General features: G+C 51.1%; 2 protein-coding genes across 2 annotated transcripts; one reads left to right on the forward strand and one right to left on the reverse strand.

Annotated features, from left to right (window-relative positions):
* The first annotated feature begins 5357 nt into the window (after window positions 1-5357).
* On the forward strand, window positions 5358-12098 carry SOX7 (SRY-box transcription factor 7). The gene is made up of 2 exons (XM_032162477.2): window positions 5358-5673; window positions 9197-12098. The coding sequence occupies exons 1-2, from the start codon at window positions 5436-5438 to the stop codon at window positions 10123-10125; spliced, it is 1167 nt and encodes a 388-aa protein (XP_032018368.1). The 5' UTR covers window positions 5358-5435; the 3' UTR covers window positions 10126-12098.
* A 15325-nt stretch (window positions 12099-27423) lies between these two features.
* On the reverse strand, window positions 27424-60598 carry CUNH8orf74 (chromosome unknown C8orf74 homolog). Its single transcript, XM_032159161.2, has 4 exons — window positions 60513-60598; window positions 58512-58704; window positions 30002-30408; window positions 27424-27787 (listed from the first exon to the last, which is right to left on the reverse strand). The coding sequence occupies exons 1-4, from the start codon at window positions 60558-60560 to the stop codon at window positions 27551-27553; spliced, it is 885 nt and encodes a 294-aa protein (XP_032015052.1). The 5' UTR covers window positions 60561-60598; the 3' UTR covers window positions 27424-27550.
* Between the last annotated feature and the right edge of the window lie 9864 nt (window positions 60599-70462).

The raw sequence follows: 70462 nt of genomic DNA on the forward strand, positions 1-70462 counted from the left end.
GGTAGGGAGAAGCAAACACAAATCACAGACTGAGCATTAGATTATCTCGGTGCTATCCAAGTGGACAAAACGTGACAAGTCCTTCATCTCTCGGGGCCTCACTGAGGCTCTGGAGCCTGTGAGTTAATCAGTGAAGTGACTTGCTAAAATGTGCACAGACAGTAGTGGCAGGTTAGACTGGCCTTGTGGCTTCTGGCTCCAAGTCAGTGTTCTTCCCACCACGGAAGTTTTACGTATTATCCACTGGAAACATGATTCATCAGAGACAAGTGGTGGGTTAGGGGTGCTCACAAGCGTGTCTGTACAGGGGGGCCTCTGTTGTAACCAGGAATGCCTGACCCTGGGAAACTGTACCTTAGAATTTTAAGCAACTACAAAAAGGTTTTGATGTTCTAAGGGGTCTACACTACCCACATTCAGGAGCAATCTAGTCTGAAAACAATATTCCTTTTTCCCTAGGTTCATGTGGAAAAGCTACTGGACCTGAGATTCTGTGAAACTGACCTAATGTCCTTGTGTTCTGCCTGCTTTAGTCAGCGCAGTGAAACTGCAGGTGTACATCTTAAATACCTGCTCAGTGTGTGTGTGTGTGTGTGAGAGTGTGTGTGACAGAGTTTTGCTCTTGTTGCCCAGGCTGGAGTGCAGTGACACGATGTCAGCTCACTGAAACCTCCACTTCCCGGGTTCAAGCAATTCTCCTCCCCAGCCTCCTGAGTAGCTGGGATTAGATGTGCGCGCCACCACACCTGGCTAATTTTTGTATTTTTAGTAGAGACGGGGTTTTACCGTGTTGGCCAGCCTGGTCTCGGACTCGTGACATCGGGTGATCCTACCGCCTCGGCCTCCCAAAGTGCTGGGATTACAGGCGTGAGCCACCGTGCCCGGCCAATCCCTGCTGTTTTAATCACAGACAGTTATTCTGAATTAGGAACTTGATGGGTTTCTCTTCGATGACTATGGAGAGATTTCCGTGGGTTGAACAAGCAGCTCCACTACAGCGTCTTGTAGAAAACCCGAGTTGCAGATTCCTGGACCCCGCACGGCGCGGGAGGCGGGGCTGGCAGGCCTGGCTGGGTCTCCCCTCTCTCCAGCCCGCACCTCGGCCATGCCCAGCAGGGTTTGGCCCCTTGCTTTTCACGTTACCTTGTTCAGGACACGCCTTAAACTGAAGGCACCGTTTGGATGAGGAAAGGTGCAGTGGAACTTCCAGAGACCAGGCTAGAGGGGGCGCAAAGCCGGGAGGCGTCGCAGCGGCTGGTTAGAAGCACTTCCCTCGAGCTGGGGCACTACCTGGGCGCACAGGAACCTTGTAGTCCAGGCGTGAGGTCAGGAGCCGCGCGCTGGGGTCTGTGCTCTGGCATTTGTAGCTGCAGCCTTACCCGCCTTGTCTGAGAAATGGCTCAGTCCTAAAACTCTGGGCCTTCTGCTTCGAGGGTTGTGTGGAGGCGGGGATGAGCCAGTGAATGGGAACCTGCTTTGCAAAGACTGCCAATCAAGTACAGACAAATCAGCGTGATCAAAGATGTTGATGATAATGACTTCAACCTCTAGCCTGGTGTGAGGAACTAAAAGCAACCACAGAACACTTGCACCCAACGCCTGCAGGCGCTGCCGCGGGCTTCCGGAGCATGCGCGGTGGCCCAGCCCAAGGCAGGCCATGGGCCGGGGACGTGCCTGGTCCGGTTCAGAGCTCCGGGTTCGCGGCGGGTTCGGAGCACGTGCCAGGGGTACTGTGGCGGGATTCCCCTCTCCCTCCTCCTCCTCCTCCCCCTACCCCTCTTCCTCCCCCTTTTCTTCCCTCTCCCTCTCCCCTTCCCCCCAGAGCAGCTGAAATTCCTCTGTTTGGAATAGAATAAGAAAAGTTCCTGGATAGGAAAGTTGTGAAGGCCCGACTTTTTTTTTTTTTTTTGGTTTTCGCCCACTCACGATTTCATATTTCACAACTCAGAAAAGTCTACGAGGAGCTTTTACAAACACTGTGTCAGCCACCTTGTATTATCCCCATTTTACCGGTGAAGAAACTGAGGCCGAGATTAGTTAAGTGAGTTATCACAATACAAGTGAATTGCAGAAAATTGGAATTGGGGATTTCTGGCTTCAGGCCCTGTGTCCTTGGAAACCAGTGTTCACAGAACTATCGAGCTAAACGGACAGAGAAGGGGGTCGGGGAGAAAGGAGGGAGGGAGGGAGAAGGGAGGGAAGGAAAAGGAAAGAAGAAGGAAGAAAGAAAACATCTTTTAAGAGAGTGCAGTTCAGGTAACTCACGCGGGAGGAGCGAGCTCCGGTAGTGCCGCCAGGCCCGCTGCGTGGAGTACGCGCGGTGTCCACTGTGCCCCGCGTCATCACACCCGGCCCTGCCTCTCCGCCTCTCCTTGGCGGCCCCTGCAGGAACCCCCAACCGGTCCTGCTGCGGGTCAGAGCCCCGCAAGATCCGGCCCGGTAGCCCTGGGCGTCGACCTTTCTCCGCCAGGTCTTCCAGGGTCCGCGCGGTGACGATTCGCTGCACCTAGCCTCGACCCAAGAGCCGCTGGACTCATAGCTGGCCGCGGCCCCGAACCCAGCGCTGGCGACAGCAAGTGTCGGGATGCCAGGCGCTCTCCCCCTCTAGCTCAGCCCTCCGAACTCCAGGCTTCGGGGTCGCGTAGGGTCGGCGCGGAGCTCTGGAAGGACTGAAGCTCGCAGTCACCAGAGAATCGGCGAGGTTATGGAGACCCCGCGTCCCTCGGCGTCGGCAGCACCAGGGCACGCTCGCGTACAGTTGCCAAGGTGTATAAATGCGTCGACTCAAGGGAATGAAGGAATGGAGTGAGCGAGCCCGGCTACCGCGGTGCTGACAATTTCCAAGCTCTCGGCGGCGCCCGCGTCAGCGCTGGGAAGGTTAATGCTCACCTCCTGGACAGCCCAGGCTTGCAAGCTCGCTGCAGAGGAAAAGCAAGAAACTAAACAAGTGCAGACAACAATCACAACACGTATTCTCTGGCCCCGTCCCCGTTGTTTTCTCTGTTGTTGCCATAGGTGTCTGGGATCTAACTTGACCGTTCCGTGTTCCCTGGGGAGGGCGCATCTTCCTAACCTGGTGCCTGGGCGCGGCCCCACGGCTTGCGCGCTCTGCTCTGGGGCCATGCAGGGAGGGCGCTACGGGCTGGGGCCAGGAGTGGGGATGCCCGTCGTCGGGAAGGGGACGCTGTCCCCTCGTGGCCTCCGACCCTGCAGACCACTGCCACCGCCCTGGAGCTCAGTAGGGTCAGAAAGGGTCGGGGACGAGCTCTTCCCGGGATCCTCCGCCGGAGCGCAAGCCCCGCCGTGGGACCCTCTTTCTCCCCTTTCTCAAATAGCTCCCTTCTCCTGGCCAGGCGCGGCCCTGGATCCCATGAGGCGCACTCTGGCCTAGGGGTTTTGCTGGAGGCACATGCGGTAAAGGGGTTGGCCACTGGAAATGGCCTGGGCTTTGCAGGGTTGGGAAGTCTGCCTAGATGTAGGACGCACTCTCTGCAAACGGCCCCAGCTGGGTCCCCCGCCGCTCCGCCTCTGGTTCCAGGATGCTGCCCCAGCGGTGGGCACCCTGTTCTCTGCCCGCGCTGCGCAGCGCGCGCCCCGCCCCACACCCTTAGATTCCCGGCCCACCAGTGCAGCTATTGGGGCGCACCGGCCTAGGGTGCTGTTACTGAATCCTGGCTGGAAAAGAGGGGCAAACCCAGCCATCTCTTTTGTGCGGAAAGCTAATTCTCGGATGAAAATTGTCCCGGGCTCTAAAGGTAAAAATTAGGACGTGAACACAGAGACGCTGCAGTTCACCTTACACTTGCCAGGTCTTAGCCGTGGGGCCTGTTGCATGTTGCATGCATGGCATCGGTCGCTGCGCGTGGGGACATTGAAATCCGGACGCAGGCTCACGGGCTTCATGCCTAGAGTTATATTAACATCAAGCATCACAGGGAGGGTTGGAGCTTTCTCTGCATTTATCTCACTGAATCTTCACAACAGCCTTGGAAGGTCAGTCTTATCATTGTCCCGTGTTAGGATTAGGAAAGGAGGTCCGGAGAGATGTGACCTGTCCAGAGTCGCGCGTTCAGTCACCTGAACGCTAAAACAGGTTCTGACTCCGGACCCCGCGGCACCCCCCAACCCGCACAACGCTGCCTCCTTCCAGGATCACTTCTGTGGAGCCCCGCACATGGGTGGCGCTCAATAAATATTAAATTCCAGGATCTAGTCAAACCTGGTGACTTTCACTCAGTAGGTGTCTGAGCCATATTTGCTCACTCATTCTGCAGGCCTTGAGTGCCTACTGTGTGCCGGCGCTTATATGAGAGCGCGGGAACAGCGCTCCTCACAGGGGGCCGGGTGACAGGGGAGCTGCGGTGAGCGCGGGCGAGAGACGGCCGTGAGCTCCCAGCCTGCAGTCCCCAGGCTGCACGTGGGCCCGGCACGCACCGTCGGTCTACACCAGGGTGTGCAGATAGGGAAACTGGGGGAGTTCGCAGGTCGCAGCGCAGCCAGGGCGGACGCGAGAGGGCGGGAGCGACTCCACTCGGAGAAGCGGGACTGCCAATTGGAGGAAGAAAGAAAAAATATAAGGAGAAAATTCAGGGTGAGAAGAGCCAGAAGTGAGGGAGCTGGAGGCCTGGACCCGGAGACTGGGTGCGGGTGGAGTGAGAGGAGAAATCAGTCAGGTGGCTGAGAACCAGAACGACGGCCTTGCCCTCCTGAGAGCCAGGGGCGGCGGGGGCGTCGAGGGGCCTTGGGTGAGCACTGCACAGAACCCGAGGCGGGATGCAGCCCCCAGCCCCGGCTCCGGCCGGCCTCTGTGGCGGCCCAAGTTGGCTGGGGCTGCGGTGGCCGAAGCCCGGTCATTTTCGAAAGGAATGGAAGTCGGAGTGTTAAGAACGGCTGCTCTGAGGGGCTCGTGGTAAATGTCTCTCACACCCAGGCGGGCTCGGCGAAACCTGGTTGCGTTGGATATTCCGAGGCTCCACGCGCAGGAGGGGCGGTGGAGTCTGGCCGGGGCAGGCAGGGGCCGGAGCGGGCCTCCAGCGCCTGCCTTGCGGCTCTGCAGCACCTGCGGGTCCAGGGCAGGGGGCGGGAGGCGGCTCGGGGCAGCTGGGCGCAGATCCCCGGGCGGGCCCTGGCGGCGGAGGGGCGGGCCGGGGGCAGGCGCGGGGAGGAGGCCCTCCCTCACTCCCTCCCTCCTTCCTTCCTCCTCCCCGCAGGTCGGAGCGGGGACCCGGCGGCGGCCCGGGACGCAGGGAGGGGAGCTGCGCCGACACCGAGGGAGGGGCCGCGCCGCCTTGGAGAGTCATTGGAGGACGCGGCCGCCCAAGCTGATAAATCAGGGGCCAGGTCGCGGCTGCGGGCCAAGTTGGACGCCGCGACCCGTGCGAGGGCTAGGTCCGCGCCTGCCCTGCCAGGCGAAGCGAGGCGACCCGCGTGCGGCCATGGCCTCGCTGTTGGGAGCCTACCCTTGGCCCGAGGGTCTCGAGTGCCCGGCCTTGGACGCCGAGCTGTCGGATGGACAGTCGCCGCCGGCCGTCCCCCGGCCCCCGGGGGACAAGGGCTCCGAGAGCCGTATCCGGCGGCCCATGAACGCCTTCATGGTTTGGGCCAAGGACGAGAGGAAACGGCTGGCGGTGCAGAACCCGGACCTGCACAACGCCGAGCTCAGCAAGATGCTGGGTGAGTGAGCGCGCGGCCGAGCGGGCTGGGGGCCGGGGGCTGGCGGCGGGCGGCTGGCGGCCCGGCAGGGCGGTTTTGCGAGCGCGGAGCCTGGGGACGACCCGGCACGCGGGACGAGGGCCCTCTTCGTGCCCGCGTGGCTGGCCATCTGCTCGAGCGTGGGTGTTCGCGGTGCCCAGGATTCAGAGCGGGGGCACTTGGCGCGGTCCAAAGTGAAACCGCGCGGCGGGCAGGGGAGGCTCCTTTGCTGGGACGGGAGCGGAGGTTGGCGCCCCACGGGGCGGGGAGACGGGGCAGCGGCCAGGCCGGGACGCCTAGCGACAGGGACCGGCGCGCATGGACAGGGCAGGGACGGAAACGTTGAGGCTGGGTGGAACCGGCGTTTACTAGGAATACCGAAGCGGGAAAAACCAGCATTCCCTGGACCTTACAATTGGGCCATCTCAGAGGAAGGCTGTCACAGGTGAAATTATAATTAACGAATATTCCTGAAGAGAGACCCTGCGGAACGAATCCTTGCTTTAACTAAGCAAGAGAAAAACAAAACAAAACAAAAAGCTTACCCAAATAGACTGGATTCGTTCGTCTATTGCTCAGTCTCGGGGGTGTAGATAACTTGATTCGGATGCTTGGGCTGTCCTGGAACCCGGCCTCTTCCTGCGCTGTCCCCGCAGGGACTGGGACAGGGACCCACCAGGTCCAAGAGGTCCCGAATAAGGCTGTTAGGACACACCCAAACAACCGGAGTTCCTGTGGGGGGTTCTTTTTTCTCCGGTGTCGAGCTGAGTACTTTTCAACCCTGCCTAACCCTTAAACTTCTTTGCCTTTCGACGCGGTTTTCATTCGTTTTAATCGGCGAAAACATTTCAGCGCACTTGGTACTCGCAGCGGGAGACAGGCCCTGTAAGAAGGGACGCGTGGGCACCCAAGGCCGGCTCTACCCTTCCCAAACCCCACCCGGTCCGGAACAGAGCCCTTCCTTTTTTCATCGGAGTTCAGAGCTCAGGGCTCTTTCCCGAGGCGGAACTTTGGGGATAGGACTGACGCCCCTCTTTCTGCTGGTTAAAGCCGCAGGCCCGCAGAGGGTGTCCCAGGCCGAGCCCTCCTGCAGTTTAGCTGCTGTGCAAAGCAGTTGATGGAGTGCTGGTTGTGAAGGGCCCAGCCTGGTGACCGGCTGCAGCAACTCGCCTTAGTGGTCTGGGGCCTTTCCCCTCATCAAAAATAGTAACATTTATATTTTACACTGTTGGCATAAAGACAAATGTATTAATATGTACAATAATAAAACATTTTATTTAACCCATAAGTTTATATTTTTCTTCAGATTTTAAAAGAAATGAAAATATGTTTGTTGTGGATCCCCAAACGTTTTTTTCCACGGACTCTGGGCACTGTGCCTGTTGACCATGCTGGCCTGGGGGAAGCAAGCCCCTGCTGTGACCGTGATAGAGGAGGAATTCTGTGCAGGCCTGGGCCAGGGATTGGGGGGGAGGGAGGGGTGAGGAGCATGGCTCTGCAGAGTTGGAGAAGCAGGCTCCCAGGAAAGGGCCAGGGACAGGGACACAGGAGACAGATGCTTCCTGCGAGTTGGTCCCCTTCGGGGCCTGCACTTCAGCTTCAGGAGGTTACAGTTCATTCTGCAGAAAAGACACGGATTCCTTCCTGCTGAGCCGTGTAGCTCCTGGCACTGGGTGAGGGAAACCGCAACACTGGTGCTGTTCACAATGTGGACTTTGTGCACCTGTTAGCAGGGGGCAGCAGGGTGATCCCCTCCACCTGTGTGACATTTCCTTCTCAGCTCTTTCCTTTCTGACCTGAGAGGAAAAGGCTGGATATGAGAGTCTCAACTTTTTCCACTATAAACCTTCCAAACCTTAACATTGAAAATGTGACCTAGTCACATTGGTATTGAAAATATATTATGAATGAGAAAGTGCACAAAGAGAAGTAGGCATTTGGTAGCATTTTAAAATGAACACGTATTTTATTAATTATATAACATCCAGGTACATTTAGAAGCTACGGCCACATTTTATACTGAGACCACAGACAGGGTATGGGGTGCACCTGGATCTTGGGCCACTTGCAACAGCTTTGTAGCCTCAGCCACAAGCTGGGAACTGATAACCAGCCCTGAATCTGCAGCTCCTAACACTTTCAAGTCACCCTTTTAAGTGACAGCTAATTATGTTAATTGAAAGCTCCATGGAATTTCTATAAACTTTCACCCAAGTGGTACAATGCCCTTAATCATTGCCCTCCTCTGGCCCAAGGAGCCAGTCGACAGAGGCACTGAGGGCTGCTGTGTGCACGGCTCTGCCCCTGGCCCTGTGCAGGATGTGCTTAGTGGAACACAGGGCCCTTTCTTTCGGCCTTAACCTCTAGGCTAGCAGGTCTCAAACTTCAGGACACATTAGTGTCATGGGAGAACATGTTAAAGTTGTAGAATCCTGAGCCCACCTTAGGAGGTAGCAAAGCAACCCAAGGGGTCCAGAAGCCCCCCACCACTAGAAAACACTGTAGGAGGGTGTGCAGTGCACACTGGGAGACGAGGGAAGATGCTCCGGGGACTTGAAAAGCAACAGACAAGCAAGCGATGGTGAATAGAAGATCAAGCGCAGCCAGCATATTAGCACCAGTGGGCTGCAAGCATGGAATAATTTTTAAAGAGAGAGTTTGGAGCTGGAGAGTGTCACAATATCTTTATTTTACATTGAAGAAAATAGAGACTCAGGAAAGTGCAGGGAATGGCTTCTGCATGGAGATCTGTGGCTAAGCAGGTGCCTTGGCACCATCAAGGGTCCCCAAAAGATGGCTGGCTGGAAGTGACGGTTTGCATGTATATGTGTGTGCATGCATGTGTGGGTATGCATACGTGTGTTGCAAGCAGATGCTAGCATTCTGGCCTCGGTCATCCAGCAGGGCCCTTCAGAGGTAAGGACTAGGTATTTGTTAACCTAAGTGAGAATCTCAGATTTACTGACATCTGTGAAACTATTGACTTAGCCTGGGTTCCCTCCCAGAAAGGGCTGTGAGATTTATGCCATAGGTAAATATGATAGTATTTCTTTAGCCTGCACTAATCAATGAAGGCAGAGATTTTCATGAGAATGCACAAATGTTTAGAATGGACCCTCGAAGGGTAAAAAGAGCCCCAATCAATATCGTGATCATTAGATATTTTCTTCCTGTAGCTGACATATGGTCAGGTGGGCTTTTCACTGGGGACCCCGCATTGTAGCGTGGGCATGCTCTGGCGGCTTTTATATGAGAGGTGATGCTTTCTGTGTGCACCGTGCACGATCAGGCTTTGTGGATGCAAGCCCAAGGGTTGATTTCGCTTCACTGTGCCTGCAGGATCTGGGCTGGGAAGAGGGTGCAAGAGGTGCCCGTGTCCTCTGTGGCTGAGAGGGGGAAGGGAGGTGTGTGTGCATGTATGTGCACGTGTGTGTGCACGCATGTGCATGTGTGATGCCTGAGGGGCACAACACTGAGCATGGCCTCCTCTGCCTTGTGTGAGCAGGAAAGTCATGGAAGGCGCTGACGCTGTCCCAGAAGAGGCCGTACGTGGACGAGGCGGAGCGGCTGCGCCTGCAGCACATGCAGGACTACCCCAACTACAAGTACCGGCCGCGCAGGAAGAAGCAGGCCAAGCGGCTGTGCAAGCGCGTGGACCCGGGCTTCCTCCTGAGCTCCCTCTCCCGGGACCAGAACGCCCTGCCGGAGAAGAGAAGCGGCAGCCGGGGGGCGCTGGGGGAGAAGGAAGACAGGGGTGAGTACTCCCCCGGCACTGCCCTGCCCAGCCTCCGGGGCTGCTACCACGAGGGGCCGGCTGGTGGTGGCGGCGGCGGCGCCCCGAGCAGTGTGGACACGTACCCGTACGGGCTACCCACACCTCCTGAAATGTCTCCCCTGGACGTGCTGGAGCCGGAGCAGACCTTCTTCTCCTCCCCCTGCCAGGAGGAGCATGGCCATCCTCGCCGCATCCCCCACCTGCCAGGGCCCCCGTACTCACCGGAGTACGCCCCCAGCCCTCTCCACTGTAGCCACCCCCTGGGCTCCCTGGCCCTTGGCCAGGCCCCCGGCGTCTCCATGATGTCCCCCGTAGCCGGCTGTCCCCCATCTCCTGCCTATTACTCCCCGGCCACCTACCACCCTCTCCACTCCAACCTCCAAGCCCACCTGGGCCAGCTCTCCCCGCCTCCTGAGCACCCTGGCTTCGATGCCCTGGATCAACTAAGCCAGGTGGAACTCCTGGGGGACATGGATCGCAATGAATTCGACCAGTATTTGAACACTCCTGGCCACCCAGACTCTGCCACAGGGGCCATGGCCCTCAGTGTGCATATTCCAGTCTCCCAGGTGACACCAACGGGTCCCACAGAGACCAGCCTCATCTCCGTCCTGGCTGATGCCACCGCCACGTACTACAACAGCTACAGTGTGTCATAGAGCTGGAGGCGCCCCGTCCAGCCAGCCCTCGCGCCCTCTCCTTCCTGTGCCCTGAGTGGCAGAGGAGCCGTCCAGCCACACCAGCTTTCCTCCCACCGCTCAGGGCAGGGAGGGCTGAACTGTGGCCCCAGAGCCTTTGGCCTAAGCTGGACTCTGCTTATCCGAGTGCCGCCTCTATCCCCTTCCCTACGTTCCAGCCCCTGCAGCCCGCATTTTAAGTATGTTCCTTCAAGTGAGTTTTCCTCCAGCCCCTGAGAGTTGCTGTCTCCCAGTAGAATGTTCACTGACCTCTTTTCTTTGTAGCCATCATCGAAACTAATGGTGGGACACACTTGACAGCCAAGGTCCCTTCTGGTCCACAGTTTTCTGATTTAGGGTTCTCCCAAGATTAATAAAGGAAGATGGGGAAATGTTACTCATTAATGAGCTTGCTAACCTACGATCTGGTGATAATTTTGTGTACACAGCCCAAGGACCAGGAGGCTTTCTGCACTTTCTGCACTCCCTTCCAAAATGACCACAAAATTCCAAAGGGACTCATACAATTTGAGAAAAAACAGTCAACCTGACTTGAGAAATTAACCAGTATGGCTAACTATATCACAGAAAATGGGATTGAGTTAAAACTATTTTATTTTAAATATACATTTTAAAGCAGTTCTCTTTTTTTAATTTTTTTTTTTATTATACACACACTTCAAGAGAATATGCACAGTCTAGGCCGGGCACAGTGGCTCACGCCTATAATCCCAGCACTTTGGGAGGCTGAGGCGTGTGGATCACCTGAGGTCAGTAGTTTGAGACTAGCCTAGAGAACATGGTGAAACCCTGTCTCTACAAAAAATACAAAATTAGCTGGGAGTGGTGGTGCATGCCTGTAATCCCAGCTACTTGGGAGGCTGAGGCAGGAGAATGTCCTGAACCTGGGAGGTGGAGGTTGCAGTGAGCCAAGGTTGCACCATTGCACTCCAGCCTGCGCAACAAGAGTGAAACTCCATTTCAAGAAAAAAAAAAAAAAAAGTATATGCACAGTCTGAATGTATGCAAGGAGTGTGAGAGACACGTGCCCACTTCATGCAACTCCTAAACTCAAAGTCTAAATCAGATATTTTTATTAACAATGACAACTTCTTGCCAGCTCCCTGTTTCTAATGACCCAAAGAGCCAGGGTACCTAAAAGGACTTTGCAACAAGCAAAGTCACTGTCTTCAAATCTGGATACACACTTTCCCCTGTGTAGATTCAAAAGGTGCTTCCCTCCCGGCTGTCTCCAGCTTCCTTCCTCTCTTTTCTGGGATTTCGTTTTCTCTTCTTTCTGCTCTTCCTCCACTGCTGAACTGGTCCCTAACTCAAACAGCCCCTGACTTAGCCCAGGCTTGCTTCCTCTAGCTGCTGTGAGAATTTGTCTTCCTCACCAGCCAGGTCCTCGGGCAAACTCCTCTGCCAGTGCTTTACAGCAACTTCCCGCAAATCAGAAACTCACTGTGATTCCAAAAATGTTTCTGAGCCCTGGACCCCTGCCGCCAAAATATTTTCATCTTTCCCCCAAACCTCCTTTGAAGGAGCATGCATAGCAGTGTGCTGAAAGACAGCTGTTGGTTTTTTGATTTTAGCATATTTTTTCCTGTATGAAATATGTTTTGTATAATCTCCTATTATTTTTATCTTATGTTTTGTATTGTTGATAAATCCTTTTTGTCCTTCCAAGATGTCATATTGTAAAATCACTTATAAGATATGATTACTCTTTATGCTATTACTTTATATGCCATTTGGTAATAAATTGTAAATTGTTGAGGATGTGATTGACTGGTTCGCAGTCCAGAGCATGTATGAATAATCTCATAAAACAGTATCACAGACATTAAGCTAAACTGTTTCATTTTTTTGAAAGAACGACTCATACTTTGGAACCGTTGTCAATATTAATTTGTTGAAAATATTTAATTTAAATAAACGTTTTTGTACCATGACTGTTCTATCTTTTGAAATATAGTTTTGCAAAAAGAAAAGGTTTCCAAGCAAGACATAAATATTACATCGATTGCTACTTGTGGTATTGATCAAAATGTTTTCTACATAGACTTTTTTATTTTAAGAAGTTGTTATCTGGTAGGGATGGTTTATTTTATTTTATGAGTTATGCTAAAGAGATAAATCCAAATTTTACGCATTGGAACCTGCTGTTTTTATTGACAATGAAAGAAAATGTCAACTCATGACCTACATGTAGAACAATTTTCTCCTCGTCATGACTTTACACTCGTAAAGTGGAATGAGGTGACTATCAGGCTGTATGAAGAATAAAGTAAGTTTTGTCTACTTGTTTGCTTACTTAAGACTGTCACAGCTAATTTTTTTTTTCTTTTTTTTTGGTATTTTTAGTAGAGACGGGGTTTCGCCATGTTGGCCAGCCTGGTCTCAAACTCCTGACCTCAGGTAATCCACCTGCCTCGGCCTCCCAAAGTGCTGGGATTATAGGCGTGAGTGTGGTGGCAGGTGCCTGTAATCTTAGCTACATGGGAGGCTGAGGCAGGAGAATTGCTTTAACCTGGGAGGCGGAGGTTGCAGTGAGGTGAGATGGCGCCACTGCACTCCAGCCTGGGCAATGCAGTGAGACTCTGTCAAAAAAAAAAAAAAAAAACTGTCACATTTTTTTCTTCTTTTTGAAATAATCTGGAAACACACCTGTGTTTATGGATGTGCTGTGGAAATATATCACAGTCTCTCAGAACTCACTGGGACATTGTGGAGAAGGCAGGAGAGCACACAGTAATAATGCAAGGATGCAAATCTAGTGAGGGTTAGGAGCAACATCCCAGCCAAAAAGCACTGGAAGAAACTGAGGATGACTCAGTCCCTGTGCAGGTCACCTCTGTCTGGCTTTTGTCCATGGGGAAGCAGTTGTAACTTGTTGGAGTTAAGGGCAGCTGTGTGTTTTCCCAGGCCCTCTGGGCCAAGGAGTGGGTCTTGGGAGAGTCGAAATGGGCATGCGTGTTCCCTTCAGTTTTGATCCTAATCTATAGTCATTACTTTAATAGCACTTTATAGTTGTGCAGAGTTTTACAGAAAATTTTATGGGCTGTTTCTCATCCACGGCCCCAGGTGGGGCCCGTCACCCACCCACCACATTGTGCAGCAGGGGGACACGAAGGCCCAGGGTGGGCGTTGGCGAAGGGTGGCTGGCTCGTGTGCCATGTTACCTGGGTTTTAGCATCGTCAGATGTGTGTTGGCAGCATTCGTCGGTCTCACTGCTGGAGTTGGTGCTGCCTGATTTTTCCCACTTTGCTATGGCATGGAGTCATAGGAGGTCCAGTTCATACCCATCATGGCCCAGGGAAAGAAAGAAAGAGGAGAGGAAATCATAGGCCAGACTTAGACGATGCTGAAGACCTTGCTATACAGGCCGGTGGCTGCGGCCGTGGCCCGTGCCAGTCTGCTGTGTCACCGGCTGCCTGGAGCTCCTGTCTACCAGTGCCTGCCCCGCACATCAGCCCGCAACGGCCTCATGGGCATGTTTCATTCCAGGACACACTGTGGGGGCATGGTTTCTGTCTCTGGGAGGGCAGGAAGCAGGCTGACAGCCAGGCCGCTCTTCCACTGTGCTCAGCTATGGGTGAGACAGTCGTGCCCAGGAGCCAGGGGCATCTTTGAGTTTTAGTTGCCCATTCTGGGCACATCGCTGCCTCTGGTGCAAAGAACATGTCTTGCTTTAGCCAATGGGAATCAATGGCAATGCACAGTTAGAAGTTCCTTTTCTGAATCCTATGTGCTGCAGTTCCACCCTTTTCCCTAAGGTCCTTCAGCGCCGGCTTGTTGCCCAGGGCACACAGGTGGCACCAGGGTGGGTTCACTGTGGCTCCCACTCTGGGCCCCTCACTGTGCAGGGTCCTGGGAGGGGCCTAGTCATGTGTTCACATGGCCATTCGTTTGTAAAAACTTTCTCTGCTTTCTTCCTTCCTCCCTCCCTCTTTCCTTCCTTCCTTCCTTCCTTCCTTTCTTTTTCTTTCTTTCTTTCTTTTTCTTTCTTTCTTTCTTTCTTTCTTTCTTTCTTTCTTTCTTTCTTTCTCTTTCTTCTTTCTTTCTTTCTCTCTCTCTTTCTCTTTCTTTCGCTCTTTCTTTCTTCTCTATTCATCCATCAACCTACCCACTCATATATCTGTACATCCATCCAGCCAGCCATACATCCTCCTACCCACCCACACCTCCATTAATCCATCCTATACCTTACCTGCCTTCTCACCCACCCATCTATTATCTATCCATCCATCCACTCCCCATCCATCCATCCATCCATCCATCCATCCATTTATTCATTGATATTTCAGTTCTCAAAAGGGACATATAATGTTTGTCAGAAGTCTAGAGAAAAAAAAAACACCATAAAGAAAAAAGTAAGTCATCTATTGTCCACAACTTAGAGACATTAATGGTAATACTTTGGGTACATATCTATCAAGCCCCTTTTTCTTTTTTTGATGTAGATGTAATGCATATATACATGTCTTTTGTAATAGACATTTTATACATTAATATTAAATAAACTTTCTTCTATGCCATTAAATTTAATTTTTCTGCAAAAGATGTTCTCTTCCTAGTTAAAAGATTAATATAAAAAAACTGTGGGGTGGGGGGCGGAAAGAAAAACCACCCACTCCATGACGTTTTTTCAACTCACTCATGTTTGCACAGTGAATTCCCTAGTCCCACACCCATGCACAGGTAATTGTACATGCCGTGAACGTTGTGTAGCTATAGATGTCACTTGCATTCAGCTTTCTCAGTTCAACATTCTGTTGTAGAAATTTTACCACATTCACATCCGTCTTCATATTTATCATTTTTGATGACTGCAGAATACCGCAGTGAATACAGGGATCTTATTTTACTTGACCATTCCTTTGCTATCAGATCACTAAATTGTTCCTTTTTTGCCGTTATCAACAGCACCGCAGTGAACATCTATTGGTTTGCATCCACAGCTGGATTCCCAGCAGGGGGTCACTTGGTCTAAGCGCGTGAGCATATTTGCAGGCTTTGCTTCAAATGGTTCGTTGGTTTCCCAGAGTCTCAATTGATGGTCGAAGGGAAAATGACTCCACTCCATTCCCAGAATGAATTCACTTTTTCTTAACGGGAAGAATTAAAGTCTGAAGACTATTTATAAGACTGCCTTCAATCTGACTGGGCTCTGTTGTGTCACTTGTCCTGGCACCTCTGCCTTCTCCTGTGCTTCCTGACTGCTTCCAATAGCAAATTGGGAACGTCCCCTTCCCCAGACACCACCGTGAATGACACACTCTTCCTTGGCTTCTGACCCATTTCTGCTGCTCTCAGCCCAAGACATGTGAAAGTGGCTTTTATCCTGAGTTTAAGCGTCAACCTCTTATATGGGGCAAAGGATTGCTCTATGAGTTGCCAAGGCAACTGGGTTGCTCCTCCCAGGTTTCCCAGGTGCATGCGCCCATGCTGCTGGCAGCGTCCGCAGGTTGCTCGGAGCTCCTGATACAGGGGGAGGATGCCCGAAAACAGTCGGGACCTGGGGGCCCGGTCTGGCCCTACCCATCACTGGATTTTAGTTGGGACTTGGGTAAATCCCTGGACCGTTTCTGTCATCTAAGGAGGTAGTGAGTGGATTCATATGCATTTTAGAAGTGGCAGAGCTTTATGTGAATGCATAGGAGGACCGTTGCCTATTTTGGAGCTCTTGAGACCATTTGGACGTTTTTAGGCCTGGAGGCGGACACTAGCTTGAAAAATCCAGAGCCACGTGTTCAGCGATTGTCACAAGATATGGACTGTGAGGGAGAAATGAGGGGAGAGGACCCCCTGAGTAAACCTAATGTGGACTATAGAGGAACTCTGTCGGTTTCCTTCTTTGGGCACAAAACTGGGATTGAAAGAGACCATATGGGTCCTTTTTTAGCCCATTCTCCTTTCTCTAGTGAGGAAGGCCTCTTTGCCATTCTTGGCAGATGGGCTTCTATTTGGTTGGAGAATCCTGAAAAGAAGAGGGATTGCTTTCTATAAGCTAGTCTAACAAGCTCCATCATCCAAAAGTCCTTCCTTCCATCTCGCCTAAGTCCCTCCTGCTGCAGCCCAGGTGCATGTCCGCTGACGTCATCTGCAGAGGTTGGAGCAATCCTGGTCCCTGCAGGCTGGCAGTCACCCTTCTTTCCCCTGGGTACTGTGTTTGAGGCTTGGGTAGGGCCTGTGGTTTCCTCCAGACCCCCTCTCTGGTGTGCGTTCCCCTTACTTAGAGGCCGAGTGTCGCATGGATGTGGGGGTGGGAGGGAGGAGATAAGGCTCATTACACAAAGACTGGGAAAGGAAAGTGGGGTTTCAGCAGGGGGTGAGAGGGGGTGCTCTGCGGGCGCTTCTGGAATGTTCTGCATGTAGGTGTAGGGTGTAGTCATTTCTCAGAGGCTCATGCTCATTCCTGGCTCAAATGGTGGTTGGTTCCCCATCCCTGGCCACAGTCCTTTCTTATGGTCACTCATCTCCATCTGTCTGAGGGGCCATGAGGTGGCGTGGCTCTGGGACAAAGTCAGAGGGGGGACGATAAAACATGGGCAATATTCCAAAAAAGTCACTGGCTTCTGATGAATGAAAGGTCTGCAGCCTCCAGGGGCCTCAGGGAGGCTGGTCATTGGGTTTTAGATGTTCTGATGTCCACACCTGCGAGGTAAGTCTGTGACTTCCAGGCCTGAGAGGTCGTGCAAAGTGGGTGGGTAGCTAGAGGCATCCCTGGGTTCCTGCTGTCTCAGCACAGTAGCTGGTGTTCCCATCCTATCAGAGAACCCAAGAGGGCATTGTAGCTCCTCCATCCCCATCCCTGGGAGCCACAGAACTTTCTTTTTCTTTATTCCTTTCCCTGAAAAACAGCAGCACCGGCTCCCACAGCTCCGGGCACCGCCAAAGTCACGGAAAGCATGAAACATCTTAAGATCTGCAGGAGAGAGAAGACTCTAAGGGATCCATCCTGTCCTCCCATCAGTCCATTCGGAAGCGTCCTGAGGTAAACAGCAGAGTTGCATTGGTGCCAGAAAGAACCGAGGCTTGAAATTAGGAGATTGTAATCCTTAATCAAGCTCTGTAACCTTGAAAATTAAAATCACGGACTGTTTAGGCTGGCAGGAGTCACTGTTAAGCCCAGATTTGATGAAAGAGGAAGTGGAGGCCCAGAGAGGGAATGGTGTCCTCCCCAGGGCACGAAGCAGAGAGTAGTCGGTGAAGGATTGTGGGGGGAGCATGGGTGGTAGCGGGAGAGCTGGGGAGGTGTGATCCCCCGGAGCCAGGGTGAGGGGCACAGGGCTGCAGAGAGAAGCCCCCAAGGACGAGCTTTCAGAAGAGCTCAGCTGCTTCAGGGTCTCAGCAGGGGGCAGGGGCTGGCAGCAGAGCTCCAGAGGTGTAGGGTGAAGCGAGGAAGGGGTGAGTGCAGGCCGGAGGGCATACTGAGGCTTAGGGCTTCCATGTATTTAGGAGACTTCCCAAGGCCTTTGCTCTCATGCTGCTTGTCTCCGTGGGTGCTGGCCCAAGACAGCAGGGCTGAGAACAGGCTCCAGAGGAGGGGGCGTCCCAGTGTGCACCTGCGGGAACAGGTGGTGGCTTCCGACAGCCCGGGCTAGCATAGATGGGTCCAAGGAGCCCACCCCACATCCCCAGCACCCTAGGCCCTTCTGTCGGGTTTCTGCCATACTGTGACCGGGCTGCAGGGCCCTAGTAGGCGGCGGGTGGTCCAGGGCGCCTGGCGGGGCAGGCAGAGCTAGGGACAGCAGACCCAGCACACAGCACTCCAGTCTGCAAGGAGGAGGAAGGCTCACAGGAGGGGCCGGAGAAGGCCGAGGAGCAGTGGCTGCTGAGTGTTTTCCTGCCCATGGGAGCTGCTGTGACCAGGAGCAGGAGGATGTGGCCGGAGCCCAGTGTTTCCTGCCTGATAAGCCGGCCCCTCCCTGCAGAGCCCTGGCCGCCCTACCTTCGCGCCTGCTGAGAGCCCTGCCCAGGGAAGGGCTGGCCCAGGAGGAAAATCACTTCTCCAGATTAGCTCACTCCGGCCGGTCTTCCTTCCCCACCCTGTCCTAGCAGCCGCAGGAAGCCGGCGGGGGCCCAGCAGCCCAGAGGTCCCTGCCTCGGAGCACTCGGCCTCTCTGAGGGCCCCACCACCCCGGTCCCCCCCAGAATGGATGCCTTCTTGCTCCAAAGTCAACCATTTTCAAGGACAGCAGTGACTGCGCATCATTTGTCTTTATCAGACCCCTGCCCAGCATTTGGGCTTAGAAAATTGGTCACTTTATTCATGAACAGTCCATGGACCAGCCTCCTTCCACCCGGTCAGTTGCTGTCTCTGTGGCCACCTTGGAAGGACATCCTCTGAGCTGAGGGCTGTGGGCTTTGGAGGCAGACTGGCACAGAGAAAAGGCAGGGCCTGGCATCCCAGGACCCCAACACCACCCCGGCTCTGCCCTGAGCCGTGTGACCTGGATGAGTTCCCACCCCTCCCTGAGCCTCGCTGCCCGTCTGTTACTGGAAAAGCTGAGCCACATGGCAGCTTAGGGTCTCCCGCCTTTCCAGAAGCATCAGGAATGAAGAGGGGTGCTGGCCACTCCCAAGGGCAGCCCAGAGTCCCGGTTCCCGCTGAGGAAGAGGGCGGCGGCTGGAGGGAGAGCTCCCCCTTTTCAGTGTCATCTTGGGCTGACCCTCTGGTTTTTCCACTCTCTGTCCTGCCCATCTAGGGCCAGTCTCCTACCCTGGGGGATTGGGGTGTGTAGCTCCAGCTTGGGAATGGGAGGTGCACAAGATGGAGGGACAAGAGAGGGGCTGGTCAGGAGGCCTGTGTTCGGGAGAGACGTCTGCAGCATCTGCCAAGTGCCCTACTTGTGAAATAAGGACTGAGGTCCTGGGAGACTAGAAGCCTGCTCAGAGGCACTGTCGCAGATGTGAGCTTCCCCAGGCCTGCGCCAGCTCTCAGACAAGCCTCCTGCTGCAGCACGGCCTCCGATGGGCCTTGGGCCCAAGGGAATGCCCTCAACCTGTAGGTGGGCCCCACCTTCCCTACAGACTTGCCTCCCGAGCCCCACTGACATAGGCACTCTCGCCTTCCTCAGGGAGCTGGCTGTTGGTAACAAAAGGTTCATGAAGGGGGTGTTTACTGGCCAGAAAAGATGAACCTATGCTTGCCTTGGGGACAACACTGGCATGCGTGTCCCCGAGAGCTGACTGCACAGGCACCTTGGAGAACGGGCAGCAGCTCTGCCCTTGGAATCTGTGAGGTGCGGCGTCACTTTAGGATTTCATGCGACCCTCACGGCAATCCCGATGCAGACCTGCTTCTGTCCTTTCACAGGTGGCAAAGCTGATGCTGAGGCCGGGTGAAGGGCTGAGGGAGGCCACACAGCTGGGTGGGCCGGGTCTCCACCGATGGAGCGGCACACACACGGCTGGGGAGTGGAAGCCTGGCCCCCAGCTCCCCTAGCCTCCCCCACTCTCCTGCCCCGGTTCATGCCCAGGAGGGGCGGCCATCACTCGGGCTGCTCCTGGACGTGAGCCTCCCCCAGCCGAAGCTAAGCCTGGGGTCCTGAAACGGCTGCTGGGTGGCCCAGAGGCAGGCGGGGAGTTCTCCGTGCAGTGGGACCATCTGCACCCAGGCGTCTGGCACTGGGCTGCCCCTGCTGCCTGTGTCTCTCGAGCATGGAGGGGCGGGTGAAGGAAGGTTGGGGTCTATTTAGGCCTTTTCATCTAATGCTCTGTGGGGCTGCCCACTGTGTGACCTTGGGCAAGTTGCTTCACCTCTCTGGGGCTCAGTAAATTAAGAGGCAGGACTCGACAGTTTCCAAGAGCTGGAATATTCCTGCCTCTCTGAGTCTGTGAAAAGGGAGCAAGGAAAAGGGGAGGGTCCCCTCCTCTCTGACCCTGGCCTTGGCATGGGGTGGTCTCTAGGGAGGTGGCAGCAGGGGAGCGACCTGGGTGGGGGTCCCACTGTGCACAGCCGTGGCAGGGTGAGCCTCAGGTGCTGTGCACGGCTGGGCTGGAGCCACAGTTACTGCATCCAGGCAGGGAACACCTCCTAGGACACCATCTCCATCCTGCCTCAGCTGCCCTGGGCTGCTGCCACACCTTCTGTCACCAGGCCATGGCAAGGGGCCCCCAGACACCTGGCCTGGCCCTGTTCCCATGCATAACCGGCCCTGGCCCCACCTCCTGGGAACTCTGCCCTGCCTTGCCCACATCACCCGATCCCTCCACCCCTTCACCCCTCCACCCTGGGTGTTGGGCTGGACGGGATGGAGCAAGAGGCCGCTGTCATCTGAGCCCAACCTTGTGGATCCTCATGTAACCTGGCACTCAGGAGTGCCCTCCCTGCCAGGCAGGGCCTGGTGTGAGGCTGCTGCTGGTCTCCTGTGGGAGGCAGGGGTTCCGTGTCCCATGGACTCCCACGTTCCATGCTTTGAATCCTAACGTGACTGCCCGCCCCAGACTGTCACCCCGTCACTCACTGGCTATGACCCTGAGTCTCCCCTGTCCCATCCAGCTAGAGAGATGATGCTTCCAGAAGATCTAACGACATTTCCTTTTTATTTAAAAAGTTTTATCTGTCCAGTCTTGCCAATCAGGTAAAGCTTAAACTTCACAGGGGGACATTGAAGGCCTTTTATAATCCAGTCCCAACTTACCTGGCCCTCGTCACCTTACACAGTCCCCATTGCACACTGTGTGTTCTGGGCATGGCCAATTTCCAAACAGGATATGTTGCCTCATACCCCAGTGCTTTTGCATAAGCTGTTCCCTCTGGAATACCTTTCCCCACACCTTTTCTCGGTGGGCTCCTGCTCCTGTCTCAGCACCCAGCCCAGTGTTGCCCCTCTCAAAGAGCGTTTGCAACAGCCCTCCACCCACTCAAGCCTACCCACGCCCAGTCCCCAGCCATGCAGTTTGCAGGCCCATTTTCTGTACATTCTCACAAGCCTCTCACATAGCTCTCACAGCGTCATGATGCAAGCTCTGTTTTTAAGTCTGTCTCCTCCCACTAGTCTGGAAATGTATTTATCGGGGAAAGGCATTTTATATATCTTTCACACCATGGGGCCTGCTTCATACCAGGCACATAGTAGGTGTCCAATCAATGCTTGTTGGAGGGTTGAATAGCTACCCAGGGTGCAAACACTGACTGGTCCACCCTCTGCTCAGCGTGTGATCTTAGACCATTTGTTTCATTTCTCTGTGGTTCAATTTTTCTGTCTGTAAATTGGTCCTGCTTTTGGCCAAGAGGTTTCAGATTACAGTGATAGAAGCAACAGGAATGGCTTAGGAGAGAGCCGAGGGTGAGATGTTAATTCCTAATACAATCAACTCTCGATGATCCCTGGAAAAGTTTAATTCTTCACTGGATCCCTGTCACTTCCTGGGCTGTGTCCGTACCCCACCCTTTCCATCAGTCAGGAATGCTATTTGTAACACTGTCCTCACCAAAGTGTGTGATTAGGAAGAAAATATGTGACACATATGGACACACACACACTTCACAAAATCTGGCTCTCCTGTTGACCCCATTGGGACAGATCCTGGCGGGGCTGACACTGATGATTCATGTTAGGATTTATCTCAGTAAGGAGGAGGCTACTCACTCTATGGTAATAAGGGTGCTGAGTTCTCTTTGGAAGTAAAGTGGCCCTTCTGTCAGTTGTTCTTCCAAGCCCAATTACAAACCTTTTATTGTTAAGCATGTTGTGTAAGTACACGTAGGAGACTTGGAAGTACAGAGACACAACGAAGAGAAAGCTTGCAGCGGGAGATTCCCCCATCGTCTCACCGTGCAAAGGCATCTTTTGTTAGTATCTTGTTGTACTGCTTCTAGACTTTTTTTTTCCAGATGTGTGTGTTCATGTAAATATCTTAACTTTCTTTTAGAATGTTGGGTTTGCATTGTTTTGGAAACTTAATTGCTTTTTTTTTTTTTTGAGGTGAGAGGATATGATGGTTAATACTAAATGTCAACTTGATTGGATTGAAGGGTACAAAGTTTTGTTCCTGGGTGTGTCTGTGAGGGTGTTTGCCAAAGGAGATGAACATTTGAGTCAGTGGGCTGGGGAAGGCAGATCCATCCTTAATCTGCTGGGCACAGTCTAATCATCTGCCAGCAAATATAAAGCAGGCAGAGAAACGTGAAAAGGAGAGATGGGCCTAGCCTCCCAGCCTACATCTTTCTCCCACGCTGGATGCTTCCTGCCCTCAAACATCAGACTCCAAGTTATTCAGTTTTGGGACTCGGACTGGCTCTCCTTACTCCTCAGCCTGCAGACAGCCTGTTGGGGACCTTGTGATTGTGTGAGTTAATACTTAATAAACTCATATATATAAATATATATATATACACATATATTTATATATATAGAGAGAGAGACAGAGAGAGGAGAGAGAGAGAGAGAGAGAACCCTGACTAATACAGAGGGTCTCACTCTGTCACCCAGGCTGGAGTGCTGTGGCACCATCTCGGCTTACTGCAGCTTCGACCTCCCAGGCTCAAGCCATCCTCCTACCTCAGCCTCTTGAGTAGCTGGGACTACAGGTGTGTGCCACCATGCCTGGCTAATTTTTTAATTTTTTGTAGAGACGGAGTCTTGCTATGTTGCTCAGGCCCAGGCTGGTCTTGAACTCCTGGGCTCAAGCAGCCTCCCAAAGTACTAGAATTACAGGCCTGAGCCACTATGTTCTCACTTTGTAAATGTTAAGTTCTGTTATTCCATTGAATATCTGTTTCCAAAGAACATGTTTCCTACTCTGCTCACAATCATCCGATCCCCTCCCCACCCAGCCAGTTAGCCCTGGTTGGAAAGGCCTCTCTGGCAGCCTGGGACATAGGGATGCCCACTTTCAATTCCATGCTGGGTACCTAGGAGGGAAGTGACTTGTCTGAGGGTTACAGAGTGAGTCAGCAGCTTGGCCCCAGCTACCCCGAGTGCTGGGAACTGGCCCCAGGTTGGCCTCAGCCTCTGACGTGTGCCGTCTTGCTCAGGGCGGAAACCTCTCTTCCTGGGGAGGAGGGGCAAAGGCCCCGGGGTGCCCCTGGCCTGGAGATGCCTCCCTGTGCTAGAAACTGCACAGGAGGCTTGTGGTGGGCATTTTCCTAAGTGTGTCTCTCCTGTCCAGCTGGATCGTGGCCCTGCAGGATGTGGTCTTCCTGGTTCCTGTGCCCCAAGGTGGAGCCCCATCCAGCTCACTGCTGAAGGGAAGGGAAGCGACCCCTCAAAGGGGAGCGACCTAGGCCCAGTGTGCAGCTCCTCCACCCGCTAGCTGAGACCCGCATGTGTCATTGCACTCCCCTGAGCCCCGGCTTCCTCATTTGGAGGAATTGGGATCCTGAGACCCCTTCACCCAGTGGGGAGGTGCAATGACTTTCACACTGTGGCCAAATGACTCAAAGAAAGTGCTTGCTCCATAAATGGGCACTTTTCCTCCTGCTTTGTCCTGTCATTGCCCATCTTGGAATCTCAGAGACTTCCTATCAACAGGACCAGAGCTCGGAGTCTCAGCCTCACATTCAGGGTCCCTGGCCATATTCCCCCACTAATGATTGTTGGCACCAAGACAGGCTTGGTCAAGGGCATGTGGCACCTTGATAAGCACGTGGTGAAAAGACAGTAGGGCGCACTGTGCAAAGGCAGCTTTGAGACAGGGCTCCGAGTTCTGATTTTGAAGTTGGTGCACAGGAGCTCCCCAGTTGCCCCCTTACACAGAAATTTTGGAACCCATGGCTCCGTCTGGCTCCCCCAGGCAACCTGTCTCTGACCACTGCCTTTAACTACCTTCCAGTCTCCTTCCGCAGTCAGCCTCTGCTTAGTTCAGGGTTGTTCCCACCCAGCCTCCCTCCCAGGCCTCCTGTGCCCAAGTCCTGACTCTTCTGTGATGGGGTTCTGCCTCTGTGTTGGGGGGGATGATCTCCTTAGGGATTGAGTGTGGGATATTTTGTCCTCTGGACTTGATCAAACTCCTAGAAGAGTAGAACGTTGATCAGTGTGCAGGGTGATTTAGGGAAAGGAGTGGACGGTTAGGTCTGCTGGGCCTGGGGTAAACTCCAGCCAGTTACTTAGCTAGGGAACAACAGAAATTACCCAGTTCTTATCCATAAAATGAGGATAATGAAGTGAAATGCCTGACCCTTGGTAGATACTCAGTATCAAGAGAGAGACTACTTTCATTATATTATTTTTGTATCCTCCTCTGTGCCCCACGCGTTCCAGGGCTTCCACAAATGCTCATGAAATGTGGAAGCTGCCCACTATCAATGTGGCAGCTAATGTGACCAACTGGGTCACTGTGAATGGCTGGAGCATTGAAAATGACTGGATCAGTGTGAATGACCAGGTCAGTGTGATCGACTAGATCAGTGTGATCAGCCGGGTCAGTGTGATCTAATGGAACTGCGTGATTGACCAGGTTTGCATGATCGACTGGATTAGCGTGAACAACAAAGTCTGTGTGATCGACTGCATCAGTGTGATTGCCTGGGTCTGATCAGTGGGATCGACTGGAAGAGCAGGATCAACTGGATCTGTGTGATCAACTGGATCTGTGTGATCGACCAGGTCTGTGTGATCGACTGGATCAGCGTGAATGATGGGGCCAGTGTGATCAACTGGGTCAGTGTAATCGACTAGATCAGTGTGATTGGGTCAGTGTGACTGACTAGATCAATGTGATTGGATCAGTGTGAATGACTGGATCAGTGCAATTGACCAGATCAGTGTGATCAACTGCATCAGTATGATCGACTGGGTCAATGTGTTTGACTGTTAGTTTGATTGACTGGGTCAGTGTGAATAACTGGATCAGTGTGATTGACTGGGTCAGTGTGATCGACTGGATCAGTGTGTTTGACTGGGTCAGTGTGTTTGACTGAATGAGTGTGATTGACTGGGTCAGTGTGATCACCTGGATCAATACAGTTGACCAGGTCAGTGTGATTTACTAGATCAGTGTGATCGACTAGATCAGTGTGATCGACTAGATTAGTGTGATCGACCAGGTCAGTGTGATTGAGTGGGTCAGTGTGATTGACTGGATCAGTGTGATTGACTGGATCAGTGTGATTGACCGGCTCAGTGTGGTCAACTGGCCCATGACTGGCACCAAAGCCTTTGGTCTGCGTGAAGTGGACAGTGCTACCCAGAGGCATTTTTGGACCCAAGTCTGAACTCCTTTTCTACGTTGACAGCCTCAACCTGTTTATAGGGTCCCTCCTGTGCCCAGTTTCTGAAAAGTTTTCAAAAACTGCTTACAACAGTTTGGAGTGTGGCATTTTGGGGGATGAAGATTCACAAAAAACCCAAGAGGTGGAGTTTCCTATGGGAAACGCCGCAGTCTTCACATCCCTTAAGCTTGCACTGAGGTGTGACATGGGGGAACTGGGTGGGAATCCAGGCCCTGTGTTGCAACCTGCACTGCCAATAACCAAGACAGTGACTTTGGACAAATCCCCTTCTTCCCGTTTTCCTTTTCCTCAGCCAGAGGTGGCTGAGGTGGGTTACCCCTAGGATTCCAAAGCTCTAATATTTTAGGACCCCGAGGTCACAAAACCTTCTAGTCTCAAATAAGTTATCAAATTAATATTTTATTCTAAAATTTCAGGAAGAGTAGTAGTGACTATGTGGGTTGAGGGAAGGCTGCCGTTGAGTAATGGCTGGTTGCATTAATTAATTGATTTCTCTACTTAGTTGTTTATTCAAGTCTTCATTAATGTAGTGTTCTGTGCCAGTGTGGCAGGATAAGAATGGCTGAAAATGGCTTGTCACTCCCTGAGCTAAGAGGTATGTCTTATTTTCCTACCCTCTTTCCTCTGGGCCAGGCCTTAGACTGCTTTGAAGTGATGCTCTGCCTGTTCTGACCCTTTTCAGAGAACTGTCAGCTTCTGTTTCCTCCTTCTTACAACCCAACTGCCATGTTGTGAGGAAGCCCCAAGCAGCCACATGGAGAAGCCCATGTGGAAGGGAGTCAAGGCTCCCCGTCAACAGTCTCTGTCAACAACCAGCATCAACTTGCCACCACAGAGGCCACCTATCTTGGAAGTGGATCTTTCAGCCCCCTTTGGGCTGCCCTAGCTGATGGCATGTAGAGCAGAAATGAGCTGTTCACATGAACCCTGCCCAAACTGCAAAACTGTGATTGTTGTTTTATTTATTATTATTATTTTTTGAGATGGAGTTTCACTCTTGTTGTCCAGGCTGGAGTGCAGTAGCACCATCTTGCTCACTGCAACCTCTGCCTCCTGGGTTCAAGTGATTCTCCTGCCTCAGGCTCCTGAGTAGCTGGGATTACAGGCACACACCGCCACGCCCAGCAAATTTTTATATTTTTAGTAGAGACAGGGTTTCATCATGTTGACCAGGCGGGTCTCGAACTCCTGACCTCTGGTGGTCCACCTGCCTTGGTCTCCCAAAGGGCTGGGATTGCAGGAATGAGCCACCACACCTGGCTGTGATTGCTGTTTTAAACCACGGAGTTCTAGGATAGTTTGGTATGCAGCAATAAGTAACTAACACAGACAGAGCTCTTGCTCTTGTGCTTTATCCTCTCTCTCCCCACTATTGTGGGTGCCTCCATGGCAAGAACCTGCTAGATGGGCCAGACTTCCCAAACCCAAATTCTCTTTTTATTACCATTATTTTATTGAATTAATTAATTTTTTTAATACCACCAGGTATTCCAGGGTGGTCTCCCATCCAAGTACTAACCATGTCCGCCTCTTAGTGAGAGAGGGACTGGAGACACCATCCCACAGCACCTCTACTCGACAGGAGAGAGAGCTGGGGCCCAGAGATGAAAGGGACACAGGCAGCATCACACAGCCGATCCACGGCAAAGCGGGCTCCATGCCAGGTCTCCGACCCCTGGGACAGCACCTGCCCCCTGCCTGAGTCCAGACAGTGCAGATGCTCCCGGGAGGAAGAGTTTTCTAGAGGGCACATGGCTCTGGATCCGCTTGTGGGAGACCTGCGGGCTGGACTGCATGCAATGAAGCCTGTGGTGGAAATGTCAGGAGGAAGAATCCTAGGATAGATTCTCCTTACTTGGCACGGGATTCCCTGGAGGGCTTCACTGGTGTGTGGGGCACCCTCACTCTTACCGGCTTGCACCCATGGGTGGCTCCATCTTCAGCAGAGCTCAGGCTTGTTAGCCTGTGACAAGTACCCCCAGAGCAAAGCTCTGTGCTTAGCAGAGGTGCACAGCCATCTCTTGTCACTCAGAGGAAATCATTTGGATTGGATTTTAGGTGGTAGCAGGTGGTTTCCAAGACAGAGACCAGATGATGGCAAGGGTTTGTTTCTTTTAATTACGAGAAGTCTCTCTGTGGGTGCTGAGCTCACCGTGCTGCAAGGCTCATGGCTATGGGTGGCTGGTCCCCAGTCAGTCTCGTGTGGCAGTCGGGGCCTCCTACTTCCTTGCCTTCGCTTTCTTTCCTTTGCTCTCTCTTTGGGGCTTCAGGGCTTCCTCCTGGCCTGCGTGGCTGGTAATGGGGGGCGGGATAGGGGTGGGGGCGTTGAGGTTCAGAGTCTTCTTCTGAAGCTTCAGGTCCAAGATGGCGAATGTGTTCTGGATCTGGCGCTGCAGCAGCTGCTGCAGGATCTCCATCTGGGTGTGGACCGCCTCGCAGACAAGGCTCTCCAACTCCTGGAAGGAACGGGCAGGGCCGGTGAGTGGGGCTGGGGAGCCTCGCCGGATCTGGTTCTCAACTCAGCCCCTGTTGCGGGTACAAGAATATGTCCACTGTCCACCCGTCTCACCCTGCCCATGGGCCGTGGCTGCCTTGACCTCTGGCTTCTGGTTGGTTTCAGCCAACTAGGGGCGGGAGGTCTGAGGGTGGGGAGGTCCTCATCTTCTCCTGACTGGCTGTAGGCTGGCCAGGGCCACGGACCAGGGGTAGTCACACTCCCTGTGCCTCAGCCCTTGCCTATAACTAAAGCTCTTTTTGGATTCCAAGAGTCACTCCCTCCCTTTTCTTTTCTGGCCTAGAGTGACGGCCAGGCTGTTTGAGTGTGTCATTTGTTCTGGGCCCATCGGCCAGTGCCATAATTCCTATAGACCCTACTTCCTGGTCAGTGCAGGCTCTATCTGGATACCCTGCGTCCCCACCATCCTCATTCTCACCTCTCAAAGTTCTAGTGGCAGCTTCATGGGAGAGGACAGGGGAAATTGCTTCAGAGAGTGGGTGTGTCCTGCACCCAGCCAGCCATAGGAAGAATGGAAATACAGCCACCGTCCACCCCCCATGTTAAAGAGGAAACCCTGTTGGTCAACTCCATCAGAGTTACAGCCCACAGAGCCTGGACACATGGACCACGTAACTGTGTTTCTCCAGGTTCCCTGCCCGAACAACCACACAGCAGAGGAGCTATTGTCAGGGGACACACTGGAAGCAACTGCTTGGCTGTAGTGCATTTCTTTGAGATCTTGTATTCACTTAAATTTATGCAAAATTGTACATTTGCCCCAGAATATCCTCTCGGTTGTTTTTGTAGAAAAAATTATTGGGGAAGGTTGTGCTATAAGAGAAGGCGTGGTGTTTGTTCTATGCCCTTGAGTGCCCCATCTCAGGTGCATAGCTGGGGCACACAATGTAGGGGGCTCTGGCTCACCAGCTCTGCCAGGCAGAGGCCAGCAATGCCATGCTGGAGGCTTGGCGGGGAGCTGGGAGGAGCAGGCAGGAACAGCTGTGGGAAGTGCAGGACATTAGGGGGCCACTGTGGCCATGCCCCGCCCCACCCCGTGTGCTAGAGCAAGGTCCCTGAAGGGGGCCAGAGACATAGACTGTTGCGTGGGTTTTGTTGGGTCTTTACCGAATGTCTTCATGAGCTAAGATTACATGGCCATGGTCCCCTGATGTGCTATTTGTCTGGAGACTTATCCTTAGATGAGCACCATCCAGGCTGCTATGCTCATTGCTCTTTAGAGATTTTCCTGTGTGTGTGTGTGCGTGTGTGTGTGTGTGTTGTGTGTGTGTGTAACCCTAAAGGAATACTTCCCAGGGCCATTTGCTCTTCAGCTGATGATTCAGAAACCAAAATCCCTTGGAACTCACAGGCCCTGCAACTCCCCCACTCCAATGCCTGAAACACACGCACATACATACACACACACATGCACATACTTGTCTCTCAAAGTATGTTCAAAGATGATGCAACAATGATGACTTCAATGCCTGTGTATAGCTGAGAAACTAATGTAGGCTTGGCCAGGCCCTCAAGAAGTCAGCTACCCTGGGGCCCGGGTCGTCATGGTCATTGAAGAGCTGGTTGTGGGAAATGCTGGTAGCTAGTGCCCCAGTGGTCTGGCAGACCCTCCAAGAGGGCAGCCCAAAGTCTGAGATCCAGGCACCGGATCCTCCTAAGTCCTCCCTGGGCCCCAGCTCCAGCCTCTGTCTCCCTGGTCACATGACCCTCCCCCAGCTATCCCCATGTCCCTGCCTCCTCCATCTTCTCCCCCAGCCTAGGGGCATGCGGGCTGTGGAGAATCTGCAGCAGTTCCAAAGCTGGGGTCTTTTTCTTGCCTCTCTTGGTGGAATCTGTCACTGATCAATGACACAGAGGAACTTAGACTTCAGGGTCAGCCAGGCTTCAGTCCACATGTGAACTCGACCACATGCCGGCTTGGTGACCTTGGCCAGCTGAAAAGTTCTCTGAGCCTCAGTCGTCTCATCACTAAAATAGGGACATGAATTTCTACCTTTAGTCTACCACAAAGCCCGTGGTAAACTCTTGATTCCTCCCTGCATCTCCCCTCCTCCCCTGTGTGCCACTGAGGAGCTCCCAACTGCAGTGACTCCAGCCCTGGCTGGTGTCTCTGCAGGCCCAGGGGCCCACCCACAGCAGGTGGGCAGAGCCTCACCTGTCTCTCCAGGACCTGGCCGGGCTGCGCAGGCGCGGCGGCAGCGAACAGCTTCTGCAGCGAGCTCTCCTGCTCCAGGCGCAGCGCCTCTTTCAGGAGCAGCACGTCGGCGCGCTTCTGTGCTTCGGACTCCGTCAGCGTGGCCACCTGCTTCTCGTGGGTCCACAAGTCCCTGTCCATGCCCTCGGCCAGTGGGAGGGGCTGGGGTGGCATGCACACCTCCAGGTGGGCAACGGTCAGGTCGACCTGCTGGTCCCGGCCCAGGACATACTGGTAGAGTTTGTAGTGGCGGATGAAGGTGTCATGGAAGTAGTCACAGAGGGCCAGCAGCTGGGTGGTGTTGAAATGGCCCTGGTAATCTCTGAGCTTGTTCCCCAGGATCGTCACAGCCTCAGTAATGGAGCAGCCTGTGGGCACAGGGGCCAGGTACAGAGGGGGAGTGGGACAGAGCTGCCCTGCCAGGCAGTGGACGTGGGCTCTGCACCCAGACAGCCTGGTCACAGAGCCCATGTCTCCACTGCATTTTTAAAAAATATTTATTTCTATTTATTTTTTTGAGACGGGGTCTAACTCTCACCCAGGCTGAAGTGCAGTGGTGCAATCGTAGCTCGCTGCAGCCGCCAACTTCCAGGCTCAAGAAATCCCCCTGCGTCAGCATCCCGGGTAGCTGGGACTACACGTACATGCTACCAAACCTGACTAATTTTGCTTATGTTTTGTCGAGATGAGGTTATCACTATTTTGCCCAGGCTGAACTCCTGACCTCAAGCGATCCTTCTCCCTCGGCCTCCTGAAGTGTTGGAATTACAGGTGTGAGCCCCCATGCCGGCTCTAAGTGTGATTCTTACTACCACGCATTAGCTTTTGAAAGGTATGGAGTGTACCACGTTTCTTTTTTTACTTGCAGTAACTTACACTTATCCCATTTTTTTCTTACATGATTACCCCAGTATAAATATATAAATGTGATTATATGATCTCAGTATAATCACATTATCATTACCAGTATTTTGTCTTTTTTTTTTTTTTTTTTTCGAACTCCTGGGCATAAGCGATCCTCCCACCGTGGCCTCCCAAAGTGTTGGGATTACAGGAGTGAACCACCACACCTGGCCAGTATTGTGTCTTTGGATGCCTGTTTTAAAGACCTACTTTAAGTGCTTTATCTTGTTTCTGCTTCTAACTCTTTAGGAAGGAGATGAGAATGTAGAAAAGGAATTCCCGTAAGAGTGGAGTAGGAGGCAGCGGGGCGCAATGGCTCACACCTGTAATCCCACCACTTTGGGAGGCTGAGGCGGGTGTATCACTTGAGGTGAGGAGTTCGAGACTAGCTTGGCCAACATGGCAAAACCCCATCTCTACTAGAAATACAAATATTAGCTGGGTGTGGTGGCAGGTGCCTGTAATCCCAGCTACTTGGGAGACTGAGGCAGGAGAATTGCTTGAGCCCAGGAGGTGGAGGTTGCAGTGAGCTGAGATCGTGCCACTGCACTTCAGCCTGGGAAACAGAGCAAGACTCCATCTCAAAAAAAGAAAAAGAGTGGAGCAGGAGGTGATTGATTGATGCCCAGGCAACTGCTGTGCTGGTGGCTCATGTTGCAGAGTTGGGAAAATATTATTTACCCCATGCAAAGGATTGGCTCTGAGGGCAGCACCAAGGGCAGTGCTCCTTGGATCTCCCCACTTCTTCTCTCCTCCTCTCCCCTTCACTCCTCCTAATCACGCCTCTTTCAGGTGCTCAGCACAGTGGTCGGAGGCAGGGCTCTCCCATCATCTGCTTGGGTCTTGACAGAGGAGGTGGTTCATGAAGGGTCATGGCTGAATTACATGCCTACCCTGGTGAGCAGATGAGCAGACACCAGGCAAAGAGATAGGCAAGTCAAGGGCAGTGGAAGAGCACAGCCCTGGCGTGGAGACCTGGGTTCTCACAGACAGCGTCCCGGAAGTGCACTGTGGACTTGGCCTAGCCTCTCCTGCTCCCTGACTCAGTGTCCCCCTCTGAAGAATGAGGGCTTGGGCCAGGCGCCCACCAGATCATGTGCTTTGGAGAATTCCACAGTTCCCTCTGCCGACAATGAAAGTAACATGCTGTAGGAAAGGAGGCGGGCTTTTCCCCGAAGGAGGGGACCTGGCTTGTCCACAGACTCCTTCCTTTTCTCTTCCTTTGTGTGAGCCCTCCATGGGGCCCTATGCAATTTCCCCACCCCCAGCTAGAGTGCTCCATGCCCCTTCAGCAGGGACTGTCTCAGTCTTGCCCATGAGGTTGTTTTGAAGTCCCCCCACCCCCCATTCCCTTCATGTTCCCTCTTGGCTGGTCACTGAGGCTGTCTTGCTCTGTATGGAAATATTCACCTTGAATCTCCCCAAAATATCCAGACGGTGGAGACATCATGGTATTGGGAAAATATTAGCAAAAGGGGCACCACTCCACTTGGAGCCATGTTAGGATGAGCTGGGAGTGACGCCTGGATTCTGGCAATCTCAGCCTCCTGGGGGAGGGAAGGAGGGACTGCTCCATCATGCAGAATCACAGACTGGAGGCTGTACTTCTCCTTTCTGTCATGGCAAAGCAGCAGGCTTGGAGCCCAAGGGTTACACTCCTCTCGGGAGGGTACTGGGTTTGCAGGTCTGAGATACTGTGTCCCTCTTAGATATGACACTGGGCCTTTTTCTCTCAAATGTAAAATTCAGAATAGTCATACTGACTTCACAGGCTTGTTGGAAGGGTCAAATGGGGTAAGATGTCCAGCTTCGTGCAGAGCCTAATACAAGCCAGCAATCAATAAATGCTGTAGAAAGAATTTATTTCTACCTTTGCAAAAAAAGTTTCTCCCTTCCCCTTTCCCCTCCCCCATCCAGCCTTCCCTCTATTCCTTCCTTCCTTCATCTCTGTCCATCTTTCCATTCATTCATTCTTTCACCCACCCATCCATCCATTCATCCATCATCCTTCCGCTCATCCATCCATCCATCCATCTATCCTTCCATGCACCCATCCATCCATCCATCCATCCATCCATCCATTCTTCCATCCATTCATTCATCCATTCTTCCATCCATCGATCTATTTTTCCACCAATTTGTTTATCCATTCACCTATTCATCCATCCATTAATTCTTTGATCTATCCACCCATCCATTCACCCATCCTTCCATCTATTTGTGAAAGGAAGATAAAAACTTGGGAACCCAATTCACTATGCCAAAAGAAAAAAATTAAGCTGAAAGTTGAGTAACACGAGAAACTGCCTTTCCTTTGATTCCTAAGCAGGTAGCTCTAAATAAAAGGTTAAATATCTCCACAGGTAGCTACTCCATGTTTGCCTTATCTTTTATAAAGTGCCAATTTACTGAGCAAGGGAGGAACACAGAATTGATTATTCCCCACCTGCTCCTTTTCTCTTGCAATATGTGGATTACCACACCCTCCTTCTTTCCCCTCCAGCCCACTTTCCCCTTTAAATCCTGAAGCCTTCAAAATTATCTTTGGAGAAAGGAACAGACCTTTGTCCCAGGTACGTCATTAACCTTGGCAAAATATCCTTCTAAATTGATTGAGACCTAGCTCAGATACTTTTCGGTTTACACATTTATCCTTCCATTCACCCAAGATTAGTTTGTCAAAGGTGACTGAACCTATAAATTGTTACTTCCTATTAATTACTCGGCACTGTGCAAGATTCTGGCAATACTATGAAAACAAGTAAGTCATATCCCCTGCTCTCAGTTGCTTACAGGAGAGACACAAGCAGATAATGGCAGTGCATAGTAAAGAGGAACAAAGTTGGGTGAAGAAGAGCATGGGCTTCAGGACCGGGTCCTCCTAGAGAAGGTGATGTGTGAGCTGCATCCCAGAGTGAGGCTGAGCCAGGCCCAGAGGTGGGGCCACTTCACAGCCCAGCGGAGTGACAGCAGAGGAGCAGGCAGCTGCCTGGCCTGGGTGGGAGCAAGGTGAGGCTTGTTGTCGTTGGCACCTAAAGGTGGAGGCAGACGATGGCAAGAGCTGCATGGAGAGGTGGGTGGAAGACAGACCCGAGGGCCTTGGATGGATGCCACACTCAGAAGCCAGGGCTCTGTCTTCTGGGCAGTGCACAGAAGGAGCAGATCTCAGTGGCAGGACCTGGCCGTCCTCGGACATAGGGTGTGCAAGACAGAAACTGGCACAACCCCCAGGTTCTTACGGGGGATGTTTGAGGGACAGTGGGCCTACCAACAGAGAGAATACCATATGGTGACACGCTGACCTCTGATATGACCCCTGCCCTCAGACAGCTTCCAGTCTTGAAGAGGAGACAGTTGAACAAATGATGGCCACCTTTGTATTCTCAGCCCCCAGCACTGGGATTTGTGCACAGTGGAGGCCCAATCAAAGTCTAGAGAGTAAGTGAACCAGCTCTAATATGTCAAGCTGGAGGTGTTCATTCATTAGGTCAACAAATACTTATTGGGGGCTTTGCCTGTGCCAAGAATTCTTCCAGGTTCCAGGGAGGTGGTGGAGGGCTGGGGAGGAAACACACAGATATCTAGCTCTGCACAAGGCTGTGTGGAGTTGGCAGCACACATGACAGGAAGAAGGTCAGGAAGGGCTTCCCTGAGGAGGCAGTAAAGGAGCTGGGATGGTCTGGGTCAGAGGGGTTTACTGGGCAAAGAGAGGTGGTAAAGGGCGAGGCAAGAGGGGGAGCAGCCTGTGCAAAGGCCCTGTGGTTGAAGCAGGCATGGCCCACTGAGGGACTGAAAGGTAGGGGAGGGAGGCGGTGAGCAGGCTGGAGATACCTGGCTGGAGATGAGGCTGGGTAGGCCAGGCCCTGAAAGCCCATAGCATGCCCTGCCCTGCAGGGGTCCCACCCCCAGGACCACCATCTGGCAGAGACCCTCTCCACTGCCCATCTCCCTACCCCCGACAGAGTCTTCCTCCAGAGTACTCATCACGGTCTTTGATCTTGTGAATTTTACTGACATGATTTGTTCTTGGTCATTTTCCCTCCACTAGCACTCAAGCTGCGAGAAAGTGAGAGGCCATCTTTTTTGTTCACTGATGGGTGCCAAGTGCCAGAGCAGTCAGCTCCCAGGAGGTGCTCTGCAGAGAAGGAGAGATTGTTGAATGGACACAAGGGAATGGGCGGCCACAGCACTTTCAGACGCCATGGCAGGGGGATCACTTGAGCCTGGGAGTTCAAGACCAGCCTGGGCAACATAGAAAGACCGCAACACTATAAAAAAAATAGCCAGCACGGTGGTGCATGCCTTTAGTCCCAGCTACTCAGGAGGTTGAGACAGGAGGATCACTTGAGCCCAGGAGGTCAAGGCTGCAGATCGTGCCACTGCACTCCAGTCTGGATGACAAGGTGAGACCTTGTCTCACACACACACAAAAGGATTTATTTAGGGAACATTCCCATGTGCCAGGCACTGGGGGATGTTTCCTGTGGCCGAGGCTTTCACCATGGAGGCTGCTGGGCTGGCAGAACAGGCGCCAAAGGCCAGGCCCACCCAGACATGGCAGAAGGGTTTCTAGCAGGTAGCGGGTGAGTGGAGCCAGGTTCCAGGGAGCTAATCTGGCAGCAGGAGGAACGAGCTGTGTCGGAAGGAAGGGCCAAGGCCTTGGCGGGGATCAGCCCAGGGCAGGGTCCAGGTCCTGCTTCACTGACCAGAAGCTCTTGGCTGCTGCTGCCCTCAGGACAGCAAAGACCCCCTGGCCCCATATGCCCTCTGTCCCTTCCTGTCCTTTCACTCAGAGTTGGGCATCAGAGCGTGCAGGCCTGCCATCAATTGGCAGGAGATTCCCTGCAGGGATGCAGTGAGAGAAGAAGGAGCTCTGAAGAGGCCGGGGGATCTGCACACGCCCCGTGTCGGGGGCACCAGGCTGGAGTCCAGATGCCGGTGGGAAAGGCGACCCCAAGCAGAGGGGCCATCAGCGGTAAAGGCCGGAGGTGAGTGGGGCACAGTGTGGGTATGTGCACAGGGCCACACCCAGCTGTCCGGGAGGCAAAGCTGGATTCTGGGGACTGAGGTGGGGGACCCAGGGCTTGTGGTCAGTTTGGACAGGGTCATTCATGAGAGCCCTCTGTGCCATGTGAAAGAGTTGACTTCATCATGGAACACCAGGACCTCCAAGGATAGAGTACATAAAATTATCAAATTCCTCAGGGTTAAGAACCTGGTGGAGAGGTACTGAGGCCAGACATGAGAGGTTGGGGCCATCCCAGAGGGAAGATGGTGGCCGCATGGAGGACAGCAGAGGCTGCCCATCGAGGGATCCCAGAGGGTGAGCAGGCATGAGGTCATCATTTTTGATTAGCAAGCTGGACTCTGGGCCTGTGTGGGGGTGACAGGGTGTGAGCTTCATCAGATGACTCATCACACCTTCTCTGAACTTGCCAGAAGGTATCCTGCTCCTCCTCCAGCCTGGCCTGGCCTGACGGAGGATGGGGTGGGGTCACCTGCATCCTGCAGCTGTGGGTGGCTGTGTCTGCCTCCTTGGCGAAGGCCAGCCCCTGAGCCCCTCTGTTCAGCCCCAGCAGCCGTCCACAGAACGCAGATCTGAACAGAGAAGTCCGCCAGGCTCAGCAGTGCGAATGCACTCAGCAGCTGTGCCTGGGTGTCCTGGCGGCTTGTCATCCTGGCCGATGCCCTACTATGGCCACGGGCTGTGGCCTGCACCTAAGAGGTCATACAAACCAAGTGCAGACCTTGTCCTGGGTCAACAGGGCAGGAGCCCCCGGGCTGAATTCTAACTTCCAGCCCCCAGACACTCTTGGCTGGTTCTGGGTTTCAGCAAAGCTTGTTGGAAGCCGGCTTATGAGACACACTATCTTGGCCTCGGACCACACTCCCTGGGCCTCGGGTTGAGAAGTTCCTGGTGACTCAGAAAGCAGAGGGATTAAGTCTCAGGGAGAAGCCGCTGGCTGCCGGGCGGACAGATCTGTGCCTGCAAGTTGCTCTTCAATAACAGGGAGTGGCCTTCATTTGCATTGGCTGCTGGGAACTTCCTGAAGATGGTCCCCAAGCCCCTGGAGGCCAGCACCTGCGAGGAGATGCAGCACGAGTGGAGGAGGAGAGGAATGAGGACGGGAAGGGTGGGGGAGGCTTGCTGGGCAGATGTCAGCATGGGAAGCTCCAAGATCAGGGCAGAAACGGCTCAGACCAGGGGGCTCCGGTGGCTTCCTTGGCCCCTCACACCTGGAGTCTGGGCTGGGCGAGCCGGGGGGAGATCGCCACATCCCTGCAGGGCTGGAAACGGGGAAGGCTGCTCCTTGTGGGTGTGCCTGAGCAGGAGGACCCAGGTACCCCGATAAACCAGTTTGGTTCCCCCATCTTGCCTCCCAGGGGCAGGAACTAAGTCAGGCTACAGCGTGGCACTGCTCACCTTTCCCAACACCTGAGCGCCTACCAGGGCTGGCCCAGTATGGTGGGAAGCAGACGAAAGCAAGGGCCCAGCATCTCCATCCAACAGCATCCTTCATCCGTCCCGCCCCGCATTGCCCCTTGCCCCCTTTGTGCTCCTGGGGAGACTCTACTAAACTCCTTCACCCCCGGGTGCCGGGGACTGTACCGCCCAGGTGAGCTCCCCTCAGTTAGGGAGCACCCACCACCTTGTGCCATGCATGCTCTGGGTCACTCGGTCTCCCAGCTCCCAGCACGGTGAGGCTGGCGCAGGCACCAGCCCCTCTCCTCCCGGGAGAGAAACTGAGTCTCAAAGAGGCTGAGGGATTGGCTCAGGGCCCCTCAGGTGGTATTCAAACTCCAGGCCATCCAGCTCCAAGCGGCTTTGTGGTCTTTTTGTAGATTCTTGGAGGTGGACACTGCAAGGGACCTCCAACCCCACCGGTCACATTTTCCAAAGAACGTTTTGCAATAGCTGTTACAGTTGACCCTGGGACAACGTGGGTTGGAACTGCACGAGGAAGGAGTCCCTAGGCTGAGTTCTAACTTTCGGCCTCCAGATGCTCCTGCGGGTCCACTTACACATAGATTTTCTTCCTGTGCCACCCCCAAAACGGTAAGATCAACCCCTCCTCTTCCTCCCCCTCCGCCTGTTCAACATGAAAATGACGAGAATAGTGGCCTTGATGGTAATCCACTTCCGGTTAATGAAGGGTAAATGTATTTCCTCTTCCTTATGTTTTTCTTAATACTTTCTTTTCTTCAGCCTACTTTATTGTAAGAACACAGTACATAAGACATATTACATACAAAATGTATGTGAGTCGACTGTTTATATTATCAGTAAGCTTCTGGTCAACGGTAGGCTATGAGTAACTAAATTCTGGAAGAGTCCAAAGTTACACATGGGTTTTCAACTGCACAGGAGGTTGGCGGCCCTAAATCTCGTGTTGTTCAAGAGTCACCTGTATATCAAAACGAATGTTTCACAGCCAGAGAGACCTTTAAGATATGTTGGATCCAAGGAGATTAAATAGAGCTTTAATATGCTAATGAGCTCAACAAAATATGCAAATGAGCTTAGCAGATCACCAAAAGGCATGGAGCGTTTGCAATGCTTCTCAAATCTATTCGGGGCAAATAGTCTCTCTGGACCAAGGAGCACATCTCTCTGGACCAAGCAGAAATATTGAGCTTGTCCTATCGTTTTTCTCTACAAATGGGGAAACTGAGGCCCAGAAAAAGGATGAGACTTGCCTAAAGCTAACCTGTGGCAAAGTCAGGACCTGAGCTCCAGCCCAGGGGTGAAGGGTCAGGAACCTGGTGGTAGAGCTGCCCTCCCCGTCACCACTCCCTGTGTAGGGAAGGGGTTGGTGTCTATTTCTTTGCACTGCCCCAGCCCTGGTGCTTTTTGGTAGGTCAGAAATGTCTGTGAAAGGTGGGCTGGGGCACTGTCTGCCCAGGGAAGGGAACGGAGGAGCCACGGCAGGAGACTGGGCCAGATGCTGTTCTTTGGAGTTAGCTTTGTGTCTGCCCTGCTGACCACAGCCTGGGGACACGCAGGATTGTCAGGAAGACCACTGAGAGCTTGCCACCTTTGCTTGAGATCTCTTCTGTGGCTCCTGCCTGTCCCAGGGTCCCTGGACTGCTGGCCTTCCCACTTCCTACTGCAGCACAAGTGGTCCCTTCAGTATGACTGCTTTCCAAAGCCACCTGGTAAACTGCAGGGAGAGGAGACAGGACAGGCTGGTTGGGCCTGACACTCCCATGGGGGAAGAGGAGCAGCTGCATCCCTCCTGACCTCATCAGGATGGGCCCGGACTGGCCAGAGGAGGACCACGCTAGCTGGAGATGCATCATCCTCCTGCCCTGTGACTTTGGCACCAAGGATTCAATAGCTGTGTGTTCTGTTCTTAGCCACCTTTATGGTCACACGGCAGCCACCACTGAGCCTAGGGAACACCTGGACTGAAGATGGGACTGAAGATGGCACTGATGCTGGGGCCATTCCTTGAAGCTCGGCTCCTCTGTCAGGGGCAGTGGGGTATGTCTGGTATGAGCACAGACTGGGGATTCAGGCAGATGTGGGCTAACCTCAGGTGCACAACTTCATCACTTGCACAAGTTGTTTTGCCTCTCTGGGCATCAGCGTTCCTTTTCTTTGTTTTTTTTTTTATTATTATACTTGAAGTTTTAGGGTACATGTGCACAATGTGCAGGTTTGTTACATATGTATACATGTGCCATGTTGGTGTGCTGCACCCATTAACTTGTCATTTAGCATTAGGTATATCTCCTAATGCTATCCCTCCCCACTCCCCCCACCCCACAACAGTCCCTGGAGTGTGATGTTCCCCTTCCTGTGTCCATGTGTTCTCATTGTTCAGTTCCCACCTATGAGTGAGAACATGTGGTGTTTGGTATTTTGTCCTTGCAATAGTTTGCTCAGAATGATGGTTTCCAGTTTCATCCATGTCCCTACAAAGGACATGAACTCATCATTTTTTATGGCTGCATAGTATTCCATGGTGTATATGTGCCACTTTTCTTAATCCAGTCTATCGTTGTTGGACATTTGGGTTGGTTCCAAGTCTTTGCTATTGTGAATAGTGCCGCAATAAACATGCATGTGCATGTGTCTTCATAGCAGCATGATTTATAGTCCTTTGGGTATATACCCAGTAATGGGATGGCTGGGTCAAATGGTATTTCTAGTTCGAGATCCCTGAGGAATTGCCACACTGTCTTCCACAATGGTTGAACTAGTTTACAGTCCCACCAACAGTGTAAAAGTGTTCCTATTTCTCCACATCCTCTCCAGCACCTGTTGTTTCCTGACTTTTTAATGATCGCCATTCTAACTGGTGTGAGATGGTATCTCATTGTGGTTTTGATTTTCATTTCTCTGATGGCCAGTGATGATGAGCATTTTTTCATGTGTTTTTTGGCTGCATAAATGTCTTCTTTTGAGAAGTGTCTGTTCATATCCTTGGCCCACTTTTTGATGGGGTTGTTTTTTTCTTGTAAATTTCTTTGAGTTCACTGTAGATTCTGGATATTAGCCCTTTGTCAGATGAGTAGGTTGCAAAAATTTTCTCCCATTCTGTAGGTTGCCTGTTCACTCTGATGGTAATTTCTTTTGCTGTGCAGAAGCTCTTTAGTTTAATTAGATCCCATTTGTCAATTTTGGCTTTTGTTGCCATTGCTTTTGGTATTTTAGACATGAAGTCCTTGCCCATGCCTATGTCCTGAATGGTGTTGCCTAGGTTTTCTTCTAGGGTTTTTATGGTTTTAGGTCTAACATGTAAGTCTTTAATCCATCTTGAATGAATTTTTGTATAAGGTGTAAGGAAGGGATCCAGTTTCAGCTTTCTACCTATGGCTCGCCAGTTTTCCCAGCACCATTTGTTAAATAGGGAATCCTTTCCCCATTTCTTGTTTTTGTCAGGTTTGTCAAAGATCAGACGGTTGTAGATATGCAGCATTATTTCTGAGGGCTGTGTTCTGTTCCATTGATCTATATCTCTGTTTGGTACCAGTACCATGCTGTTTTGGTTACTGTAGCCTTGTAGTATAGTTTGAAGTCAGGTAGCGTGATGCCTCCAGATTTGTTCTTTTGGCTTAGGATTGACTTGGTGATGTGGGCTCTTTTTTGGTTCCATATGAACTTTAAAGTAGTTTTTTCCAATTCTGTGAAGAAAGTCATTGGTAGCTTGATGGGGATGGCACTGAATCTATAAATTACCTTGGGCAGTATGACCATTTTCACGATATTGATTCTTCCTACCCATGAGCATGGAATGTTCTTCCATTAGTCTGTATCCTCTTTTATTTCATTGAGCAGTGTTTGTAGTTCTCCTTGAAGAGGTCCTTCACATCCCTTTTAAGTTGGATTCCTAGGTATTTTATTCTCTTTGAAGCAATTGTGAATAGGAGTTCACTCATGATTTGGCTCTCTGTTTGTCTCTTATTGGTGTATAATAATCCTTGTGATTTTCGTACATTGATTTTGTATCCTGAGACTTTGCTGAAGTTGCTTATCAGCTTAAGGAGATTTTGGGCTGAGACAATGGGGTATTCTAGATATACAATCATGTCATCTGCAAACAGGGACAATTTGACTTCCTCTTTTCCTGATTGAATACCGTTTATTTCCTTCTCCCGCCTGATTGCCCTGGCCAGAACTTCCAACACTATGTTGAATAGGAGTGGTGAGAGAGGGCATCCCTGTCTTGCGCCCGTTTTCAAAGGGAATGCTTCCTGTTTTTGCCCATTTGGTATGATATTGGCTATGGGTTTGTCATAGACAGCTCTTATTTTGAGATACGTCCTATCAATGCCTAATTTATTGAGAGTTTTTAGCATGAAGGGTTGTTGAATTTTGTCAAAGGCCTTTTCTGCATCTATTGAGATAATCATGTGGTTTTTGTCTTTGGTTCTGTTTATATGCTGGATTACATTTATTGATTTGCATATGTTGAACCTGCCTTGCATCCCAGGGATGAAGCCCACTTGATCATGGTGGATAAGCTTTTTGATGTGCTGCTGGATTCGGTTTGCCAGTATTTTATTGAGGATTTTTGCATCAATGTTCATCAAGGATATTTTCTTTGTCTCTGCCGGGTTTGGTATCAGGATGATGTGGCCTCATAAAATAGTAGGAGTTCCTTTTCTCTTTGTTGAATATTTCACAAGGATTATTGCCACAATTTCAGAGCCTGTTATTGGTCTATTCAGAGATTCAACTTCTTCCTGGTTTAGTCTTGGGAGGGTGTATGTATCGAGGAATTTATCCATTTCTTCTAGATTTTCTAGTTTATTTGCGTAGAGGTATTTGTAGCATTCTCTGATGGCAGTTTGTATTTCTGTGGGATCGGTGGTGATATCCCCTTATCATTTTTTATTGCATCTATTTGATTCTTCTCTCTTTTCTTCTTTATTAGTCTTGCTAGTGGTCTATCAGTTTTGTTGATCTTTTCAAAAAACCAGCTCCTAGATTCATTAATTTTTTGAAGGGTTTTTTGTGTCTCTATTTCCTTCAATTCTGCTCTGATTTTAGTTATTTCTTGCCTTCTGCTAGCTTTTGAATGTGTTTGCTCTTGCTTTTCTAGTTCTTTTAATTGTGATGTTAGGGTGTCAATTTTGGATATTTCCTGCTTTCTCTTGTGGGCATTTAGTGCTATAAATTTCCCTCTACACACTGCTTTGAATGTGCCGCAGAGATTCTGGTATGTTGTGTCTTTGTTCTCATTGGTTTCACAGAACATCTTTAATTCTGCCTTCATTTCGTTATGTACCCAGTAGTCATTCAAGAGCAGGTTGTTCAGTTTCCATGTAGTTGAGTGGTTTTGAGTGCGTTTCTTAATCCTGAGTTCTAGTTTAATTGCACTGTGGTCTGAGAGACAGTTTGTTGTAATTTCTGTTCTTTTACAAACTAAGCTTCATAAGCGAAGGAGAAATAAAATACTTTACAGACAAGCAAATGCTGAGAGATTTTGTCACCACCAGGCCTGCCCTAAAAGAGCTCCTGAACGAAGCACTAAATATCGAAAGGAGCAACTGGTACCAGCCACTGCAAAAACATGCCAAAATGTAAAGACCATCAAGGCTAGGAAGAAAGTGCATCAACTAACGAGCAAAATAACCAGCTCACATCATAATGACAGGACCAAATTCACACATAACAATATTAACTTTAAATGTAAATGGGCTAAATGCTCCAATTAAAAGACACAGACTGGCAAATTGGATAAAGAGTCAAGACCCATCAGTGTGCTGTATTCAGGAAACCCATCTCACATGCAGAGACACACATAGGTTCAAAATCAAGGGATGGAGGAAGATCTACCAAGGAAATGGAAAACAAAAAAAGGCAGGGGCTGCAATCCTAGTCTCTGATAAAACAGGCTTTAAACCAGCAAAGATCAAAAGAGACAAAGAAGGCCATTACATAATGGTAAAGGGATCAATTCAACAAGAAGAGCTAACTATCCTAAATATATATGCACCCAATGCAGGAGCACCCAGATTCATAAAGCAAGTCCGTAGTGACCTACAAAGAGACTTAGACTCCCACACGATAATAATGGGAGACTTTAACACTGTCAACATTAGACAGATCAACAAGACAGAAAGTTAACAAGGATACCCAGGAATTGAACTCAGCTCTGCACCAAGTGGACCTAATAGACATCTACAGAACTCTCCACCCCAAGTCAACAGAATATACATTTTTTTCAGGACCACACCACACCTACTCCAAAATTGACCACATAGTTGGAAGTAACGCACTTCTTTGTCTTTTTTATTCCATTTGTTAAAACTGGCACAACTATGATGTTAGAAGTCAGTAGTAGTTTCTGGAAAGAGTTAGAAAGAGGCTTTTGGTTGCGGATAATTTTCTTTATTCTTTCTTTCTTTCTTTTTTTTTTTGGAGATGGAGTCTTGCTCTGTTGCCCAGGCTGGAGTGCTGTGGCGCAATCTTGGCTCACTGCAGCCGCCACCTCCCATGTTCAAGTGATCCTCCTGCCTCAGCCTCCCAAGTAGGTGGGACTACAGGTGTACACTACTACGCCCGGCTAATTTTTGTATTTTTAGTAGAGACAACCTTCACCATATTGGCCAGGCTGCTCTTGAATTCCTCACCTCAGGTAATCCCCCCACCTCGGCCTCCCAAAGTGCTGGGATTACAGGTGTGAGCCACTGCGCCTGGCCTGGTTGCTGATAATGTTTTAATTCTACTTTCTAGTTCTGGATGCCGTTAAACGGGCACACTTTCTGAGAAATATCAAGATGAACATTTATAATTTATGCATTTTGCTGTGTGTATGCTATAATTCAATGAAAGATTTACTTTAAGAAGATGGTGACCTTGAAAAATAAGTTATTCCTAATTTGTGCAATGATGATAAAATCACAGAAAAGTAAACAGATTTAAAAATAGTATTTAAAAGCAGAATCTTTTCACACTGGAAGCAGTTTTTCCAATACAATCTATTTCTTTTTTTTTTTTTTTTTTTTTTGACGTGGAGTCTTGCTGTGTCACCCAGCCTGGATTGCAGTGGTGTGATCTTACTCAGCTGATTGCAACCTCCGCCTCCCAGATTCAAGCGATTCTCCTGTCTCAGCTTCCCAAGTAGCTGTATTTTTAGTAGAGATGGGGGTTTCACCATGTTGGTCAGGCTGGTCTTGAACTCCTGGTCTCAGGTGATACACCCGCCTTGGCCTCCCAAACTGCCGGGATTACATGCGTGAGCCACTGTGTCTGGCCGTAATGCAATCTATTTCTATTATGCAAGACTTTTAATAAAAACCATTGCATATATTGATTGCACAGTCTAAGAGACATGGGCAGCAGTGTTCTTACCTGTAAAATAGAGGCAATAAAAATCTCTACCTCATAAGATTAGAGGACAGCATGCATATATGGTGCTTTCCACAGTGCCTGGTACACAGTAAGCACTCAATAAGTAATGCCATTGTCACTGTCATTGCCATCATCAGGCCTCTGCTGGCATTCCTACTCCTTGGTGGGCTGTGTGGGCTCCTGGACTCAACCTGGTGTGGCAGAGAATGAAGCATGGCTCTAGGACAATAACCCTGGAGACTGGATTTTTTTAATCCAATCCCTTCTTGGCGGTTGCCTGGGATGGGCGGGCACGGGGCCCCACCCAAAGAATAGTAGAGGCTCTTTCTTTCCTGGTCACTCAAACAGTGGAGGGGACAGGACAGCTGGGAGTGGGCTGGGTTCCCAGTTATGGGTAGGGGAAGAGGCCACCACTTACCGCATAACTCAACAGGCTCTTGTGCTTTATCCTCTCTCTCCCCACTATTGTGGGTGCCTCCATGGCAAGAACCTGCTAGATGGGCCAGACTTCCCAAACCCAAATTCTCTTTTTATTACTATTATTTTATTGAATTAATTAATTTTTTTAATACCACCAGGTATTCCAGGGTGGTCTCCCATCCAAGTACTAACCATGTCCGACTCTGCTTAGTTTCCAAGATCAGACAAGATAGGCACGTTCAAGGTGGTGTGGCCATAGACTCGAGTCTAGATTCTTGTACTGAAAAGCATGTGGGTGCTTATGAGAACGACAGGGCAGATAATGGAAAATCTTCCCGGAAAGCTCTGGACATGTCGTTGCTGCCCAGTGCTAAGCTCTCAGGAAATAATACTACCACTATATTAGTGTGTTATTTTACAGTTTTAAAGCATTTACATTATCCATCAACTCATTTAATTATCACAACCCACCTATAAAATAGGTATTTGACACCATTTAACAGATGAAGAAACTGAGGTTTAGAGCATGCATGTGGCTTGTCTACTGCTATTCAGTAGCAAAATCAGGTCTCAATCCAGATCCTCCAACTCCAAGGAGAGTGCACCACAGCCATTTTTTAGGAGCGAATGGAAGATATATGAAATATACAGCACTACAATATGTCCACTAGCATTCTTAGATTTAAATTTAATTTTTCAATTGTTATAATATACATAACATAACCTTGACCATTTTAACTACTTCCTTTTTTTTTTTTTGAGATGGAGTCTCGATCTGTTGCCCAGGCTAGAGTGCAGTGGTGCATTCTCGGCTTATTGCAACCTCCACCTTCCAGGTTCAAGTGATTCTCCTGCCTCACCCTCCTGAGTAGCTGGGACTACAGGCACATGTCACCATGCCCAGCTAATTTTTTGTATTTTTAGTAGAGACGGGGTTTCACTGTGTTAGCCAGGATGGTCTCAATCTCCTTACCTCGTGATCCACCTGCCTCGGCCTCCCAAAGTGCTGGGATTACAGGCGTGAGCCACCGCACCCAGCCGATTATAACTATTTTTAAGTGTATAGTTCTATGGCATTAAGAACATTCGCATTATTTTGCAGCCATCACTACCGTCCATCTCCAGAAGTTTCTCATCATCCCAAACTAGAACTCCGTATCCATTAAACATTAACTCCCCACTCCCCCTCCTCCCAGCCCTTGGCAATCCGCATTCTACTTCCTGTCTCTATGAATTTGACTACTCTGGGTTCCTCATAGACGGACTCATATGATATTTATTCTTTTGCATCTAGATTATTTCATGTAGCATAATGTCTTCAAGGTTCCTCCATGTTGTAGCGTGGGACAGAATTGCCTTCCTTTTTAAGGCTGAATGATATTCCATTGTATGGACAGACCACTTTCTGCTTATCCATTCATCCATCCATGCTCACTAGGGTGGCTTCCACTTCTGGCTGTTGTGAGTAAAGCTTCTATGAGCATGGATGTACAAACACCTACCCGAGTCTCCACTTTCAGTTCTTTCAGGTGTGTACCCAGAGGAGCCATTGTTGAATCATATGCCACTTCCATTGTTGCCTTTTTGAGGAACTGCCATATTGATTTCCCATCCACTATGTCTTTTCACTTTATTTGATAAGATACAGTAGTCCCCTTTTAACTGCAGCTCCAGTTTCCTTGGTTTTAATAACCTGTGGTCAACCGTAGTCCAAAAACATTAAGTAAAAATCTCCGGAAATAAATAGTTCGTGAGTTTTAGATGTTGCACCATTTTGAGTGGCATGATGGAATCTGCGTCATCCTGCTCTGTCCCACATGGAGAGTGGATCACTCCTTCCTTCAGGGGACCCCCACTGTCAATGCTACCCTCCCATCGGTCGCTTAGGAGCTATCTCTGTTATCAGATGGGCCGTCGAGGTATCGCAGCGCTCATGCTCAAGTCACCCTTATTTGACTTAATGATGGCCCAAAGGGCAACAGTAGTGATGCTGGCAATTCGGATATGCCAAACAGAAGCCACCAAGTGCTTCCTTTCAGTGAAGAGGCGAAAGTTCTCGATTTCATAAGGAAAGAAAGAAAATCATATGCTGAGGTTTCTAAGAACTACATAAGAACAAATCTTCTATCTGTGAAATTGTGAAGAGAGAAAAATAAATTGGTGAGTAGTGGATATAGGGTGTGGTACTATCCCCTGTTTCAGGCACCCCTTGGGGGTTTTGAACTATGTCTCTGATGGATTAGAGGGGACTACTATAAACCAATATCCATATTAAGGGGAAAATCTACTCAAACACTAGGATTAGAAATATTTTGTTGTTCTTTTAAAGATATCTTTTTTGGCCACTTGCGTAGGGCTCAGAGGGCAAGCTCAGGACCATATGTTTTAAAGATTGTCATGGGCTCTTGTCCACGCCCTTCTCTTTGTCCATAGTGGTCCCCCTACCTGGTCCGCTTAGGAGACTTAGCCCCTCACCGATCTTTGCCCCCATTTCTCAGGGAGCTAGAATGATTCATGTGAAAGAGCTTTGGCAGAAGGGACATGCTCTGCAGCCAGAAAGTCTCAAGGTTAATACTGGTTCTGCCCTCTACTGTGTGATGATTGGCAAGTTACCTCACCTCTCTGAACTTCAGTTGAGTTAGTGAAATGTAGACAACAGTACCCATCCACCCAAGACTGCCATGGGGATTAAATGAGATGATATGGGCAGAGGGCTCGGTGTGCCATGTCTATGGCTGAGATTATGATATCATCCCCTTCCCTGGTCCTCCTGGAAGCATGGGGCTCCTGTCCTGCTGCAGTCACCTCCTGCCTAGCATCATGGGAAGGCCGGCTCCTTAGCGCGCGGGGCTTTGGGCTCACTCTGGGCTTGCTGGAGAATGGCGCAGAACAGGGGCCAGCCAACAGAATGCTCAAAGAGGAAGCTTTCAGTGCAACAGCAGGAAGAACTTTCCAGAAGCACCAGCTGCTCACTGACAGAGTAGGTCTCCTCTCCAGAAGTGAGGAGGCGTTCCCCATCAGTCTGACAGCTGAGGGCCTCAGATGCTCAGACACCGGAGAGACGGGATTCCTGGATGTCTGTCAGGTGGGGGTTGGATCCAGTGACCTCTGGGGCTCCTCTCAGCTCTCATAAGCCGTGGGGATTTCTGTGGAGCTGACGGTCCCTGTAGCCACGGCTGGGGCACTGCCAGTGCATCTTGGCCAAGCCCTGCAGCTGACTTGAGCTTGGTGAGGGGAGCCCTGACTTGGGGTCCTGGTCATCCTCATGGTCATCGTCCCCCATAGATGAAAGCGACTGGGCAGTCCCACAGTCTCAGGGACACAGTGCCATTCCCAGCCCGAGATGTGGCTACTCCCTCCTCATATCTTGTCCCCTCTGATGCTGGGGCTCCAAGGCTGACCAGTAAGTCCAGCTGATGGAGGAAGAACCTGATAAGTCAGACGTGGGAAGGGGTCCTGAGAGAACGTGTACCATCTGCCCACGCACAGGTGGCACATCCAGGCCAGGACACCTTAGCCAAAGGGTACAACTCACCCTGCCAGCTAGGCCTGGGCCACTCACCATCCTGGAAGCTTCCTGCTGGGGCCAGGATCCCAGCCTCTCCTGTGAGCAGCTCTGGGTGACCCAGTTAGGAAGTCAGCAGGTGTCTGACCTGGCTCATCCAGGTGTTGCTCCGTCTGCACTCCGCAGCCCTGGCCCACTCGCCATGGGGCCTCTCCTGGGCTGCCTGCTTCTCAGGCCTTCCTGCACCCCTGGATGAGTGGATAGGTCCCCGTTGTCAAAATGAAAAGTCACACAGCTGGGTAGATGCTGACCTGGGTTCAAATCCCGACACCACTCACTCGAGGTGCGGCCTTGGGCAAGTTACCCAATCTCTCCAGACCTCAGTGTCTTCATCTTTCAAATGGCACCTGTGAAGCCAGGTTGCAGTGACAGTTACAGAAGCTGTGTAAGAGGCCAAGCACATGACACACAAGGCCTCCCTCTGTGGGATGGATGGTCTCTTGCAGAAGGCAGGGGAAGGCTTCTATGGCCCTGTCTTGATTTCTGGCCTACTTACTGACACCCGCTCACCCGAGGAGTGGTGACCTTGCTCAGTGTTACAGGCTGGACTGCTCACACCCTACTTACGTGTTGAGGTCCTAATCCCCAGTATGTCAGGACGTACTGGGAAAGAGGGTCTTTATAGAGGCGATTAGGGTCAAATGAGATCATTAGGGCCAGGCTTCATCCAACAGGACTGCTGTCATCATAGGAAGACAAAACGTGGACACACAGGCAGACGCCGGGGCACAGGTGCACAGAGGGAGACCACGAGAGGACGTGGGGAGAAGGCAGACGTCCATAAGCCAAGAAGAGAGGCTTCGGGAGAAACCTGCCCTGCCAGGGCCTTGACCTTGGACTTCCAGCCTCCAGAACTATGAGGAAATAAATGTTTGTTGTTGAACCCACACAGTCCATGGTTCTGTGCAGCAACCCTGGTAAACTAATACTGCACGGAGGCATCTACAAAAGGAGACCTGCTCGTTTGTCCTGAGAAATGCTCCTCTAAGATCTCAATCTAGGGCCGCTGTGGAGATTTCCACCATCCATCAATCATGAAGTCTCATTTAAAGGCCCCTCCAGGTCTCGCCTGAGGGGTGTCAGGTTCTGGTTGGGAAGGAGCCTTTCCCAGGCTGCAGAGGGTGGCACCTTCTGTCTGCTTCGGGGGTCTTGAGAGGCTGGAGGCTCCCCGATATGAGGGCGGGGTACTTCAGGGCTGCTGGGCAGACCCTAGGCATGGCCATGAGTGTCCCTGCAAGAACTGTCATGCCAGGAGCTTGGAAGAGTCACTGCCTCCTGCCTGCACAGGCTGCCGTGGGCAGGCGGTTGCCTTCTCATCTTAGGCTACCTGGGCAGCATTTCCTTTAGAACCAGGAGTGGCCATGGGTGGAACTGCGGATGCCAGGACCATGACGCTCTTCACCAGGCACTCACCCGGCTGCCCTGTGCCTCCACTGACCTGTCACAAGTCCCGTCTCCTGCCAGGCCTGGGATTTGCGGGCCTGGCCATATGCAAAGGTTCTTCCTGCTTCAGCTGTCTCGATAGAGCGTCCGAGAGAGGCCATTCCTGCCACGCGTGATGATGATGAAGGGCGGAGCAGCACAGAGATCAGAGTGGTGGTGGGCTGGGGAGGTCCTGCAGGTGCCAGGTGGCCACAGGTGGGACACCTCCAGGCTCAGTTTCCTGCCAAGGGAAGCCTGAAGCAGGGGAGGCTGTCCCCACCTTCCCTGCCTCCTGTGCAGGCCTCCTGGGCACCCTAAATCTCTGCGGCTCCTCAAGGCCCCCACATCCCTCTCGTTTCTTGAGCCTCCCCAGGATTAGATAAGGATGGCAAACTGTGCCCCCTTCCTGTGGTTTTCTCCCACCAGGACATCCCAAGCTGAAGACTCCCGCCCCTCTGTGCCACGGCTGGTGGCTTCACCCTTGGCCCGGGGGAGATGGCTGGATGTGAGCTGCCCAGAGCTTCCTGGAGGCTGGCCAAGAAGGCACAAGGAAAGGACTCCTTCTTCTGGCCTGGTGTGGAGAGCAGAACGTCCTGGAGCGGTGTTTGTGAGGCCAGAGCCAGCTGAAGCTTTTGAAGAAAGGGCCGCCTTCCCTCCCTGTGCCAAGGCCTGACTGGACTGGGAGATAAACTGCACTGGCAGCTGTGCTGGCAGAGCTCTGAATCACTGCTGTGCAAACATGACCCTCCTTCACTGCGACTGCCAACTTTGTTATCTAGAATGCAAACACAGTGCAACCATCCTTAGCTCCAGATTAACAACAACAACAAAAACATCCCTGGAGAAGCCACTTTCCAAGACGACTGAAAGCCCCGTGTGGATTTTAGCCAAAACAGACAGAGAACCCCCGCCCCTGCTTGGGCTGCCTGCACCCACATTCTGAGATGGGGACAATGCCAGGAGTAGGACAGGGTGGGATGCAAGGTGGGAAAGAACTGGAATGTGCCAGGGACCTGACCTGCCACCTCCGCCAGCTCTTTCTGCCCCTGGCCGCCTGGGCCCCCTCCTGAGGACAGCAAACAGTTTCCTGTTCTCTCGGCCTGGTAGGCAGCAAGGCTGGCTCCCTTGTGTGCCCAGGGCCAAGCATGAGTGTGGGCAGCTGGTTAGAGTCCAGGCCAGAGGTGGTCTGGGCCTCCCTTCTGCTGGCCCATGCCTTGAACCCATCTGCAGGATGAAGGGAAGACAAGAAATGGTGTAGACAGCGAGCGCCCTGATGGCCCGCGTGCAGCTCCTTCTTGCCCTGAACCATGGCTGCAGAGGGTGGCACCTTCTCTCTGCTTGGCGAGTCTTGGACATGGGTGGACGTGGACATGGGACCATCCTGTGTCGCCTGCAGGCATATGGTAGAGAACATTGATTAAGCACTTACTATGTGCTGGTCACCCTGCTGTAAGTGCTGCATGTCCAATTCATTTGCTCCTTCCCATAAGTAGGAACTGTTACTGCTCCCATTTGACAGAGGCAGAAACGGAGGCACAGAGAGGGAAACTATTGTTCTCAAGGCTGTGCAGTGAAGTGACAGCAGTGGGATTTGAACTGAGACCTCTTGACTGCAGAATTTGCTGTTTGCTGCCTCTCACATTGGCGGTGCGTGCAGTGTGGAAGGAGCGTCACTGGGGGAAGGCCAGCCCCTCACCTCCTCTGCGCATCTTGAACTGTCTGTCTCCATGGGCGTCGGGAATCGACTCATTTATTGGTTTGTTCGTTCATTGGTTTCTTCCTTCAACTCCTATTCTGTGCCATATGCGCTGCTCAGCACTGGGAGGTCGGAGGGGACAAAGATGTACAGGGTGCAGACCCCCCTCTGGCAGCTCCAGCCTCTCCAGGCCAGGCCTTCCTCACTGTCCAGCTGAGGACTCCAGGGAGGCCTGTGGTCTGAGTGGAGAGGGAAGGGGGACTGCCTGGGGAAGCAGGGCGTGAGAAGGACGGACGAGGCAGTCATCACAGGAAAGGAGCCGGGCCAGGCACGCCTGCAGGGCCCACAGAGGACACAGCTGCAGAAACGCAGGTGTGAGGCGTCCAGGCCGTGGCCATGGCCACGGCCTGGACAAAGAAGCTAAGCCCGTGAGGCCCAACGCTGAAGGGGCCAAGATCAGCTCTGGGTGCTGCGATCCAAGGATGGGGAGAGGCTTAGTCAAGAGGGGAGTTTACCCAGGGCTGGAGGGCCCAGGAGAGAATGGAGCATAGATAACGGCTGGTGACTCAGAGCGTATGGTCCAAACCTGCGCAGTGCCACTTGGATGTCTCCAGAGAAGATCAAGGTTAGGGCTGGGATTGGGCAGAACTGGAGCAGAAACACTGAGCAAAGCAGGGGGAGGAAAGGCTGTGGTTTCCACGAGCGATGCTGCAGGACTGCCTAGGCTGCTGCAGTCTGGGTGGGGCAGGCAGGAGACCTAAAGTTCCAGGTGGACAGTGGAGCCCAGGAGGGTGCCTGAGACCCCTGCAAGCAGGTGTAACATAAAGGCCGACTCCAGTGCACACTTTCAGGGCTTCCTCTGTGGGGACCACTGTTCCAGGGCCGTAAATGAACTCAACAAGCCTGTGAAGTGGATGCTGTTCTTGTCCCAAATTTATGGATGACTGACCCGAAGCACAGACAGGTTGAGGGGATGGCCAAGGTCCCACAGCTAGGAAATGGCAAAACTGGGTCCCCGGAAACATGTAGGGCTCAGCCTGGGCCTGGAGGTGACAACAGCATTTGTCAGTGAGGAGGACCTGGGGAAGGAGGTGCAGCTGGAATTCTACCATCGGCATCTGGGGACTGCAGGGCTTGTTCACGCTCTCACGAGTGTCCCTGTGCAAGGCAGTAAGAACGCAGGTGCTGACAAGGACACCACCTGGGCCAGCCTCCTGGCTCAGGGACAGCAGGCACCATCCTGAACGGCACCGTGGTGAGCCGAGGTGCAGGAGGCCTGGCTGTCGTAGGGCTCTGCACCCTGGGGTGCTCCGGGTGCACTCCACTGCCTACTCTCTCCACACTGCAGCCAGCCTGGCACGGCTCTCAGGAGCCAGCTCTCCTGGTGGGTCAGTCACCCACTGCGCAGAACTGGGACAGTCTCATTTTGTCTCCTGTCTTGCTCCTGACTTCTGAAACAAACCTGCAGTTTGCTTTTTTTTTTTTAAATTCCTGGTCCTGCCTCTAGTCCTGCCCCTTCTCCTGCAGTGCAGGGTCACTGGGGCAGTGCAGGGTCTGAGGAGAAAGGGCCCTGGCACGTGTCTACTGGGCCTCGTTCTTCCTAGGGCCCTTCTGAAGTCAGGTGACCCCTGACTATGCCAAGATTCTGGATCACATCCTGCTCTCTCGAGTTCCCAGGTCCTTGTGTCTCCTAAAAATAAAGGTGCCACTCACTGGGTGCTTCCCAGGCACCGAGCACCATTCTGTGGGATTTAAGGCACAGCCTCATTTGATCCTTCTAACAATCCCAGGAGGAAAGTGATCCTGCGTCCCCATTTTTCTAGATGTGTCCACAGAGGCTCAGAAGGATGAGACTTGCCGTAGACCACGCACCCAGTAAAGGGCCAGGTGGGACCTGAATTTTCCCTCTGGACCCCCAGCCTCCTGATGTCTATTTTCAGCTAGTTTAATTTCAGGCATGGGAAGCCCACCTAAGAGCTTGTTTCGAGTCCATGTTTGTATTAACCATGTCTCACACGCTTTCAGATGATACAAAAGTGAGAGGAGGAACTCGTAAGCTGGATGGCCCAGGATCAAGGCTGAGAAGATTTCAGGAGGAAGGAAAGGAAGGCCAGTCTGAACGAGCCGGCATCCGTCGGGGTGACTGTCAGGTCCTGCAGGTGCATTCGAAATCGCCACTGCACAAGGGCAGGCTGGGGAAATGTTTAGGGGCTTTAGTGGACTGCCAGCCTGATGCCAGTCTGTGTACCTGATGCTGATAAAGCCAGTGCACCCATCGGCTATATAAACAGGAGCATCTTGACCAGCACAGGGGAGATGGTACATCCCTGACCACCTCACTGATTGCTATGTTTGAATCCAGATGCTCTATGTTAAGAATAATACTGACAAACACAAGTCTAGCTGGATGAGGGCAGCAAGAGAGGGGGCAGAAGTTAGTTAGGAGGTGGTGGGGGCAGGGTCTATGGGAATGATGTCATATTAAAATAAAAAAGAGATGGTGTGGTATGGGTGGTAGTAAACACAGGCATATTTGACTCATTATATACAGCATCTGAAGACTAAAATATGGTAAATAATGTTCATATGTTAAATAAATAAAAGGGCATATATATGATTTATGGAAGCTCTAGATAAATGTATGTAGCAGAAATTTAGCTAGCATTTCAGTAAATATTTGAGTTTTTAAAAAGAATAATGAAAGGTACTAGGATGTCTAGTCCAAACGGAAAGATGTACTTAGTCGCATTATATGAAGCCCAATAAACATGCTCAGAGCCCACACGCTGCTGAGAATCTGGAAGACAGATTTGGAGAGGGGCAGAAGGCAGCTTTCGGCTAGATACAAGGAAGAACTTCCTAATGATGAGTGTGGTCATGTAAGGAATGAAGTGCAGGAGGAGGAGGGGTTCCCTGTCCCTTAGTGGGTGCCAGCAGAAGCTGGAAGAGCTTAGTTGGCATCCAGGGGCTCCCTGCAGTCAGGGAGAGGAGTTTTCTGTGCACTCAGTTGGTGAGTCCATGAGACATAGCTGTGCTGTGTTGGTAAGGCATGCTCCAACCAGAAGTGCCGAAAGCTCCAGGGCGCCCTAATCTTGGGTTGAAGTTGGGTTTGCATCATCATCGACTGTTTTCCAAGGGCTTGGCCTGTGGAGGCTCTGATGGGGACTTGAAAGAGTTCGCTTCCCACCTGCTTGCGGCTGACATTCCTCTTCCTGGTTGTCAGTGTTTGTTCTGGCCACGAGCCCCTCCAGAGCTCAGACACTGGGATTGAACCCTGGTACCCACATATGGCTGTGAGCAGTGGGGAGGTGGGGCCTTGAGGGATACCCTCAAGGCTCCTGTCTGTGGGGCTAGGGATAGCAGGAGGGGGATAAGATGTCCCAAGGATCTCTGAGTCCAGCTTGTGAGTGATGCTATGTCACTCTAGCCTTTAGGCTGGGACCACTGGGTGGGAGCACAGGCTGGCAGGAGACAATTGGAAGAGAATCTGGCAGCTGAAGAGATTAAAGAAAGGCTGACCCAGGTGTGCCTAATGCTGGGAGCACTGGATGGCTTCAAACAGAGGTGTCATGGGACTTTCTATGTGTCTGAAAAAGCACTCACAGTTTGGTAAATCGATTGCAGAATGCACGATTTCTAAGCAGTGGACCAATCAGGAGAGGGGGGTGGAAGTGGTGCTGGCCCTGGGGATGGTCAGAAATGGTGAGATTAGAGAAGGACATTGAGATGTTGCCAGCAGGACTGAGTGATGAGCTCTGGGTGCCTTGAGGATGGCGCCTTGTGGGTGAGAGACACAGCATCGTGCAGCCTGTGTGATTGGCAGCTACTGAGATTATGACCAGAAAGCCAGGGAAGATCTCTAATGTACCTCACTTTTTAAAAATCTTATTACACATTTTTGGAAAATAATTTCAAAGCAAAATAAATTAAATGAAAAGTTGCAACAATAGTAGAAAGAAAGTCTTCCCAGTCCACTTAAAAGAAGTGCGCCACCCGACACACACCACCGAAGCATCCTTTCCCGTGTATCTCCTAAAACAAGAACATTCATCATCACCACCCATTCGATCCAGACCCTCACTCTCAACATGTCACTACCGCCCGGTCCCCAGACCACACTCTGGTTTCCACAGTTCTCCCAATAGCCTCATTCATAGCAAAAAGACCCAGACAGGCTACAGGTCACGTTTGAACACATCCCTTCGCCTCTTTGAGTTTGGAAAGGTTTATCAGTCTTTCCTTGGCTCTTACGGCCTTTGAGTGTTTGCAGCTGGCAGGAGAGTTACTTTGAGCCATCCTCCTAATTTTCTGTTTTCTCTTGATTGGATTCAGGCCATGAGTCTTTGTTGGAACCATCATAAGAGAATGCTGGCTTCTCGCTGCATCCGAGCAGGTGCATGAGATTCTGTGTGTGGCCTCTTACTGACAATGTCCACGTGGATCATTTGACTAAGGAGGCAGCTATCAGCTTCTTCCCTGTAAGAGTATTCCTTTCTCTTTGTCACTAGGAAGGATGTGGCAGAGGTTCTTAGAAAGCATGGAAGTATCCCATTTTTCATCAAGCAGCTGCCCACTACTTTCAGCACCCATGGATGGTTCTCAGGGGAATGAAGTATCATGTGAGGGCAGCCACAGAGAGCCTACCCCATGTATTTGCTTAATGAATGAATCTGCACTTCATTGCCCAAGAGGTGAGTGGAGTGACCACAGCTCCTCATGCCACAAGGTCCTTTTCTCATGCAAGCCCTGCACAGGACCAGGGAGGGAGCAATGCTGCCTCCACGCACCCACCTGACTGCATCTCTCATCTTTGCATGAGCAAATTCCAAGGGTCCCCTGGGACCTACAGCAACGCCAGATCTCCTACCGGGAACAACGTGCAGCCCTCCAGGTCCATGAAGGGTTTTAAGTCGGGGAAGGTGACACATTTGATTTATGTTAAGCAAAACCAAACGAAAACAAAACAAAAGCAAACACCCTGGCTGTTGTGCAAACAGCTTGGAGTGGTTCAGATTTGCAGTCAGGCAGACCAGTGAAGACTCAGCGAGGATGTTTGGGAAGGCTGAGCAGGGACCTTATTTTCAAGCGTGTGAAGAGGCCCAACGCCAGGGAAGGACAGGAGGGGCCCCTGGCTCCTCCAAGGCTGCTGGGGCTGTGGACGGCTGGGGAGTCCTGTGTGCACCCACCCCATCCCGCCAGCCTCTGCTTGTGTACGGAATTGGTGGGTTCTTGGTCTCACTGACTTCAAGAATGAAGCTGCAGACCCTCCCGGTGAGTGTTACAGCTCTTAAGGTGGCGTGTCTGGAGTTGTTCGTTCCTTCTGATGTTCGGATGTGTTTGGAGTTTTTTCCTTCTGGTGGGTTCATAGTCTCGCTGGTTCAGGAGTGAAGCTGCAGACCTTCGCCGTGAGTGTTACAGCTCTTAAGGCTGCGTGTCTGGAGTTGTTCGTTCCTCGCGGTGGGCTCCTGGTCTCGCAGGCTCCAAGAGTGAAGCTGCAGACCTTAGTGGTGAGTGTTACAGCTCATAAGGGCAGTGTGGACCCAAAGAGTGAGCAGTAGCAAGATTTATTGCAAAGAACGAAAGAACAAAGCTTCCACAGTGTGGAAGGGGACCCGAGCGGGTTGCCGCTGCTGTCTCCGGCAGCCTGTTTTTAGTCTCTTATCTGGCCCCACCCAAGTCCTGCTGATTGGTAGAGCTGAGTGGTCTGTTTTGACAGGGGGCTGATGGGTGCATTTACAATCCCTGAGCTAGACCCAAAGGTTCTCCACGTCCCCACCAGATTAGTTAGATAGAGTATCCACACAAAGGTTATCCAAGGCCCCACCGCAGTAGCTAGATACAGAGTGTCCATTGGTGCATTCACAAACCCTGAGCTAGACACGGTGCTGATTGGTGTGTTTACAAACCTTGAGCTAGATACAGAGTGCCGATTGGTGTATTTACAATCCCTGAGCTAGACATAAAGGTTCTGCGCATCCCCACCAGACTCAGGAGCCCAGCTGGCTTCACCCAGTGGATCCCGCAGTGGGGCTGCAAGTGGAGCTGCCTGCCAGTCTCACGCTGTGCGCCCGCACTCCTCAGCCCTTGGGTGGTCGATGGGACTGGGCCCCGTGGAGCAGGGGGTGGCCCTCGTCGGGGAGGCTCCGGCCGCACAGAAGCCCATGGAGGGGGTGGAAGGCTCAGGCATGGCGGGCGGCAGGTCCCGAGCCCTGCCCCGCCAGCTAAGGCCTGGTGAGAAATCAAGCGCAGCCCCAGTGGGCTGGCACTGCTGGGGGACCCAGTACACCCTCCGCAGCCACTGGCCCGGGTTCTAAGCCCCTCATTGCCGGGGGCCGGCAGGGCCGGCTGGCTGCTCCGAGTGCGGGGCCCGCCAAGCCCACACCCACCCGGAACTCCAGCCTGCCCGCAAACGCCGCACGCAGCCCCAGTTCCCACTCGCGCGTCTCCCTCCACACCTCCCTGCAAGCTGAGGGAGCCGGCTCTGGCCTTGGCCAGCCCATAAAGGGGCTCCTACAGTGCAGCGGTGGGCTGAAGGGCTCCTCAAGTGCCACCAAAGTGGGAGCCCAGGCAGAGGAGGCGCTGAGAGCGAGCGAGGGCTGTGAGGAGTGCCAGCACGCTGTCACCTCTCATGTTGACTCCTGCCCTGGATGCCCCATACCTTTGGTTTCCCTTAGCAGCTCTTCCGTGAACTTGACCACCTGGGCCACCTCCAACCATGGGAAGCCTTTGCCCACTGCAAAAATGATGCTCTGGTAGAGGGTGTCCAGCAGGATGCTCCTCCGGGAGTCTCTTTGTTCGTCAAACTCCTCCCAGTTCAGAAGCCTCCGTAGGTGCTCCCGACCTTGTGGTCTCTGCAGGGAATGACATGGGAATTGCAGGGTGTGATATGGGGGCTCTGGGGTGTGATATGGGGGTTGCAGGGCATGATATGGGGGCTACAGGGTGTGATATGGGGCTGTGGGGTGTGATATGGGGGTTGCAGGGATGATATGGGGGCTACAGGGTGTGATATGGGGGCTGTGGGGTGTGATATGGGGGTTGCAGAGATGATATGGGGGCCACAGGGTGTGATATGGGGGCTGTGGGGTGTGATATGGGGGTTGCAGGGCATGTTATGGGGGCCACAGGGTGTGATATGGGGGCTGCAGGGTGTGAGATGGGGGCTGCAGGGTGTGAGATGGGGGCTGCAGGGTATGATATGAGGGTTTTGGGGTATGATATGGGGGTTGTGGGGCATGATATGGGGGCTGCAGGGCGTGATATGGGGGTTGTGGGGTACGATATGGGGGCTGCAGAGTATGCTATGGGGGTTGCAGGATATGATATGGGGGTTGCAGGGTATGACATGATGGTTGTGGGGTATGATATGGGGGCTGTGGGGTATGATATGGGGGTCGGAGGATATGGTTTGGGGCTGCAGGGTACGATATCAAGGTTGCAGTGTATGATACGGGGTTGCAGGGTTTGATATGGAGGTTGGGGAGTATGATGTGGGAGTTGCAGGGTATGATATGGGGTTGAGGAGTCGAGAAGCCATCTCTACTGGGTAAGACGCTATTGGGGTCCCCACAATGGTGCTCCAGAGCCCTGAAGAGTAACTAGGTACGTGGGTGTCCCCGGGAAGAGCTATGCTTTGGTTTCTTGGCAGCACTCCCTCCTCCTCCTGGGACTTGGTCTTCTTCTAGGACTTCCTTTCCCCTGAGAGTTCTCTTGCTGGCCCCTGCAGCCCAGGGTTTGTGTACCTCCAGCAGGCCTGAGGTCCTGAAATATGATCCCTTCCCCCTCTTCCTAAAATAAAATTGGACTTTCCTCAGCCTACTCCCAACTAGCTGCACTAGAGGCATTGATCTGACAATGAAATTCATACTATAGTGTAAGTGACTGACCGAGAAGGGGCTTGGTGAGGTAACGCTTTCGCAGAAGGAATGAGTCTGGCTTGGTGAAAATTCAGACACACTGGCAGGCCAAGAGGAAAAGCTAAACTTTTTTCCCTGCCTAGAAGTAAAAACCCATTTTACTTGAGAGTTCAGCTGTCCCTTCTAGAAAGTTCTTATAGGCTACCAGCAGATTTAGGAGAAGCAAGTGCCACTTAAATGAAGTGGCAAAAAAATGTCTGGGGTGCAGCAGAGACCCACCCACCACACGCAAGAGTGTTGCTTTCCTGGGGCAAGGGGTCCTGTGGCGGGGAGGACCCCAAGGGTCCCTGGAGGACCAATGGTGGCCTTAGTGACAGAGGGAGGCCCGGAGTCCTGTCCTCGGCCCCCAGACTCCTCTTCCACTGCCACCACTCTTCTGCCTAATCCAGACAACACCCCCCTAGAAAGCAACAGAGCCTCCCCCAACACACTCCCCGCACACAGGGGCTCACAGGACCCTGAGAGTCCCAGGGGAGGCAGGCACAGTCCCTCACTTCCCTTCAGGCGGGATCTGCCCCTTCTGGGCCTGCATGTGGGCTTGAAAAACAGCCCACAAGGTCCGGGGGCTGGTAAGCCCTGGCCTGAAGTTTGGGCCTGCACATCTCATCATGGCCTCAGAGGTGCTGTGCTGAGCCGGGGTGGCTGCCCCAGGGTCTCCTGAAGAGGCGCTTCCAGTGCACACCTCCCTATGTGCCCAGGGTGAGCCAGTCTCTGTTTAAAAGCCACATTTTCTCTTCCTTCACCTGAAATTGGAAGACTTCTTTCACTTCCTGGGGTGTTAAGAGTGCCATGGCCCCTGCTTCTGGTTGCCAGGAGACCGAGCCAGACTGACTCAGAGTTTGCAGAACCCTGGGGGTGGCCAGTGCCAGCTTTGTTAGGTCATGAATGGCTTCTCCCAGGCTTCTTTCCTCCCGGCCCCTCCTGCGATACTCTGGACCTCGTCACCTGCACCTGCTCAGGGACAGGAACCCCTTGCCTCTCCCTCATAACCTGTTCTCCTTCAGGAAGTGAGCATCCTGAGGATTCCCATAAACACACACACACACTTGCACACACATAGACACATGCACCCACGTGGACACACACGCGCACATACACATGCATGCACACGCACATACACACATGCACACACACTGTCCATCATCCTCACGTTCTTCTGACTGTAGCCTCCTGCCTCCTGCCCGCCCACAGGCACGTGTTTGTCTCCACGGAAAGGACTGCCTGGGCTTGCTGCCTCCACGTCCTCCCTGACTCCCCCTATTAGGGTCTCGCCTCCTCGACCTCCCCCAGTGGCCAGTAGCATCCATGGCTCTGTTTCTGGCATCATGACTTTGCTTTGGGGTGCAGCAAACAGCTCTTTAGGGGTGTCCCCAAGTGTAGTGCCCAAGCCCCTGAAGGTGGCGATTGGGAGGGGTCCGCTCCTTCTCCAGGCCAGCCTTGCTCTTCTCTGTCCTGGAAGTCACTGGTACCCACCGGTCGCCTGAGAGGCAAGTCCTTCCTTCCTCTGCCTCACTGCCCAGAGTCCCAGTGAGGAAAGCCTGGGCCTACTCGCCAGGGTTGGTGAGCAGCTGCCCAGGACCCCTGGCTCCCCAGGTCACCACATCTTCCCAGGGGGTTGTCTTAGAAGAGGCTCCAGCCATCCTGAACCGTCATCCTCCTTCAGCCATGTGACTCCGTCAAGGCCCCGCCCACCTTCCTCCCGTCAGGATGGTGATATTTCAGGGCCCTCACTGCCCTTCCTGGCCACCTGGTATTGAATGACTTTATCCAACCACATGACTTCAGTGTCCGTCCACAGAAAATGACTCACACATTTACACAGTGGAGGTATTCACCCCCTCCCCGCCTTGGGGTGTGTGACACACCACACCTCTCCCCAAAGAACGGATACCTGGGGACCTGTGCTGCCTGTGCGGTGTCCAGGGGTCCTCGGGGCTTCTGAGTGTTTGGGGTGTGTCCCTGGCGGAAGTCCTGTTCCATGGTCAGACAGGGGTCTCCATGTCCAGGCTCCTCTGGCAGGGGCTATCCTGAATGCAGTGCTGGGTGTGTCCCCTAGGCTGACACCATGCCTCCGCCCTTAGGTGGAGCCCCTCACTCGAGTCCTTCCCAAGTCTGTGGCCCAGGGACCACCCCAGGATGCAGCTGGGATGGGGCTCCATACCCCAAGCCTAGAGCCCCTTCTCATCCCCTGTCCTATCCTGCTCCATTTCCTCAGAGTCAGTATTAGTACAGCGCTTTTTGCTGCAATTGCCAGAGACTCAGCCTGACCTTAGGCCAAATGCGAATGTGCTGTCTCACATGACTGAGAAATCTCAGGTCTGCTTAAGGCAGGCGGGGGCCAGGTGCTGGCACGGAGCTGTCAGGAACGCCTCCCTGACCCCTGGTTCAGCTTGCCTGTTCTTCATCCATTCTCAGGGTCCTCCCTAAATGCACTTCTAAACCCCCCAACCTGGCCGACTCTTAACTGACACCACCAAACTCAGCCTCTACGAAACTTAGTTCTTCTGGAAAACCCTCCAGATCCCTCTTCAACCATGGCTCATCTGGTGCCCTCCACTGCTCAAGCCATGCAGTGGCATGATCATGGCTCACTGCAGCCTCCAACTCTTGGCCTCAAGTGATCCTCCTGCCTCAGTCTCCCAAGTGTCTGGGACTACCGGTGCACACCCACCACGCCTGGATAATTATTCTTAATTTTTTTTGTAGAGATGGGGTCTCACTATGTTGCCCAGGCTGGTCCCAAAGTCCCAGCCTCAAGCCATCCCCCTGCCTTGGCCTCCCGAAGCTCTTGGATTACAGGTGTGAGCCACCACACCTGATGGACTGGACCTCATTCTTGACTCCTCACCCTCACTCCTTTCCAGCTGCCTTGAAGCTCTGGGAACTCTGCCTCCTAAACATTTATTGAGCCCATTCTCTTCTCTGAATCCCATTGCTACCCCAAGTAGAGTTCATTGCCATTTCTTGCCACCCCCCCACCCCCACACCTACACCATCCATTGTCCACACTGTTGCCAGAGGTAACTAAAAAAATAAATCTAATTATGGACTGGCATTTACAAGAGCACTCGCTAGGGTGCTGCTGTGTGGCATTGTTTTTCAGGAGTGGTTACGCTGGTATATATATGTCTCACTTAAGATCTCTGAATTTTATTTTATGTAAATTACATCTTCTCCCCTTTCTCTACACACACAAATACATGTGTATATGAAATTAGACTATGTCAATTTCTTGCATCCAAATCTTCCATGGCTGCTCATTCATAAGCCCCAAGGCCTTCATGTGGCTGTCCAGCCTCGTGTGACCTTCTTTCTTCTCCAGCCCATGCTGGCCTCTCGCCCAATGGCCTTGGCTTCACCCACACTCCCTCCAGGACTTTGCCTGCTGCCCTCTCTCCCTGGAATGCTCTTTCTTCCCTTGCTCTTCTGGATAACTCTTTCTGGCTTTTCATGTCTCAGGTTAATCATCCCTTTCTCAAGGAAACCTTTCCTGAGTCCCTGTCACATGCTCTTGTAGCATTAAATGCACCCCCCAGTAGCACTTTGCACGTTGTAATTTTTTCATTTCATGTAGATGATTGTTCTAATGCTGCTTTCACCTAGATTGTAAGACAAAGAGGCATTTTGTTTTATTTATGACTGTGTTATTTATCACTGTACATACCTGGCACATAGTAGGCACAGTTGTGGGTTGCATGGCTGTGTTCATTTCTATCATAGCTCTTCTGACATTGCACCTTGTGTATTGATTGAATGGTGGCTTCCCCCTCTAGCCTGCTGGTCCTGCAAGGTCATGGACAATGTCTTAGTCACCTCTGGAGCTCTGGTTCCCACTGCAGGTCTGGATGGTGGCTGGGACTCAGTACAAGCTTACTGGTGAATAATCAAAAGAATCACAAAGTGTTGTTGATGGCAAGAACTGGTTATGGACAGAGCCCAGCTATGTTCTTGACTCATTTTGGCCATATCCAATGTTCTCTTGCTAAAGAAACATGGACATTCTCAAATCTCTTCTGAGAGCCATGCAAAAGCCACATGGCATGTCAGGCTTGAACTTAATGGTATTTGTGGTGTCTTTTCCCATTTATTGTGTGTGGGATGAATATTTGGATCTCAGTTGTTTTTTGTTAGTAGATAGTTCTATTTCAAGAGCTTCAAATGCATTATCTCTTTTAATCCTTGCAACAGTTCTATAAGACGGATATAATTATTAACATTCCCATTTGATATAAGATGAAATTGAGCATAGAGGGATTAAATATCTTGTGCAAAAATCGCATAATCTTAACAATTGGCCATGCTATCAACACTGCTGCAGGATTCAGGAGTTTTCCAGGTAGGGCCTGACATTTAGGCTTCTAGTTAGTACTAAAGCAGAGTTTACTTCACCACTTGCTTCAAGCTGCAAGAATCACCTATACAACAGAGGTTTTGACTATCCTTGGTTGCATGCAAGATTTGACCATTATTTTTCCCTTTTTATTCTCTATCATCATTATCATCATCAATATGGTTTTTATCATCTTCATTGTCATCATCATTGACCGCCTGCTAAGACATGAGCTTGGACGCTGGAAGTATAAGAAGGTATATTGGTATGGTCACATTATCTAAAAGTATTCCATCTGGAGGGGAGCACATAGATCCTTTCGCCCAAGCCCTCGACTTTTCTAGATAACAGAATGAGGTTCAGAGAAGAAAAGGGGGCATCAGTAGTCAGATATTAAGGTCAGGATTCGAACTGAAGCCTCTGATCTGATTTTAGTGCTGCTTCATCTGCATCATGTTACCTGCCTGTGATGGTCATTTGTATGTGTCAATTTGGCTAGGCTGTAGTACCCAGGAATTTAATTAAACATGAATCAAGATGTTGCTGTGAAGGTATTTTACAGATGTGGTAAACATCTATAATGAGTTGACTTTAAATTAAGGAAATTGCTCACAGTATTGTGAGTAAGGCTGAAGTCTTGAGGCAGAAATGTTTCCTTTTCAGGAAACCTCATTTTTTGCCAGCCCTTCAACTGACTGGAGGCCTTACAAAAATTGAGGTTTCCTGAAAAAAAAAATTTCTGCCTCAAAGGGGGCCTTAAAAAATTGAGGTTTCCTGAAAAAGAAACATTTCTGCCTCAAGACTGTTGCATCAACTACTCCCTGAGCTTCCAGCCTGCAAGCCTGCCCTACAGATTTTGGACTTGCCAGCTAATGTGATCATATGAGCCAATTCGATTCCTTAAAATAAATCTAATTATCTGTTATCTATCTATCTACCTACCTATCTATCATTTATCATCTATCTACCTATCCATCATCTATCATCCATCTATATATCCATTATCTACCCATCATCTATTATCTATCTGCAGCCTATCTATCTATCCATCAGTTATCTATTATCTATCAATCATCTATCTATCATCTATCTTTCATCTATGTATATCATCTATCTATCTAGCATCTAACATTCGATTAACTATTATCTATCAATTATCCATCTATCTATCAATTATCTATCCCTCAATTAACTACTATCAGTCATCTATCTATCATCTGTCTTTCTACAATCTATCAATCTATCCATCCCACTGGGCTTTCCTCTCTGGAGAACTCTAGTTGATATACTGCCCTAAGTGACTTATATGGCACAAGTAACTTTTTGTTTACAAGTAACATTTTGTTTACAAATACAACATATTTAAATTTAAAGGAAATACATAAAATAATAAAACAACCCAAAGAACTATTTCTACCTACTAAGAATGACCAAGGAAAAGGTGAAAGCAGTCTAATAGGACAGTGGACGGATCAGCTGGGAGATGTCAGCTTATGGTTTCAAGAGAACCTGAGTTTCTTTAGTGAAGATACAAAGAATGCTTATGTTCTCCAATATTGATTCTCTACTTTTGTCTTCCTAATGGACCCTGATATTTTGTGGAGGAGGGGCAGGTACAGCTATAGGGTCAGCCAAAAGCTATCTTCCTCAGCCTCTATTTTGGCTAGGAGTGGTCCAATGATAAAATTTCTCCCAATATAAGCAGGACTTCTTAGGTGGAATATCAGGAGAGATTTTTAGGAAGAGTATTCCCAGCTGGGACACACATTTTTGCCTTTTTTTCTCCTTCTCTTCCTACCTAGGACATGGGCACTATGGCTGAGGCCCCAGCAAACATTTAGGATCATAAGGGAAAAGACCAATCTAATAAGAGAGGACTTGACCTTGACACCATGGGACACTGAGCCAATACCAGCAGTGACTGTGCCTGGACTTCTCATCAGATGGCAAAAACAAACCCTTTCGTGTTTAAGCCACCACACTTAAGTCATGGTACTCACAGCTCTAACATCTCCTAACTTATGACTATGGTACCAGAAGTGGGTGCCATAAGTAAAAGAAGCTAATACTTGACAGGGACTGAATGAAGAAGGTAGGTAAAGAAAAATTAATATATCGAACATTACAGACTAAAAGCTAGTGCTTGTGATGCATTTGAAAACATTCTTAAAAACTGTGTCACCTGCTATACCTTGGATCATGTACCACACACTAACCAAGGCTGTAGCATTGCAGAATATGGTAGGAAGAATCCAGATTGCTAGCAGTGAAGTTCAGAGACAGAGAAATAAATGTGAACTAGGGTGGGACAGTCTGCAAGAAAGAAATAGATGGAAATACAGCCTTTCTTTCCTTCTTTCTTTCTTCCTTCCTTCCTTCCTTTTCTCTTTCTTTCTTTCTTTCTTCTTTCTCTCTTTCTCTCTTTCTTTCTCTCTCTTTCTTTCTTTCTTTCTTTCTTTGTTTCTTTCTTTCTTTCTTTCTTTCTTTCTCTTTCTCTCTTCTTTCTTTCTACAGGATCTTGCTCTGTTGTCCAGGCTAGAGTGCTGTAGTGCAATTATGGCTTACTGCAGCCTGAACCTCCTGGGCTCAAGCAATACTCCTGCCTCAGCCTTCCATGTACTTGGAACCACACAAGAATAACACCAAACCTGGCTGATATTTTTAAATTTTCTGTTTTTTGTAGAGATGAGGTCTCACTTTGTTGCCTAGGCTGGTCTGGAGCTCCTGGGCTCGAGTGATCCTCCCACCTCAGCCTCCCAAAGTGTTGAAATTACAGGCATGAGCTACCACGCCTGGCCAAATACTGCTTTTCTAGAAGACACATCCTCTACCTGTGATCTGTAATCTGTATTGACTGAGATTACTGCAATTTTTGTTGTTCATATGTTTATTTAAGATGATTTTTAAAAATTGTGACAAAATAAACATAGCATAAAATGTACCATTTAAACCATTTTACGTGTACAGTATTATAGCATTAAATACATTCACATTGTTGTGCAACCATCACCATCACCCATCTTCAGAACTCTTTATTTTCCCAAAATGAAACTCTGTGTGCATTGAACACTAACTCCCAGTTCTCTGGCAATCCCCATTTTACTTTCTGTCTGTATGAGTTTGACTACTTCAGGGACCTCATATAAGTGAGCACTTGCAGTACTCACACATTATGCAGCATTTGTCTTTTTGTGACTGGCTTATTTCACTTAGTATAATGTCTTCAAGGTTCATCCATGTTGTGGCGTGTGTCAGAATTGTCTACTTTTTAAAGGTTGAGTGATATTCCATTGTATGTATTTACCACATTTTGTTTATCCACCTCTCCATCAATGGACACTTGGGTTGCTTCCACCTTTTAGCTATTGTGCATAAGCTGCTTTGAACCTAAGTGTACAGACGAGAACACTACGATTTGGAGTCCTGCAGGATCAACGCAACCCAACTGCTTCTATACCCCAAATTGAACAATTTATAAGTAGTGATTTCAAAATGGCAGCCACAGTGGGATAAACGACCTATCTCATCAGACAAAGCAATGGTCTCCTGGCAAAGACAGGCTTTAACCTTCTAGCTGGAGCTTATTGGTTTAGAAATTACCTCAAGTTGGTAGCTATGTGTTAAGTGCTAGGGAATGGGGGATTGCACAGTGACTATTTCCAATAAGTAAAAGACAAGTAGCTTCAGCCCTAAAAATTATGCCTGGATACGGTCTTTGGTTCCATGTGTTACTTGCATGAAATCAACTGGAAGCAATTACAACTAAAGTGAACTAAGTTTTGAGAAAACCATTTCACTATAGAAAGCCCAACCTGAACTGCAACATCCTTTAACTCTTACATCTCTGAATTTTATCTCAAACTATTTGAGAACCTCGAAATCCAAATGAATAAGAGGTAAGCTTTAAAGCTGTACATTTATAAAGAAGGTTATCCTCCCAAACACTCTTCTGAGACAAAACTAGGCAGACCAAGCCAGCTTAAATAATAGACCAAGAGGAACCTTCCAGAGAAAAAGCAATGGAGGACTAATGCTTAAGGGAGATTCACCCGGAAGCTGGAGCAAAATCGGCCAGGTGGGTTTTAACAAAAGAATGTAATCCATTGCCAAGACAGAGCTCCCTCATTATTTCTGTTCAAGAGCATTTGATAATTGTCATGGCCCAGTGACTGCTGAGTGTTTCCCATTATTCTCTGTTGTTGTTGTTGTTGTTGTTTTGTTTTGCTCTTTTTTGAAATGGAGTCTGGCTCTGTCACTCAGACTGAAGTGCAGTGGTGTGATCTCCACTCACTGCAACTTCTGCCTCTTGGGTTTAAGCGATTATCCTGCCTCGGCCCCCCAAGTAGCTGGGATTACAGGCATCTGCCACCACGCCCAGCTAATTTTTGTAGTTTTAGTAGAGGTGGGGTTTTTGCCAGGCTGGTTTCAAACTCCTGACCTCAGTTGATCTGCCTGCCTTAGCCTCCCAAAGTGCTGGGATTACAGGTGTGAGCCACCACACCTCTCCAGTTCTCTTTTCTTGAAGGAAGTTTTTACTACAGTTCCCTTCCTTTTCTGCCATTATGTATGGGACCTGCTAGGGGCAGACCCTTCGATTTTGACTTTTTATAACTTATAAGGACCACAGCAAGACTTGATAGAGAGGAGAAGGCTCTCCTTCCCAGAGAGCCTGTCTGTCCCTTAGTGGAAGGGCCAATTGTAGGTGAATATGAAAAAGATGTTTATGGCTGAAGGGTCACTCCAGAGGGTGGATTGTGGTGGACACTGCTTGTGATCTGTCCAGTATTATTCTCTCCTAGTCCTTTTACAAGAGAATTCCCATTTTTGGAGACTGCCAACAGTAATGTACTGTTAAAAATGACATTTTGGTGCCTTCCTTGCAGATTGGATGAGTCATGTGACATGATCCTTGACAGCTTTTCTGGGCTTTGGAAACCCCATTTACCCTTTTTGCCTTTCTTTCCTCCAGCAGGGAATGCTGGGGTGATTGCTGGAGCTCTGGCAGTCATGTTGCAAGCACATGAATGGGCATCCCATCCTAGGGTCCCTGGTGAAAGCCAAGGCTTGCTGCACCGGTCACTGATTCCTAACTCTTGGACTTTCCGTGATGTATGAGAAGGAAACACCCACAGTTGAGTTAAGCTGCTGTTGCTTGGGCTTAGAGTTCCACATAGCTGCACTAGGTGCTATAGGCTTGAATTGCTGAGGCTTAGGTTGGGTCAAATGAGGTTGTGAGGTGGACCAGGCAGCGAGGGGCTGTCGTTCACAGAAGTAAAGTGATTTGCCAGAGCCAGGAAGTGGGGGTGTTGAGGCCTCAGGATGTCTCCTTTTGTCACCCATGTGAGCTGCACCTCCTACTTCCTCTCAGGTCCCTGAGAAAGGGACAGTCTGGCCGTCATTTTGGGAGACTTTTCCAGGACGGGGGGTGGGTGGGAGCATGGGGGTGGGGGCTGGGAAGCCTTCTCATCAACATAAAAGGAACTCCATCAAGGACAAATCATCGTGATGAAACTGGAATCTACCCCATGGTGGACACTTTCTCAGAACATCAGTTTGGGCTTGTGAGCTCGCAGCCTGTTAGACAGATCGGCAACCTTCATTTCCCTGGGGAAGTAGCAGCCAGAACATAGGCCTTGCTCCCAGGTTACCATAAGCCCAGGCCCCTGGAGGTGGCAAGGGGAACATAAACAGTCCAGAAAAGCCACTTTCAGGACACAGTCAACCTAAGCATGCTTCAGAGCAGTCGTTCATTCATTCATTCACTCAACACATGTTTAGTGAGCCCTTAACAGTAGCCACACTGCTAAGAGCATGAGCTACAGAGATGGCCTGTGAGGGCTTATATGACGCTGCCGCGACTTCCGGCACCATCTGGCTTGATCTGCTCTGCTGAATCCCCACTGCTGGGCTTTCCATGCCTCGGGTATGCTCCTCCTCACGCATTTGTGCCTTTTTCTTCTGTCCAGAACGCTACTGCCTGCTTGGCCAGCTCACTTTGGCCAGGCCTTCATGCCATGTCACATCCTTGGATTACATCCTCTGAGCACAGCTCTTCAACAGCTCCCCCTCTTCTCACCTCCCCACCCAGCTTCATCCTCCTCCCCAGCAGGTTGCCCTTTGCCCTGGACTGGTTTACTACATGTCTGTCTTCCCCACTAGGATGTTACTTAGGACAGCAGGGGCCTGGCTTTCTCCCAGTGGGGACCTGTGCACAGAGCAGTTCCTGGCATGGAGTTGACCCTTCCAATGTATTTGTTGAATGGAAGCACCCAGGCGGGGTGTCCAGAGCTCCCAGGACAGGGGAGGAGTACACCATGTCACCAGCCTGCACCTGGAATGTGAAGACAGAACCCTCAGGGGACT

Source organism: Hylobates moloch, unplaced genomic scaffold, assembly GCF_009828535.3.
Source record: "Hylobates moloch isolate HMO894 unplaced genomic scaffold, HMol_V3 SCAFFOLD_8, whole genome shotgun sequence".
Taxonomy (NCBI): Eukaryota; Metazoa; Chordata; class Mammalia; order Primates; family Hylobatidae; genus Hylobates; species Hylobates moloch.

Bases quoted from the DNA above. Each gene is read 5' to 3' on its own strand.
- SOX7 (XM_032162477.2), top strand. From the start codon at position 5,436: ATGGCCTCGCTGTTGGGAGCCTACCCTTGGCCCGAGGGTCTCGAGTGC. The intron at 5,674-9,196 runs GTGAGTGAGCGC...TTGTGTGAGCAG, and splicing joins CGAGCTCAGCAAGATGCTGG to GAAAGTCATGGAAGGCGCTG.
- CUNH8orf74 (XM_032159161.2), bottom strand. From the start codon at position 60,560: ATGGCACTCTTAACACCCCAGGAAGTGAAAGAAGTCTTCCAATTTCAG. The intron at 58,705-60,512 runs GTGAAGGAAGAG...CATTCCCTGCAG, and splicing joins AAGAAGTCTTCCAATTTCAG to AGACCACAAGGTCGGGAGCA. The intron at 30,409-58,511 runs GTATGGGGCATC...CTGTGCCCACAG, and splicing joins GCTGCTAAGGGAAACCAAAG to GCTGCTCCATTACTGAGGCT.